General features: G+C 39.1%; 1 pseudogene; it reads right to left on the reverse strand.

Moving 5' to 3' along the window:
- Positions 1 to 24,103: 24,103 nt before the first annotated feature.
- Positions 24,104 to 25,049, reverse strand: LOC137770438 (eukaryotic translation initiation factor 2 subunit 1-like; annotated as a pseudogene).
- Positions 25,050 to 72,089: the final 47,040 nt, after the last annotated feature.

Here is a 72,089-nt window from a genome sequence, read left to right on the forward strand (position 1 = left end):
CAGGTCACCTAAAACCAAATAGTTTCTACTTTATACTATATCATATTTTCTTATTTTGCTCAAAGTTATTACAGCTCAACCCAGTATATAGTTTTAGCTTCAAACTTGATGAATATGTATGTATGTGTGTGTGTCTAGGTCTACTCCTACTTTGTTTCACTTAACATTGAATTCTGAATATTTTCAAGTCAGAATATATCTGCAAAATCTAATTTGCCACAGCATTCTGTCTTATGGATGGTCTACATAATTAACTAGTCTCATCTTATGATACATCTAGGCAGTCCATCAATTTTTAGTATTTAAACAATAATGTTATTAATATCCTTGATCCAGATTTTTGAAGGATTATATTTAAAGGAATTATGGGAATATATAACAGATTAAAAGATACAAAGATATCAAAAATTTAAATATATAAAAAACAGAAGATTCTGAAGATAATATAATTCAATATTTACATAATCTTGGAGGAAGACTTTTAAAACATGGTCTAAAACAGTAGCAGAAACTACAATAAAATGATTGTTAGCTTTGTCTGCATAACAAATAGAAACATACTATAAAAGGAAAAAGTCATAAAAAGGTTAAAAGAGGGAATTCCCTGGTGGCTCAGTGGTTAAGAATCCGCCTGCCAATGCAGGGGACACGGGTTGGATCCCTGGTCCGGGAAGATCCCACATGCTGTGCAGCAACTAAGCCCGTGCGCCACAACTACTGAGCCTGCGCTCTAGAGCCTGCGAGCCACAACTACTGAAGCCCGTGTGCCTAGAGCCCGTGCTCCGCAGCAAGAGAAGCCACCACAATGAGAAGCCTGCACATTGCAACGAAGAGTAGTCCCCGCTCGCCTCAACTAGGGAAAGCCCGCGGCAACAACTAAGACCCAACACAGCCAAAAATAAATAAATAAATAAATTTATATTAAAAAGTTAAAAGAAAACAAACTGAGAACAAACAGAGAAACAAAGAAAACTATTTGCAACCCACATAGCAGATTAAAAATAACAATGATAACTTACATGTTTATTAGGAAAAAAAATAAATGCAGCAATTGATAGGTGGGAATCAGTAGGGAATTTGCAATGGTCAAGAAAAATATGGAGAAGTTTTCAATTTCATTATGGAAGATAATCAAAATGCAAATTAAAATAACACAAATTTTTATTCTATTTTGTCAAACTGAGTACAATGAAGAATTATAAGACCCATTGTGAACATGGGTACAATGAAAAACTCATACCACTGGGGGGAGCGTAACTAGCATAATATTTAGCATATACTAGCCCCCCAAATACTTGTTAATTGAATAAAAATGCATAAAAGTAAGCTTCTAGGACTGATTATTAAAAAATAGTTTGTGAGCACATAGGCAACATTGTTTGTAAGAAAATAACTTGGGTTTTGTTGCATATTAATTCCATTCTCTTTGACAGGGAGCCAGGCTGGTGGGTGAAGTGAATGCAATAGACATTGCATCTTGCCTTCAGCAAGGTGTATGACATGACCTCTTCAGTGTGCTTATCACCAAGAGAGAAAAATACAGTTTTAGGTAAATCTACAAGTGAGTTCTGTGGATGTTAGGTTTAATTGCCAGTTGTTGGACCTCATTCTAATCCTATTGAATCAGAATCTCTAGAAATGAGTCCAGGAAATTTACAAGCTACCCAGGTGACTCTTAAATATACTAAGATCTGAGCACCTTTGGACTAAATGCCAGAAACATGATGGGAACTAATTAATGTATATGGAGATTTTCATATTTTCTGCAGTCTGTGTCCCCCAAGATACCCTGATAATCATTTTCCTCAGTGACTTAGATAATAATCTAGGATTGTTCTTTACAAATTTTCAGATTTCATGGAGTTGGCTGAGTTCATGGATACCTTGAATGATTACATCAAACACAAAGGATTGGGACAATTAGATTAAAGTGAAATTTGATGGAAATAAAGGTAAGGTCACATACTCTATTCCAGATAGTACTGCACAAGGGACAGGATGATAAAAGAGAGTTTTGGCTTAGCAGCACTGATTATGAACAGCTCATAGGGCTTCAGTCACTAGTCATTGACTCAATGTCAGTCAACATTGTGACTTAGCTGCCCTAAAGGGCTAATATGATTTTAAGATGCATTAATGTTAATGAAGTAACCATATTAACCAACAAAATAAACCGTTATTTTGTGCCAATCATTCCATATCAAATATATTCAGGTTAGGTGCCAAACTCTAGGGAGGCTATTCATAAATTAATCTATATTCAGAGAAAATCAACAAGGCTAAAAAAGTGACTTGAAATTATGCATAGGAGGATATATTGAAAGAAGAGGGATTTTCAGTTTGAAATAGAATAAACTAGTATTGGAGAAGGGGATGCATAATTTTAATTTATTTTTTATTTTGCTTTTTTGTTTGATTTAGTGTTATTTAAACGTAATATATTTGCATTATTTTAAAAATTAAAAATTGAACAATACCTCACTGAATATGCTTTTAAACATTGTAGCATTTCAACACACACAACATAATATCCAGGATAACTAATTCAACAACCTCAATGAACTTAAGTTTTATATTTTCCAGATTTTTTCCTTATGATTCTTTCATTTCCCAAATGAAATTTACAATTATTTCATCAAGTGTAAAAAAAGTCCTGTTAAGATTTTAATTGGAACTGCACAAAACTTATAGTTTAATTTTGGGAGTTTTCCTGTCCCAAATAAGACAGCCATTGTTTTATGTCTTTCCACAGAGTTCTTCAAGTTTTAAAATTGAGATTTAATTCAAATACCATTAAATTCACCCTTTTTAAAGTGTATAATTTAGTGGATTTTAATAAATTCAGAGAGTGTGCAAATGTCACCAATATCCACTTCCAGAACATTTTCATCTTCCTGAAAGAAACTCCCTAACCATTAGCAGTCACTCCCCATTCTGCCTCCTCCAAGGCCCTGGCAATCACTAACCTGCTTTCTGTCTCTATAGATTTGCCTATTCTGGACATTTCATATAAATGGAAGCCTATAATACATGGCTTTTTGTATCTGCCTTCTTTCACTTAGCATATTGTTTTCAAGGTTCATCCATGTTGAAGCATGTGTCAGTACTTCATTCTTTTTTATGGCTGAATAATATTCCATTGCATGGACAGACCACATTTTGTTTATCCATTCATCAGTTGATAGACTTTGGATGATTTCCACTTTTTGGCTATTATGACTAATTCTGCTATGAACATTGTGTACAAGTTTTTGGGTGAACATATATTTTCGATTTTCGTGGTATATACCTAGTAGTGGAATTGCTGGGTTGTATGGTTATGGTTACTCTGTGTTTAAATTTTTGAAGAACTGCCAAACTGTTTTCTAAAGTGGCTATACCATTTTACAGTTCCACCAGCAATATACAAGGGTCCTGATTTTACCCCATCCTCACCAAGACTTGTTATTGTCTATTTTTTAGAAAAAATTATAGCCATCCTATTGGGTGTGAGGTGGTAGCTCAATGTGGTTTTCACTGGCATTTCCCTATGGCTAGTGATGTTGAGCATATTTCAGTGTGCTTATTGGCACATTTGTATGTTTTCTTTGGAGAAATGTCTGTTCAGATCCTTTGCCCATATTTTAGTCAGGTTATTTGTTGAGTTGTAAGAGTGCTTTATATACTGTGGATGTAAGTCCCTTATCAGGTATATGATTTGCAAATATTTTCTCACATTCTGTGAGTTTTTTCACTTTCTTCCTAGTGTCTTTTGAAGCACATATGTTTAAAATTTTTATGAAGTCCAATTTATCTATTTTGTTGTTGTTCTTTGAGGTGTCATATCAAAGAAAACAGCCTAATCCAAGTCATGAAGACTTGTGCTATGCTTTTTCCTAAGAGTTTATAGTTTTAGCTCTTCTACTTAGGTCTTTGATCTGTTTTGAGTTGATTAGTGATGTGATATGAAGTAGATTCATTGATTCCAAATTCATTCTTTTGCACGTATATACAATTGTAGTAGCAATGTTTATTGAAAAGTCTATTTTTTCACATTGTATTGTCTTGGCACTCATCAAAACTCAATTGACCATAAATGTATGAGTTTATTTTTAGATTCTCAATTCTATTCTATTGATCTGTATGTCTATCCATATGCAAGTACCATATAATATTGATTACTATAGCTTTTTAGTAAGTTTTAAAATTGGGAAGTGTGGGTCCTCCAACTTTGTACTTCTTTTATAAAATTGTTTTGGCTCTTCTGGATTCTTAGAATTTTCATACAATCAGCTTGTTAATTTCTGCAAATATAAAAGTCAGCTGGGCTTTTGTTAGGGATTTCATTGAATCTATAGATCAATTTGTTGATAATTTATACTTAATAATATTGTCTTCCAATCCATGAACATGGAATGTCTTTCCATTTATTTAGAGCTTTAACTTATTTCAATGATTTGCAGTAGTTTTCAGTGGTCAAATCTTGAACTTCTTTTATAAAATGTATTCCTAAGTATTTTATGTATTTTTGGTAGAATTGAAAATGAGTTGCTTTTTTAACAAAATAGTTCCATTTATCCCCATCCTTTGTGCTCTTGTTGTCTTATATTCTGCTTTTGCATATGATATAAACCTCACAACACAATGCCATTATTTTTGCTTTAAATTGTTAATTGTGTTTTACAGAAATTAAGGAAGAACAAAAGTGCTAGCCTTTGTATTTATTCAGCTATTTACCACTTCCAGTGTTATTTATTTCTTTGTGTCAACAAAGCTCTTCCTCTGCTATGTCATTTCCTTCAGCCTAAAGAGCTTCCTCTAGCATTTCTTATAATGCAAGTCTGCTGGGTACAAATTCTCTTAACTTTCCTTTATCCGAAAATGTCTGTATTTCATTCTCATTTTTAGAAGATATATTCACTGGTTAAAGAATTTTAGGTAGACCTTTTTTGTTTGTTGTTTTAAAGAACACATTCCCTTGTGTCCTATTCTCCATTGTTTATGATAGAAAATCAGACATCATTTTTATCCTTGTTTTTCTGTATTTAAAGTCCTTTTTTGTTCTATAGCTCCTTTAAAATTTTTCTCTTTAGTAGTTTGACTGTAATATACCTAGGCTTGATTTTGCTTTTCTTTTAGTTTATGCTACTTGGGGTTTGCTGTGCTTCCTGGATCTGTAGGTTTTTGTTTATAACCAGTTTTAGGAATTTTCAGCCATTATGTCTTCAAATATTTTTGAGCCTTTTCTCTCCTTATTTGTAGGATGTGGCTTTTACTTAAGTTCATGGTCCTATTCCTAAGACATGATATTTATGGAGTTCTCTATGAGCCTCAACAGTGGCTGGAGTAGAAATCCACCATCTCTCAGCTCCATTGATCTCTCTTGTCTCCTGTCAGCTCTCAGTCCTGCATCATCTACTCTTTGCTGGCCTTGTGTTACCTTATCCTGTGTATATAGCCCAGCCTTGTCCAGTAACCCACTGGGCACCCCATGCAGATTTTGGAACCTCTCCTCTGTGCATTACTTCTTCTCTTGAACTATGAAGCACAAATTCCAGCTGCTTCAGTAGCTCTGAATTCTGACTCCTGCTTCGTTAGCTCAGTGAGACTTCGTGCTCTGCTTGGGCTTCACCTTCCTACTCAGTCATCTGGAAATTGTCCCCAGGCAGCAATCTATGGAGAATATTGTTCATCCCGTGTATTTTCCTTCTCTTGAGGATCATGATCCTGTATTGCTTGTGGTTCAATACCTGAAAGTAGTTGCCTTGTATATTTTGTCCAATTTTAGAGTTGTTTAGGGTGGTTTACTCTGTCATGGCCAGAAATAGAAGCTGCCTTTTCTTGTTAAATACTTTTTAAATACTTGGCAAAATATGGAGTTAGATACATCTAGTCTAAATAAGGTTAGCATATTTAGATGCCCACAGGAGTAATCCGGTAACATTAAAAACAAGTAAGGTGATCTAGATAATCAACTCCTTTAGCTACTGAGCTATATGTATTGTTTTGGAAAACATGTGGGCCAAATGAAACATTCAAAGTATGTTTTTGGCCTATTACGGTTCATGAGCCACTGGTGGCAACCTCTGTTAAACTTTGGATTTTAGCTTTGCCACATTCGTCTAAGTCTCTGTTTCTTCATTTGTAAATTTAGAATAATGACACTTAACTCACAAGGCTGTTGCCAGCTTTAAATGAAATAGATACAAGCAATACTTGGTGTATAATATTCATTCAATAAGTGGAAGCTCATATAGTAGCTGCTTTTGTCTGTAGGTTCTGGATCCACCGTCATCCCAGTCAAGTGAGTTAAGTCTGGCTACTAGGTCCATTGACTACCTTTCTCAGAGAGACTACTGAGATCAGATCCCCCATGCTTCATCTTCCTTTTTAATCAGTCAAAGCATGAGTGAAGTTCCCATCATGCTTGCTGCTTCCTTCCTCTTCAACTAGCCGCTCTACATTTCCTCACCTCCCAAACTCCTTTGCTCTTCTCTCTAGAACCGCTGCTCCATAGCCAGTGACACTTTTCCTCATATTTTCAAACTGTTGCCTGAATATTCTCTCAGCTTCCTTGCCTTTCATGAAATCTGGCTCTTTCCTGAGAAGACCTGAAGCTCTCGTAAGTGGCTGTGGCTGTTTACCTTCACAAACCCTATATACCTTAGGACAAGAAGGTAGGGCTGGTGTCTTGCTAGCTTACCACTGCCACCTCCATTTCACCACTGTCTTGTAAAAACCCTCTCCACTGAGACTTAATCCATTTTATTACCCTCTATCCTATTGCTTGCTGTCATACACCAACTTTCCCAGTCATTTCCCCTGCCATTCATCTAAAACATTGGCACCTGCCTAATTTTCTCCGTCTCAGTTCCTCCCATCTTTTCCTGTAATCTGTGGATGATAATGGCATAGATGACCCATTCTGTGCTATTAACTCTGATTTCTTCCTCCTCTGCACTTCTGCCATGTGCTCTCACATTACTAGTACTTCTAATTGATCCATTTACAAAATCACTACTTCATACATCATTATCTGTAACCAAAATCTCCTTCCCTGACAGTTGCTTATTCTCCTACTAGAATTTTCTTCCTCTTTTCAAAACATGTAATCCAACAACTCTTCTAGCTTCTTTTTTCTTCATTTCCCTCTTTATTTCTGGTTTAGAGTCTAAGGCTCATGATTTCAAAAACACCCTTTCCTGTAGCCAAAATTCTCTTTTACTTCTGTTTCGTTCATCACCTTGGTCTGGTAAATCCCTGATCCTAGATGAATCCAGTTACCTGTTCTTTCCATGTCTGCACCCAGTGCTGCAAGAGGAAGTTACGCAGTAGGTCACAATGGTTCAGATATCAAATTGTAATTTACTTACCTACTCTCCGCAATGGCTATGTCACACCTCCTGCTTTCCTTCTTCCCACTCTGAAGTTTTGAACAACTAGAATAATGCAATATGGGCCCTGCATTATATGAGGTATAGATAGAGGCTTCTGGTCTAAGGCTATGGGCAAATGCCTAGCTTCTGTTCATCAACTTGGGCACATGTGTGGAGATCCTTCAGTCCCAGTTCATACATGAGCCACATATTCCCAGTGTTGAGTTTTACAGGGTGAACCCAGTTCTGGCTCAGCACAGCATTTGAGTCTAATGGTTTCAGCTCCCCTCACCACAGGGCACCAAAACCCCAGCCCCAAGGCCTGCATTTCATCTGGGTCCTCTATTGGCTTCCTGACTTAGGTTCCTACCAAACACCATGGGTTCCTTCTCTGTTTTTCGTTCCTTAAGACCTCTCTCTCTCTCCTTCTCTGTGTAGTTTTAAATATTTTTATTTATAATTTTTATGTAGCATTTATCTTCATTTGGAATAGGAGGAAATGAGTTGTAGTTTGTGCATTTTCCCATCTTGACCTAGAAATCTCAACCTCTCTTTTGTGACAGATGTCCTTTTATTTGTAACAGATGTAATTTTATATTTGTTTGTGTGATTATTTGATTATTTGATTAATGTCTGTGTCCCCCATTAGACTCAAAGCTTTATTGGGGCAGACATAGTTTTGCTTACTATGTGTTCCCAGCCCAAGGCACAATTCTGATATTTTATGGGCATTCACTAGTTGATCAAATGAATATATCATTTTTATTATTAAATATGTAACAATGTCTTTTAGCATCCCAGACCATTGCTGTTCCTAGTCCATTCCTCTTACCTCATCAAGCCAAAAATTTCCCTCCCATAGACTCATGGGAGGTTTGTATAAAACCATTCTCATCTTCTGCTTGTCAGCTTCAGATTTCACTCCATGTTAGTCACTTACAATTACAAAAATATACTGTCATCTTCTGAAACCACCCCTGAATCACTTAGGATGCCCTTGGCTGCAATGAACAGAAAACCCAGTTTAATTTGCTTTAAAAGATAAAGGAATTTATAATTCACATAATAAAATTTAAGGCATAAGGCAGCTTTAGGCATATTCATCACGGTTGGTTTTATTATTCCACAATTCCCATGGTCTCTGTCCTCCTGTCTGTGCTGGCTTTGACCTTAAGCTGGTAGTAGGGGACCAAGACACTACAGCATCCAAAGGAGGAAGGGGGCTGAGTTTTTTCCATGTGCCTCTTTTCTATAGTGATGAAAAACATTCCCAGAAGCTCCCCAGCAGACTTTCCCTCATTCCACCAAGACTAGATTGCAGGCCTAGTCCTAAACCAATCCTTGATAGAGAGTCTGGGATTACCATGTTTAGTTTAGTCTGATCATTGGGATGGATTGGAAGTTGATGGTGTCAACCATTTTGACCTCCCTAACTCTACTTTTAAAATCTAATTTGGGGGCTTCCCTGGTGGTGCAGTGGTTAAGAATCCGCCTGCCAATGCAGGGGACACGGGTTCGAGCCCTGGTCTGGGAAGATCCCACGTGCCGTGGAGGAACTAAGCCCATGCGCCACAACTACTGAGCACGCGTGCCACAACTACTGAAGCCCGCGCGCCTAGAGCTTGTGCTCCGCAACAAGAGAAGCCACCGCAATGAGAAGCCCGTGCACCGCAACCAAGAGTAGCCCCCGCTCGCCGCAACTAGTAAGCCCGTGCACAGCAACAAAGACCCAAAGCAGCCTAAAATTAAAAAAAAAAAAACTAATTTGGAATTCCCATTCTGATTGCACTTCCTATTCTTTCATTTTTCTCACTTCTTGACCTTCCCTCAATCTCTTCTATGTCTTTATTGAATCCTGTAGTCTATCAATAAACTCAGTTTTTCTAAAACATCAGCCCTCAACTGGCAGCACTAACTCCGCTTCCTAATCTAACATTCTTTCCCACAGGACTCTTCAGCGCACTCAGTTACTTCATCATGACCATACTTTAGCCACAACAACCAAATCAATCCTCAGTCAATCCTAGATGACTTCAACAATTGGCTTTGCTGGAAAAAATGGCATTGTTCTACAGGCTTGTGTTACTGTGAATTCGTAGATGTTAAACTGAACATGGCCCTTACTGCTGTGCAGATAAGGTGGGTTTTATCCTGATTCTATGGAGAGTGGGTTGTATCCTGATTCTACAGTTCACTAGGTTGTGTGACCTTGGGCAAGTCATCCAACCTCTCCGTTTCGCAGTTACTTCATCTCTAAAATGAGAACAATGGTACCTACATCAAGAGATTGTCTTAAGGATTAAAAGAGCAATATACGTAAAGCAATTTGTCCACTGGCTGGCATATAGTACTCAATTAATGCTAGCCCTGGTTTTAGTGGCAAATCCTAAACTTTGCCCCTCTCCTTATATCGTCTCCCTTGAACTTGCTTTTCCTCTCCGTTGGCCTCTACTCTTAATGACTGTCTTGACTTTATGGAGAATAGAGGCCAACATTTGTGGATCCTCTGGTTTCCTTTCATCTCCAAATATATGAAGAACTGTATTCATTTTTTTGCACCCTAAATGGCTAGCACAGGCCTGGCAGTTGAAAATATCCGGTGCTTGTTTGTTCCACTGAATTTAAAATGTCCTCATTTTTTTATGTTCATTCCATGAAATTAGGGCAAGATAAGGGGGCAGGAATCACAATTGCAATCGTTTGGAAATTAGGCTAAATATTTGCTTGTGATGGTTGGTGAAAAATAAATCCTCTGGTATTTAAGATCGGCTTGAAGGAGACTTGGGAATCAGGAGATGTCTACATGAAAGGACTCATTTAGCTCTGATAATTAGCAACATAAACAAAAAACGGATGAATAAGCTGGCTTTATTTGTAAATAACCATTTATGGTCCAAATAATTTCCCCTCTGTGACAGAGACTTCCTTGCTCAATATTGCAACATTTCTCAAATATAAACAGTAAAACCAAATGGCTACAGACAATGATCAGTGTGTTTTATGATAGCAGTACAGAGGGAGAACAAACATTCCCCTACTAACTAAACACAGCCAACCAAGCAAAGTCATCTGAACCTCTCTTGTGTCAGGATGGGAATATAATAAATGTGTTTTTTCAATGTATACCGAAACTGAACTTCTGTGACCAATTCTGACAGTAACTTAAATTTCTTTTCCTGAAGTAAGCTTGGATCTAGGAGAGAACATTAGAATGATGTTATTTGCTTGAGGATATTTATTCTAGTATATAAGTGTTGTAAGCTAAGATCTTGGTCTAGAAATCTGAGATATGGAATTTTAGCCAAGGAAGGTTGTGGATTCAAACTCCTTTGAAAAGTCATTTTCTCAACAACTTTTTTTCCCTCAAGACTACCCATTTTATTTGTGTTCAGTGTTGAGTATATAGACTTTCATAAGCCACTAGTCTTCATGGGGTTTTGAGAAGGGAATATGCCACTGGTAATTTCTGAAATGTGAGGACATTGGTTAGGTGAAATTAAACTGGTTGTGAGTCAAACACCCACCGTTTAGGAGTTCAGATAATTTAGAGGTTTTCTACCTTCCACACAAATTTCATGTGCAGTTGCAATGATCCATTCCTAGAACTGCTTATACGGATTTAATGGGGTTTTCTGTTTCTGTGGTAGAAAACTGTAACCCACTTGGTCCCCAATTTCTTTTCTTTGGCTCTTCTTTATTCAGACAATGTGTGTAATGTTTCTTTTTCTTCTCATTAATTTCTCATGTTTTCCAAAAATAATCACTTGAAATTGAGAATGGAACATTGATACAAATTCGAATTGACATCACATATCAACGAATTGAGTTGTGTTAACTGTGTGTTCGTAATGATGGTCTATTAGGATTCTAAGTCACAGGAACCAAACTCTAATTAAACTTAAGCAAAATCGATGGATTTGTTTGATTCTAGGCACTCTCATGGGATTCAAAGGCGATACGATACCATGTTTCAGGAGTAGACTGAGAAGGAACTGCTCTGTAAGTCCTCTTTCTCCGTTTTCCCCCATACTCTCACTGCACATCAGCTTTATTTTTATTAAAAAAAATTTTTTTTTTATATTGGAGCATAGTTGATTAACAATGTTGTGTTAATTTCAGGTGTACAGCAAAGTGATTCAGTTATACATATACATGTACCTCTTCTTTTTCAAGTGCTTTTCCCATTTAGGTTATTACAGAATATTGAGCAGCGTTCCCTGTGCTATACAGTAGGTCTTGTTGATTATCTATTTTAAATATAGCAGTGTGTACATGTCAATCCCAAACTCCCAATCTATCCCTCTCTGCCACCCTTCCCCCTGGTAACCATAAGTTGGTTCTCTAAGGCTGTGAGTATGTTTTTGTAAATAAGTTCATTTGTATCATTTTGTTTTTACATTCCACATATAAGTGATATTATATGAGATCTGTCTTTCTCTATCTGATTTACTTCATTTAGTATGATAATCTCCAGGTCCATCCATGTTGCTACAAATGGTGAAAGAAGTATGTCAAAGGGTATGTGCCCAAGAAATTCACTAGTCTTGCACTTCTGGAAGCAGTGAATGACCTATTGAAAGGAGGCATTTATTTGATTTAGTTTTGGTTCATGATCAGTTTTCATCTTTTTTCCAGTGTCTCCATAGTCTTTTAAAAAAATTTTTATTGAAGTATAGTTGATTTACCATGTTGTGTCTAATTTCTGCTGTACAGCAAAGTGACTGTATTCTTTTTCATATTCTTTTCCATTATTTCACAGTCTTTTTCATAAGAAGTGGATAAGCTAAATGGGGAACTGCTAGCCAGATGTCATTGTAATCCAGAAGTGTTTTACAGAATTTCTTAAAAACTACGGCAAGTTTTAGTTATTTTGAACTCTATTAACTGTCCAAGATACAGCCATTACTCCTTGCAATTGGACGTTACTGACCAACAAATGACGTTGGCGCCCAGTGGCTTGTACTTGTTTCATTAAGAGATTCCAGGTTTAAATTAGAAGCTCAAGGCACTGAACTCCAATTGGATGAGACTCAAACTCTATTTGCAACATCGAACAATCAGCTATAAACAAAGAGAATGGGGAAAAAATTTACTTTTTGTGTAATTTCCCCAATTCTTGTGTGCCCTTGGATATAGTGGCCTGATTGGGTGTTAGGTATCTTGGTCCTCTCAAATCAAACTGTTCCATGGGATTTTGTATTTAAGGCAGTTTGGTGTACAAGTCATTAGGTTGACGGTTTTAAGGGCTTAGTCTTCCTGGGGCCTGGGTACTGAGTATCTCATGGAATAGGCCTGTTCTTCTGAGCTTTGAAATGTTATTCATTGGATGGGAGCTGTGTCTGCTGACCAGGGGAGCCTGATTTGCAGGGATTCAGCTGCAGTAGTTGCTACGGATCATCAGGGGCTGGGAGAAGACAATCCCCTTCTAGCAAAAACAAGTAAACAAAAATGATCTCACCCCTCTGGGCTATCTCATCTCTGTGTGCATTTTAGCAAACAAGTTGTGCTAAGGGGCATGGAGAGCATAATGTTGGTAGGTGGAGACCCACATTTTATCATCCCTTCCTACAAAGTTTTAATACTTGAAAATGCCTTGAAGTTTCAAAGAGTTTGATATAATCTGAGAGTGATCGACAAACCCTGCAGGGATGTTCCCTTTGGAAAGGAATCGTGGCTCAAAGGTACTAAGTTATAGAATGTACTCTTTCCTGGGACCCAGAGCTCCTGGGTCCAAATCCTGCCTCTAAATAGCTGCATGTCCTTACTCACTTCTCTTTTCTTTACCTCCGTTTCCTCATGTCTAAAACCAAATGGCTGATCTTTTTTTTTTTTTCATTTTTAAGAATTTATTTATTTATTTACGCATAGCACAGGGAGATCAGCTCAGTGCTTTGTCACCACCTAGAGGGGTGGGAGATGGAGGGTGGGAGGGAGACGCAAGAGGGAAGAGATATGGGGATATATGTATATGTATAGCTGATTCACTTTGTTATAAAGCAGAAACTAACACACCATTGTAAAGCAATTATACTCCAATAAAGATGTTAAAAAAAAAAAAAAAGAATTTATTTATTTATTTAGCCACATGTGAAGCATGCGGGATCCTATTTCCCCAACTAGTGATTGAACCCATGCCCCCTGCAGTAGAAGCGCGGAGTCTTAACCATGGGTAACTGCCAGGGAAGTACCCCAAATGGCTAATCTTGATTGACATAGAGATGCATGTAAAGGGCTAAAGCATAGACAGGGCTTCGGCTACCAGGTGCTCAAAAAATGTAGTTAGAACTCCCTCCTCAGTTCAACCTCAGGATAAACACCTGGGAGGAGGATGCTCTTAGCTAATTAGGGGAGCAATTAGGAAATTGCTTCCTATGGATTAGGCTTTACTATTTGTTTTATGGCAATGAGCGTGGCTGCTCTCTATATGTGTTTGTAATGATTTAGCAGTTAATTGTTGGGCAATCTGAAGAGGAAAGAAGTTTGTCTGTCACTTATGTAGGTAAGGTGACCTAAGGGGAGCTGGGAAGTGAGCAGCTCTTGCTCACTTAGTCATGTCAAAACAAGCGCAAAAGAAACTGTCTTGAATAAATGTGTAAGGTGACCGCTGTCAGGTCTGGTACCACTTCCAATACTGCTTAACAGATTTTCATTCAAGCAGTATTTATAGGACCCTTACTTTCTGCCAGGGACAGAGATAGAACAGAGCTCCTGCCAATAGGATGATTATAATGGGGAGTGAGACAAGCAAGTCAACAAACAGTTGCAAGTCAGTGGGACAGATGCTTAGATAAATAAGTGCACAAGAAGCTTTGGTTGTACACAGGAGGGACTGCTTCAGGGGAAGGAGCATCAGGGAAGCCTTCCTGGAGTCAGAGACTCCTGAATCTTGAAGGATGAGCAGAGATGTTAACCAAAGAGGTAGATGGAGGAAACTCATTGAGTGGCACTCTTGGAAATATGTGAGCAGATCCTAGCAAGTGTGTTGTGTGGAGCATCATGGAATGGGCTATTTAAATATCAAGGTGGGCTTTGCAAAGTATAGTGTTGAATAATTGCCTACTGAGTGAATGAATTAGAGACTTTGTCAGGTGCCCTGATAAAGTTCAGGTAAGTATTTTCTATTGCCTTTCCCTGATCAGCCTATCATAATCTATTAAAAGAGAAACGAAGTTAGTTTACCACAACCATTTTTCTATAACCATTATGGTTCTAGTGATCTTTGATTTTTCTTTTTTTAAAATTTTTATATAATTTTTAAAGGTTACGCTCCATTTATAGTTATTAGAAAATATTGACTATATTCCCTGTGTTGTATAGTACATCCTTGAGCCTACCATGTACCCAATAATTTGTATCTCCCACTCCTATATTGTCCCTCCCTCGACCCACCACTAGTAACCACTAGTTTGTTCTCTATATCTGTGAGTCTGCTTCTTTTATGTTACATTCACGAATTTGTTGTCTTTTTTAGATTCCACATATAAGTGATACCATACAATATTTATCTTTCTCTGTCTGACTTATTTCACTTAGCATAATGCCCTCCAAGTCCATCCATGTTGCTGCAAATGGCAAAATTTCATTCTTTTTCATGGCTGAGTAGTATTCCATTGTATACACATATACCATCTCTTCTTTATCCCTTCATCTGTTGATGGATACTTAGGTTGTTTCCATGTCTTGGCAATTTTAATTAATACTTCTGTGAACATTGGGGTGCATGGATCTTTTCAAATTAGTGTTTTCATTTTTTTCGGATATATACCCAGGAGTGGAATTACTGGGTCATATGGTGGTTCTATTTTTAATTTTTTGAGAAACCTCCATACTGTTTTCCACAGTGGCTGCACTCTGATTTGTTTTTCAGTGGTTACAGTTGCTTTTTTAATAAGGGTCGATACTAAAAAAATTCCTTAGTGAACAGTTTGCAGAATCTATCTTTTTCAATATTGGAATTATGTTTTTCTCACATTTACATTTTTCAAAATTCAAAGATGTAGTGACTTAGAGATTTCATAAGCAGGTTTGCTCTGTAAACTGGTATATAATTATCACCTCCCCTTAGTCAACTCTGTGTTGATCAGAATTAGATCCAGAAAGGAAATACTTTTGTAGAATAATGGAAAAGTATGAATTTGAGAATGAAATTAACCTAGTTTTGAAGAATAGTTCTCCCACTTACTAGCTTGTGTAACCTCTGAGTTTTATTAAGAGTGTTAAATGTGATAATATCTGTGAAAGAAATAATTAATTTTCCTTTTCTCTTCCCTCTGGGTAGTCAGATGGTTCAATGGATTTCCTCTTTTTTTTTCCACCAAAATTAAAAAATTAAGGAGAGTTATCCCCAGTGCCCCATTTTTATATATAGTTTGCTTCATTTTCCATATTCTATTTTAATTCTTCTCTCTATTCAGATCCCTTATTACATAATCCATTTTCACACTAGCATCTCATTGCTTGGATTACTTTATAAAGTGTTTCAGTGAGGAATATTGAAATCTGTTTGTCGGAAATTTTTTAAAAATTCAATAAATCTAGAAATCAGTTTAGAAGTGAATTTAAGACTTTATTGATAAAGTGATCATCACTCTATCTCTAAAGATTATGTAAGGGTCCGATAATAGTTTTGCATTCTACATGTATAGCAACACATTACTCTTCATAACCCACAAAGTAAATATTATTGTACTCCTTTTACAAATAGAGAAGTTGTGGCTTACGGGGGTCGGAAAGCTTGTCCTGGGTTGTATCTACAAAGTGACAGAGCTGGGATTCAAAGCCAGGTCTTTTCCTGTTGTATCACGATACCTTCTACCTTATGATATTAATTCTTTTCATGTTTTATACCTTTACAGTTCATGTGAATTTAGCATTGGCTTTATTCCTAAGGTTTCTGTGACTATTATTGTGGCAGTTAATGGCCTCTACACCCTACACCAGATTTAATAATATGTCATAGTTGCTTCAGATATTTCATTCTGTTAAAGAAATAAAATGTTACTGATACAGCAGAAGCCCATCTTTTCTCTTCCCTCCCTCCTGGGAGCTAGCTTGTGTCCTGACGTTCTCATGCATGTCTTAAATCTTTTACCATAAATGTGTATATCCATAAACATAGTATTCTAAATATGAATAATATGGTCATTTCCTCATATATATTTTCATATTTCAAAGAATCAGACATCATTTCAAGATGAACCAATTCAGGATGAACCATTAAGCAGATGTATCACTTAACAAAAATGTGGGAGGGAACTCAAAACCAAAAGCATTATATTTAAAACAGATGCTCTAGTATCTGAAACAGAAAAGAAAATCTAAAATCACAGAATGAAAAAGAAAAATGGTCACTTCAAAAAAAACATTTGTGTTACTTTATATTTCAGGAGGGAGATATGTTAAAATATTTACTTTGGCTACAATTAATCAAGTATGGAAAAATTGATACTAAAGGAGGAAATGGAATAAAAAGAAACCCAATGAGGCTTTTATATACTTTGCATCCTGAGGACTATAAGATTTCCTGGCATATTAAAGACTATAATTGGAGAGATCAATGATGAAACAAATTAGTACAGGGCATTTTTCCTTCATCTAATTAAACTCCCTGAATCATGGAATTTAAATTATACGTGGAGATGCTGTGTCAAAACGCTCTCCTGCTTCTCCAGTAATTGAAAGCAACTGGATGTTTGCCCCTGGTCCACAACATCTGGGAAACTTTCATCCTTTTTTTTTTTTTTTCCCCAAGTGTGTATACACATAAAAGCGAGTATCTCTAGTTTTCCAAATAGATTTCAACTTAGTCCTCATTCAGCGTTTTGTTGAATTTTAATTTGTCATTAAAATTATGTCATAGACATAGCAAAAGAAAATCAAGGTGAAGGGAGACCTACTTTAAGCTTGCGTACAATTCTTGTTATGTTTACCTGGGCCATATGTTTATCCTGCCCTCAGGTCTGTGCTAGTGGCATGACATTTCAGGGTTATTTCACTTGGGTTTAGGATTCTTTTGTGGAATGCAGCCTCTGAATTATAGCCCCTGGGAACTAAGACAGATAAGGATGGAACTCAGGTAAGTTCTGCCTCAGAAGTTGAGACATCCTGGGGCTATTAGCCTTCTGAAGCTGACAGTGCTTCCCAAGTCCCTGGGACTGTTTCTCCAAGAGAGATCCCAGCTCTGACTTCACTCTTCTCTTTACCTGGGCGATCCCTTCTTTTGAAGTGAGATGGAAGCTATTACTACAATTGCAAGATACAGGGGTTCTTAAAATATACAGGTCTGTAAATATTTTGATTCTTCATTCAAAACATCTGTAGGATTTGTACTAGAAATAACTCTTTACACTTAAGCCATAATGTGCTGATTTTCAAATATCTCATTGTGTTTGGAATAATTTAGAGCAATCCTATAAACATTTTAGAGTACTTAGGCAAAAAGGAAAGTCAATCAATAGTTAAATTCTTCATTAATCAGTAGTTAAATTGGGATATATCTAAAAGATATGTTTGAAATGACTATTGGTAAAATATGATTTTAGGAATTGTTTCTAAAAAGATTGATTTTTAAAAATGGCATTGAACAACAAAAGAATAGTTTTTTAAAAAACCTCTCCCTGCACAATTGGTAAGCTTTTTAGCAATATAAATAGGACTCAAGCTTTGAAATCAAACATGAAAACTGAAAATATATCAGAAAAGGAATTACTGATTTTCAAGCTCTAGATCAAGAGAGAGAAACAAAGAAAGGAAAGACATCATAAGACGAAGAAATTTTAGACCCAAATTTTACAAATAATTTTTGTTTTTATTCTGAATATTGGTCCCTAGAAGAATGTGTGCATGGTAGGGATAGGGGTCACCTGCAGACATGGAATTTTCATGTCTTTCTGCAAAAATCGTCTCCTTCACTGGTCCGCCACTGTCATAACCACCCTGCCCAACTCTGTTAAACTTCCTGCCTGAAATTGTCATCATTTCAAACCTCTGTGGTGAATTAGACAATTGATGAGAAAACGCTAGACAAAAAATACTTCATATTAGACTGAACTGTTTGTATTTCAAAACTTTTTCACTGTTATCTCTGATGAATTCCTACCCCTTCATTCTTAAAATCCCAACTTGAAGACCTTCTCCTTCAGGAAACCTTTAATAACATTCCTCACCTGTTTCCTGTGCATTCCTCTCCCTGACACATTGATGGCTTCTTCTTTTGTGCTGTTTCTACACCTTGTATGGACTTTAATTGTATCATTTATAACCATTGAATCACACTTGATTACTGACACACTTGTAAAACATACTGCGAGATCTTTGAGAATAATGACTTTTTTTTTAGCTTCAAAGCATTGCTAAGAACCTGTCTTACGGTCAGCTCAACATAACACGTGTTCATGAGTAAATTATGGGAAGGTGAAGAAAAGTCCTGGGGCAGTGTGACACACCAGCTTTAGCTGATCATGGCTCTGGAAGTTTGAGGGAAAAGATTACTTCAAACGAATTTTGAGAGGAATGGAGAGTTTAATTTAATGGGTAGTGTTTCATTTTGGCAAGATAAAAACGTTCTGGAGATTGGTTGTACAACAATATGTATATACTTAACACCACCAAACTGTCCACTTAAAAATGGCTAAGATGGTAAATTTTATGCTTTGCATGTTTTACTACAATTAAACATAGAAATTAAAAAAACAAAGTTGGGTGACAAGGAAGAGGACATATGAACACAAGAAATCATAAGTGACCTAACGATCCCTCAGGTGTGTCAAGTGGAGGTAGTAGCCATGACAACTGGCTACTCAAACTTGGTCATTTTCCTTTTTGGTGCATAGTGTTTCACAAATTATATCTTGTTTGATTTCCTTAGCAACCCTATGAATGGAACATATTTTTTATCCTCCATTTTAAAGACCAAGAAACTAAGATGAAAAGCAGTGATTTGTTTGTGTGAATTGAGCTGGGGATCTGTTGGGTCACTGCTGCGGTTGGCGGGTCAGCTGTCCAGTGTTAACCACGTGGGCTGGGCTCGCACTCCCATGATGACTGGTCCCACCTGCAGTGCTTTAGGCTCAGAGGAAGCCACTCTGCACCCACTTTCCCCTGGGGTTCTGGTAGCTGGTCCAACATACTGCTATTAAGAGGTCATCCTGGAGTGAACAAGAGAGAAAGATTTTTCTCTGAAGGATGGTAACCGTCCTCTGAGGCAGCTAGTCTCCTCTTTGGTGGGAGACACATTGAAATCGGTGGTGAGGGTCCCTTCTCCACCCACATTCCCTCGATGCTATTATTATTATCATTGTTACAATACATGAGCCCTGGTGGATCATGGGAGACTGAGTGGTTTTGACTGCATAGTATCAGTGTTTATATCTACTTGTTCTTGTCTGCTTGGCCAGCCTCAGGTCCAGGTGTTATATACTCTTGTGCACACTATAAATGCCACGTTCTGAGCCAGCCTTAGCTGAGCCAATTGAATCACACGATTGCAAACTATTAGCTTCTGTATTGCCCAAACGTTGTCCGCATGAGCCTCAGCCGACGCAGTGCTGGCCACTGTAACACGACTACCTGTATTTTTAATTTTTATAAATTTATTTATTTATTTTTGGCTGTGTTGGGTCTTCGTTGCTGCACGTGGGCTTTCTCTAGTTGCGTCGAGCGGGGGCTGCTCTTCGTTACGGTGCGCGGGCTTCTCATTGTGGTGGCCTCTCTTGTTGCGGAGCACAGGCTCTAGGCATGCGGGCTTCAGTAGTTGTGGCACGCGGGCTTCAGTAGTTGTGGCTCTTGGCCTCTAGAGCGCAGGCTCAGTAGTGTGGCGCACGGGCTTAGTTGCTCCGCGGCATGTGGGATCTTCCCGGACCAGGGCTTCAACCCGTGTCCCCTGCATTGGCAGATGGATTCTTAACCACTGCGCCACCAGGGAAGTCCCTGTAACAGGACTACCTTTAAACCAGCTCAGAGAATTCTATTTTTTAATGCCAACAAAGTCCAGATTTAGGAGTAAGGCAGAGAACTCTCACTCTTCACTTTCGGCTGCCCAGGTGGAGACTACGTTTCCCAGCCTCTCTGGCAGCTGGGCGTGCCCGTGAGACTGAGTGTTGACCAATAGGATGTGAGCAGGAATAGTAACTTCCAGGTTGGCTTTGATTAAGGAAGTCACTTTTACTGCTTCTCTGCCCTCTTCCATGAACCTGTCCAGTGCATAAGCCTCAACCACGCTGCCTTGGATCATACTCGAGGGTAGGGTTTCTCATATTTTTTGGTCTCATGGCTTCTTCAGACTCTGAAATATTATTGAGGACCCCAACTAGCTTTTGTTTCTATGGGCAAATTTACCATATTTATTTATTTATTTATTTATTTTTAAATTTGTATTTATTTATTTATTTATGGCTGTGTTGGGTCTTCGTTTCTGTGCGAGGGCTTTCTCTAGTTGTGGCAAGCGGGGGCCACTCTTCATCGCGGTGCGCGGGCCTCTCACTATCGCGGCCTCTCTTGTTGCGGAGTACAAGCTCCAGACGCGCAGACTCAGTAATTGTGGCTCACGGGCTCAGTTGCTTCGCGGCATGTGGGATCTTCCCAGACCAGGGCTCAAACCCATGTCCCCTGCATTGGCAGGCAGATTCTCAACCACTGCGCCACCAGGGAAGCCCAAATTTACCATATTTAGAAAATAGAAGTAAGAAAATTTTATTAATTATTTAAGTCATTTAAAAATAACTGTAATAAACCTATTACATATTAACATAGTATTATATATTAACATATATAGTACATTTTAATGAAAACTAGCCATATTTAAAATTTTTAATTATTTACTAATTCATTTAAAATAATAAAGCTGGTACGTGTTAAGATAAGTAACATATTTTAATTAAAATAACTATATTTTCCAAGACAAAAAAATTAGTGAGAAGAGAGGAATTTTTTTTACATTTTTGCAAATTTCCTAATGTCTGGCTTAATAGAAGGAGCTGGATTCTCACATATGCTTCTGCATGAACTCTGCTGTGATAGGCTCTTTTGCTTGAAGTATGTGAGGACGAACTAGCCTTACACAGATAAGTAGTTGGAAAAGGGAGGAGTGTTTTAGTAGTCATTTCAGAAAATTTTGTTCTTCTTTGATACTACAACAAATATAAGTGGTAGTTTCTTAAAGGTTAGTTACAATGTGAAATCTGAAACTATATCAAATAACTTTCATACTCAGGTACATGAAGAACATACTGGTCTGTTTTGCACTTTAAATGGATCTTTTACCCATTCATGACTTTACAATATTGCTTCACCAATTTGTATAGATCTTTCAAATGTTGACACATTTTATTATACAACATCAAAGCATCCCAACTATTCACATCAACACCAATCTCAGAAAAAACAATGTAAGTAACTTAAAGATAGTCAAGTCTTTAAGTACTGGGAAGCTGTCAAGTTCAAGGTACAGGCACAAATTTTCCAAAATTGTAATTGTTGCTTCAAAGCTCAAATTTTGTAATTGCCAACAAGTACTGTCAGTTGTTTTTCGTGATTTGCTTTTTTAATTTTCACAAAGATGTCAGTCAAACACCCAAATCTGAATAAGAACATTTGTCTTTCTGCTAATTTTTCAAGTGAAAATCATGTTCTGTGGAGGAAAAAAAAAAGTAGCTAGTTCTTGAAACACAAAATTGCACAAGTGCTTTTCTTGGAGACAGTTACCTTGGAATGCATCAAACTTAATGCATACTGCCAAATTCATCACCCAGAATATTAAAAAAGAATCAAGAGTTAATGAAATTAATACTTTTTACTGCTTTATCAAAGACATTTTAAAGTGAAACTGGCTTTTCCCCTTGTGAATATGTGGCAGTAAAGAAATACTAGTCTACTTGGACTTTTTGGTGTCCCTGCCTTGATTTACACCAGCAGTTTTACCTACTACCATTGCTTCTGTACCATCAGTTTAAATGTCAGTGCAGTGAAAAAGGCATGATACCTTAGTATCATTACGAAAATGGTTTTGACCTATGATCTTCCTGAATGGGTCTCTGGGATTCCAATGTGCATTACTGGGGAAGGTCAAGGCCTTCAAGTTCTTGGAAATTTCCCCAGTGTCCTTGTGGAGCTGCAACAAGATGTTAAATGCAATGCCACAGTGGGGGCCGCCCACAGAACCTAGACTTATGACCTACTGTTCTGAGTATTCTTTATTCCTAGCTGAGCTAAACTGTCCAGAATGGGAAAGTGAGCTCCTTATAAAACCTTTCTTTCAGGGCCTGGGAGGATGGGGCAGGAGCAGCAAGAGGCGTGGACTGGTGGTGTGCCGAAGTCCCTACAGCCACAAGCTTCCTCGGAAGCATAACGGAACACGTTCCAATGTTTCTGAAAACTGGGGTAACAAGGGTCGCCAGACATTACTTTGCCTTGAAACTCTCCCACCCAAGACTTTGTAGCTTCTGCAGCCCCATTTAGGGATTACCAATCCATCCCTCTATCTGTTCTGCCCAGAACTCCTCCATCCCACCCTTTCTCAAGATATCCGAGGGAGCTGTGGGTTTCCTGTATCCTTACAGTCAGCTCTATAGGTACTGCTCCAGAAAGCTAGCAGGGTCCTTTCCAGGCGTCTGGCCTCACTGGGAGAACAACACTCTTATGATCGTAAGTGAAGCTTGTTTCAAAGTAAAGGACATAATAGGGAATGGGGAGACTGGGTGGAATTCTGGTGGTGTCCTGGGAATTCTGTTTGTGGTGTAATTCTGATAACATCTTGGCATTCCCTCTTGCTGGTTTATGATTCACCTTTCTTGGGTCTGATAAGTTGGTTATTATTCATCTCTGCATTTTTAGATTCCAAAAATTTATTATTTCACTCTGAGTCAGCTCTGGGATGGTGACAATAGACCTCTCTTTTCCTGGCGTCACCATGCCCTATTGGTCATGGTCCATACCCTGACAAATGTGTCATATTTAATCTCTAAAAGAGGACCCAGGGCCACTTTACATAATTATAAAGTTTGCCTATTTGACAAAGGCACCTGACCCCAGGAGTGAATGGGGACTGGCACCCAGCCCTGTTCTGCTCACCAAACTGTATTCCCACAGGGCTAGATCTGCCCAGAGAGGGCATCTTTTTCTCTTGTCTCCATAGAAGGGGTACCTTTCTTTAGCTCATACCAAGCTCTTTCTATAGGGGCTTGTGGAGGCTCTATCAGGACTTACCTTGGCCCATCCTGGGTCCTTTGAAGGATGTTTTCCTTCATGGCTTGCCCATTTGTGTCCTACTTAAAAGAGCCTTTAAGACCTTCCAGATACAAGTCCCATTGTCTATTTCTTTCTTTTTTTTTTTTTTAATATATCCCAGAAATTTATTTAATGTTTGCTTGATACATTTTATATAGAAAGGTTAGGACTGTTTGCTTTGGGTGCCCCTGGTAAATCTCGTGGAGGCACTGAACTACAAGGGGTGCCAATCTGGAGACATCAGAAATGGAAATCACACGCCCCATTTTATGACTGTTCTTAAAGATTTGTCTCTAGTGAAATTAGGCCACTCCCTTAAAAAATGCTCAAGATGTTAGAGCTACTGTGTGAAAACAGCTGGCATTTAGGAGGGCATTTCACATTTTGGTCTGTCGGAACATTTAAATACTTCGAAATAAAAAATACTCAACTTTGAAGCTTTCAATACTGGAAGACTTTCAAGTCTAGGGTTAACAGCCAGGAAGGCTGCTTTGTGTTCTTTAAACTGGACTCTGTTGCCCACAAAGTTAATCTTCGGCTTTGGCTTCCGTTTCTTCCACATTATAATTTCCATCCACTTCTGCATTTTCTCTCTCAAGCCTCTCCAGCTGCCTTGCAAGTTCAGTCTCATCTGTATCTGTGACCACTTTGGGCTCCATTTGAACACTGAAGACGCCCCTCTTTTCCTCAATCTTTTCTTTTATGACAGCCATAGCTTGGTTGAGGACAGAGAGGCCTTCTGTTCTCTCCAGGGTGGTTGTAGTCATTACATACCGAGGAGGAGCTATTAGATTAATCTTGATGGCATGGTTTCTGTAGAACAGTTCAAACCTGCTCTCAGGGCTGCTTTTACGGCATTGATGCCTTCATAACCATAACAAGCCACTTCACTGTCTGCTCGAATTTTGACAGCTTGTGGGGTTAAACGCCTATTAATATTGTTAATGAGTACTTCCCGTTCATCTTCATTCAAATCTAAGCTATCCAAAATAGATGGCTCTGAGACTGCGTGCTTAAATGCATCATAGGCACCGTATCCGGGTCTCTTGTACTTGTCATCGAAGACCCAAGCAGTCCTCTGGAACAGGCTTTCCAGCTGTTCGTCCCTGGTGTATTCTAAGACCTCAGCAACATGACGAAGAATGCTGTAAACAGTTTTGGATTTGGTAAATTTATCTTCACATTTGATTGCTCCCTCGGAGAAACTCTTCTTTTTGAAAAATCAATACATCCTTTTTCTTTGTCCTCTCTAATGACAACCACACATTCATTCCTGCCAATTTGGATGAGTTTGTTTATAGAACGGATACGCCTTCTGGACAACTCACTCAGAAGAATCATGCTTTCGATGTTGTTGTATTCCAGCAAGCTGACATAAGCGCCCATTTCAGCAATGGACCTTACCTTCACCATCACCACTTCTTCCACCTCAGGAAATTTGTGCTGATAAAATCTACAAATTAGACCCGGCATTGTGAGGTATGTGTGTGAATTCCCCACTGGTGTCCCGCGCCACGCTCTTCAATCAGAGAGATCAGACTTGATCCGCCCACAGCAGCCGTCGACTCTCTTCAGCATCCCATTGTCTATTTCTTTCCTGCCCAAACTGGCCTTTGCGCAGGGCCCTGGGGGAGTGGGCCAAGAGCTGTACTTCATCCCTGCTGGACAGCTGGACTATCCAACTAAATTGCAAGGACTAAGTTCTACCAACTAATCTCCTTCCTGTGTCCACAGCTAATGCACACCCTCTTCCTCAGCAAAAAGAAAGCCTTTGTTACATATAAATATAGGAAGGAGTGTCTGATAAGCCAGAGGCCAGTATACAGCCAGCAAGCACCAAGCAGCCACTGGGGAGACCACGTGAGTGAGGACAAAAATGTGGTTTTCCTCTCATCATGACCAGATGACCCCAGCTATGACAAGATCATACATAGTCCTAAAAGTGGCTACTCTTGCTGTTGCTACAGTTCCCTTGGGCAATCCTTTGTCTAGAGCTGCTGCACGCAACAGAATCTGTTACAGATATTTCTTTCTTCTTCCCTGGCCCCTCACATCAAAGGGTGCTGTGAGCTTTCTGTACTTGCTGGTCCCAAAGTGTCTGCAAATCCCTGGTTCTTTTCATCATGGCCTATGTGACTAGTTCCTTTATTTAAAAGTCTTAAAAATGTCCACCTGGGAGTATGGTTGGTTTCCTGCTTCTGGCTGGTCCTTACATCCTCATGAAATTACAGAACCATGGGGACAAAGAGAACATCTTATAAGCTTGGAAGTAGAGGTGGGTGGTTGGGAGAAGATGTTGGCAGAGAATGATTGTGGATTTTTCAGTAGCAACTGAGAAAGTTAGAAATCAGTGGAGCAATTTCTTACAAATTCTGAAAGAATTATTTTTGACTTAGAATTTTATTCCCAGTCAGCACATCAATTAAATATGAAATAGACTGAAGATATTTTCAGAACTTCAGGGTCTCTAGGAATCGACATCCTTTCTTAGGAAGGTACTGGAGGAAGTGCTCCGTCACAACGAGAGTAAACAAATGAAAGGAAGATGGGGGCCTGGGAAACAGGAGATCCTGTGGGAGACAGGGGTGAAGGGAATCCTCCAGGTGAGGGCCAGGGGAGAGCCCAGGACGGCAGGTGTGTGGCAGGCACAGGAAGCAACTGAACCAGTGAAAACAAGTCAGGGCTCCAAAAGAAGCATTAATAGAATATTGAGAGGAGATTTAGACAATGCAGAAAAATTTGAAAATGTATTAGTGATAAATATATAGAAAACAAAGCAAAAAACGGCATACTTCTGGGCTCAACTGTGGATAATGTAAACACTGACTATTGCTCTAACTAAAATTAATATACAAGCATGTCAAAAGTACAAGGCAATGGGAAGTGTGTGATTGTGTGTGTATATGTGCGTGGGTGAGTGTGTGCGTGGTGTGTGTGTGGTAGTGGTGGTGGTGATGGTGGAAGTGGGGGAGAGATGAAGAGCCATCTAGGCCAAGGCACCAGCCAGCTGATAAATAACATCTGAAGCTGACAAAGCAAGAACAATTACTATAAGCATGGTACTGAATATATGGAAGTAGATGCTTAAAGAATCAGCTGAAAGATTTGAGAGTGGTTGTCTTTGACTAGCAGGAGATGGGAGGGAGCTATGAATTGCTATTTTTGTTTTTGTTTTGTGATCTATTTTCCTTTTTATAACAAACCTTATAAACTCTAAGTTATGTTCAGGTTTAATTTTAAATTACCTATTATAAAAAACCCAAACTAAAACCTAAATATGGGGAAAAAAGATGTGAGAATGTAGGGATTTATGTGATTTTTTTCTTTCCTCTAATTTGTCTTATTAATAAATAATCTTTCACAGTTCCAAAACAAAAACCCAAACCATTAACATGTGGATCTGAAACAAAACAGCTGGGCAGAAAACCTTGCTCCCCTGCTCCCCTGGGCTGGTTCAGGAGATCTTGCCAGATGGCATACTTAGTACCCAGATAGCTTTGATCTTTGAACTGCAAATGAACATCCCATTTCCTTCCTGAACATGGTCAGAGCTCTCTGTGTTCCAGTCACACCTCACTCCTCGACCTCCCTAACCCTTGAAAGTTGTAGTGGGTTGAATTATGTTCCTCAAAAAGATATGTCCAACTCTTAACCCCAGGTACTTGCAAATGTGACTTTATTGGAACTAGGGGCTTTGCAGATATTATTGATATTATGTTCAAGAGCTCAAAATGATGTCGTCCTGGTTTTAGAGTGGGTCCTGGGTCCAATGACTAGTGTCCTTATAAGAGAAAGAGAGGGAAATTTGACACACAAACACAGAACAGACACAGGGAAGAAGGCCACGTGAAGATGGACGCAGAGATGAGAGTGATGCAGCCACAAGCCCAGGAACACCAGGAGCCACGAGAAGCTGAAAGAGGCAAGGAAGTATCCTCCCATAGAATTTGTAGAGGGAGCATGGCTCTGCCAGCACCTTGGTTTCAGACTTCTGGACCTCAGATCCGTGAGAGAACCAATTTGTGGTCATTTGTTATGGCAGCCCCCGAGGAAACAATACAACACACGGATGCAGATGGAGGAGAAGCAAGCCTTCGAGCCTGTGGTGTGAGTTTTTCAGGTTCTCTTCTCATCAAACAAACATTTGCTGAGCTCCTGCCATTTGCCAGGCTGTGGGCTGGGCCTCGTGGCTGGGGATGAGAATTTGGAGGCTGAGGCATCTTGACCGAAGTGCTGTGGGCCATGTCATAGTGTTTGGGCTTCATCTCCTGAACCAGAATAGGCCACTGAAGGATTGTTAAGATGAGTTTGGTGCTTTGGAAAAAGAAGTTGGAGCAGAGGGTAGTACGGAGAAGGGATTTTAGTGGGGACTTGGGAAATGTCAGTTAGGACCGGGATTTTCAAACAGGGAGCGCGGGGCCCTTCACTGCGGAGACTTGGGCAGGAGAAGCCTGTGCTGTCTGAAACAGAACATTCAACAGGCCTATTGTTTTCATATTATAGATGATAAGAAATCTCAGCATGAGAAAATCTTGGAATTTCTGCATAAAGAAATTCTGCATAAGAGAGCATGACAAAACGTTGTAGGGTGATGGATTCCAAAAGATTAATCATAGTACACCCCATATTTTCTGAGTATTTTGCTATGCACTATGCTTTTTACTTATTTCACTTAATTCTCTAACAGTGCTATGAGGAGAGTACTGTTACTAATTACCTCTATTTTAATCATGAATAGCTGAGGCTTAGATTTGGGTCAGGTCACACAATTAGGTGGAGCTGGAACTCTAACTCCAGTGGCCGTGCTCCTTAACCATTCCCCAGCATTTCACTCCCTTAAAAAAATTAATTAAAATTTTATTTTTAAAAATTTTATTGAAGTATAATTGATTTACAATGTGCTAATTTCTACTGTACAGCAAAGTGGCTCAGTTATACATATATATATTCTTTTTCATATACTTTTACATTATGGTTTATCACAGGCTATTGAATATAGTTCCCTGTGCTATACGATAGGACCTTGTTGTTTATCCATCCTATATATATTAGTTTGCCTCTGCTAATCCCAAACTTCCAATCCTTTCCTCCCCCACCCCCTCCCCCTTAGCAGCCACAAGTCTGTTCTCTATGTCTGTGAGTCTGTTTCTGTTTCGTAGATATGTTCATTTGTATTGTATTTTATTTTTATTTTATTATTTTTTAACATCTTTATGGGTATAATTGCTTTACAATGTTGTGTTAGTTTCTGCTGTATAACAAAGTGAATCAGCTATATGTATACATATATCCCCATATGCCCCTCCCTCTTGTGTCTCCCTCCCTATCCCACCCTCTAGATGGTCACAAAGCACCAAGCTGATCTCACCGTGCAATGCAGCTGCTTCCCATATATGTGATACCATATGGTGTTTGTCTTTCTCTTTCTGACTTACTTCGCTTAGTATGATAATCTCTAGGTCCATCCGTGTTGCTGCAAATGGCATTATTTCATTCTTTTTTATGGCTGAGTAATATTCTGTTTTTTATATATACATATAGATATAGATATATATCTATCTCACATCTTCTTTATCCATTCATCTATCGACAAACATTTTGGTTGTTTCCATGACTTGGCTATTGGAAATAGTGCTGCTATGAACATAGGAGTACATGTATCTTTTTGAATTGTAGTTTTGTCTGGGTATATGCCCAGGAGTGGGATTGCTGGATCATATGAAAACTTTTTTTTTTAGCTTTTTGAGGAACCTCCATACCATTTTCCATAGTGGCTGCACCAGTTTACATCCCCATCAACAGCATTTTATTCCCTTTGAAAGGTTTAGTTCAGTGGCTAATAGGATGTGCCAGAAATTATAAGGATTTGAATGAAGGCAGTGACAGTCAGTCTGGGTGGGAAGACAGATGTGAGGGCTATTTCAAAAGACTTGGTGACAAATCAAACAGGGAAAGGTGAGGGGAAAATATAACTTGGTACACAAGCAGAGATACTATCCACACTTTTTTCTTTCTGCTTTGGAAATATTGTATGATATTTAGAGTTTTGTGTTTCAAATATTAAGAGTTTTGCAGAATCAACTCAATCCAATCTGTCTAAAGCAGTACACTGTATCTTTCTTTCTTTCTTTCTTTCGTTCTTTCTTTCTTTCTTTCTTTCCTTCTTTCTTTCTTTCTTTCTTTTTTTCCTTCTTTCTTTCTTTTTTCACACTCACACTGTAATTTATTTTTACAAGAGATAAATAGACTGACACCAAGCATTGTAAATGGATGACCACAACAAAAGCAACAATGATTGCAATTACCAAACACGAAACACACTCATACTATGTCATAATATAGACATTCAGTCCAGTAATCCTCCACTGTAACAGCTCCTTTACTTTGCAGTGAAAATTGATTTGTATATTCTTTGCCTCTGAGTCCTTGTGGGATTTTTTTTTTTAATTCAAACAGAAAGTCACAAAAATTATAATCATCCTCATCAGTTCACTCAGTCCCATGTAATTAATTTTTTTTTTCATCTTGATCTTTTGTTAGCACTTTTATGAGTTCATCAGTTTTTCATTAGAGTTCTGAAAATGCTTATTCATTCAGTTCAGCAGTACAATCAGTTACCAGAAACCTGTACTTGTCAGAGTCTTTTCCATGAATTCCTTGAAGATGAAACCCTTTTATAGGAACATATTTGCAAAAGCATCAGAGTACACCCAGAACTGTCAGTACACTGTATCTTGTGGTACATCTGAGCCATAGCATGGATGTAATTTCATGCAACCCTATTCATCAGTAAATTCTGTAGCAAAGATGATATAAAATTCAAGTAACCACACACTAGCTTCTCTCCTGGATGGTTAGACTTCTATAGAATGTGTAAATAGATGAACAGATTTTACAAAATACAGTTATGTGTCATCAATACCCTCAATTGCAAAACAAGCCTGATTTTTTTTTTTCCCATTTAACTTCATTTTGGGAAATCCCGGCACATATTTTATGCCATGTTTAATAAGTGTCTGTATTGGTTTGCTAGGGCTGCATAATAAAGTGCCACAGACTAGGTGGCTTAAACAACAGAAATATATCTTCTCACAGTTCTGCAGGCTGGAAGTCCAAGATCAAGGTAGCAGCAGGTTTGGTTTTCTACTGAGGCCTCTCTCCCTGGCTTGCAGATGGCTGCCTTCCTGCTGTGCCCTTACTTGGCCTTCTCTGTGCATCTGTGTCCAAATCTCCTCTTCTTCTAAGGACACCAGTCATATTGGATTATGACCCACCCAAAAGACCTCATTAACTTAATCACCCTTTAAAGACCGTATCTCCAAATTTAATTATATTCTGAGGTTCTGGGGGTTAGGACTTCAACATATGAATTTAGGGTAGGGGACAATTCTGCCCACAGTATGATCCAAGGTCATAAAGGTCAGAGCCATATTCACACTGTAGGGAGCCGTTTCTTGAGATGATGGGATCCAATTGCTCAGGCCATTTGGACAATCAGAACGGAGCCAAAAGTGACTTCACTGTGGGACACTTAACGAAGTTACCTCCCTCTTTCTTATTACATGGCCTGTTTCCCAGGGCTAGAGACAGATTTCAGTCATTCTTTGGCATTATTACTGGCCATGGGGACCTCTACATCTGATATTTGAAAGGGATGAGAACATGGGTGGGTGGAGGTTGAAAGTATTTGTTTAGATACGAGTACGTGGAGAGGCTGAATGAAATGGTGCTGGAACTGGCAGAAACGTTGGAGGTCAGTGCTCTGGGGCTTCTAGAACTATGTCCCCTTCTCCCTAGTGCAACTCCCCCTATGAAAGGTCACCGCACATTCATCCATTTGGCATCATGGAAGAAAAGCTTCCTTTAATCTTGTTTTTCCTTATATATGATTCAAAGTCCATTTATTAAGGGAAAAGACTGTGGAGGTACACGTATATTTCCTAATAAAACAAGGTGAGGGGGAATTTTTTTTTTTTTTGCTACATATTGTTTGATTAAAACACATATTTCCAACTAATTAGCTCTATAATAAAACAAAACAGGATAACAGCCTTCTACTATTTAAAAATCCTTTCCCGTCTCCCCAGCTGAAGTATTCTTCTGCTCCCCTGTCCAGTGAATGGCCTTCTTTTTTTTTTTTTTTTTTTTTGCCTCACCTTTGGCCTCACACTAGAGTCTCAAATCTGTATCTACCACCTAGAATTTTCCCCTGAGCTTCAGGAGTTGATTGCCAGTTCTCTCTAGGTCTTGCCACTTCACTGCTCTATAGGGCACTTATACTCAATATGTACAAAAGTGAACTTCTTTTTAAAAATTTATTTTATTGAAGTATAGTTGGTTTATACTGTTGTATTAAATTTCTGCTGTACAGCAAAGTGATTCAGTTATATATACATTCTTTTTCATATTATTTTCCATTATGATTTATTACAGGATATTGAAGATAGTTCCCTGTGCTATACAGTAGGACCTTGTTGTTTGTCCATTCTATATACAATAGTTTGCATCTGCTAATCCCAAACTCCCAAAAAAGTGAGCTTACTGGTGTCCCTCAGAAATGCTGCTCATCTTCTACATGCCCCGTCCTGGTTCATGAAACTTACTTAAAGAACTTAGAGTTACACTTGCTTTCTTCTCACCCCTTATCTCCCACATTTAGACCCCCAATCCTACTAACTCTACATCTTAAATACATTTCCTGGTTATGCTTTCCTCCTCCTCCTCTTAAATTTAGATCCCAACCATCTTTCCCCAAGCCTATTGCATTTGCTTCCCCAGGTGTCTCCCTGTCTCCTGTCTCACCTCTTTCTCCTTTCCTTGGCATCCTAAACCTATAGACTCATTTCAACTTCCTTAGCCCAGCATTCCAGGCTCCCATCCTGGGCCTGGCTACTTATCCAACATTCTATCCTGAAACACATCTTTTCCTACAACTGTTTACAGATAACTTGTGTTGCTTTAATGTAGCCTGATGTTCCCCAACTTGAGGTCATGAGCTCATGAGCATAAGCAAACTCCTACTTCTCTTGCAAGCATTACGCCAGTGGAATGCCTTCTTTGGTCCCCAGAACTTGGACTTGGTGCTCTTTTCTGTGGCTCATGGCATATTGTGCCCATCCTTCATTTCACTGGTCTACTGAACTGGACCAGTTTCCTTATCTGTCTTATACATTAGACGTCCAGTTCCTTATAACAAGGGAGAGTTTTATTCACCTCTGTGCCTCTGGCATCTAGTCAGTGTGTGCTGCATAGTAGTCCCTTTAAGTATATTGAATAAACAAATGTGAAAGTGCTTTGAAAAGTTTCAAATCTGATGGAGGTATAGGGACTCTTTTTTATAAACATTATCCCTTAAACATCTATAATGAGCTATTGTTTTATTGTAAGAAGATCAGTGGGGTCGGCGTAAAAGCTTCAAGTGCCAGTCTGTGTCTATCTATAGTAGTTAATTTCCTTGACTGTAAAATGGGGCTATCTAAGCCAATTGTTGTGAGAATCAGCTGTGATAATGTGGGCAAAATTTATTTCTAAACCTTAAATACTGTTCTATGAAAACATGAGTTAACACCAACTATGCTCAAGTCTTTCTAAAACTATATCCACCTACCTGTCTATCTATACATATTTGTATTTACACACATATGTGTATTTTTTTGTACTTTGTCCTGCTTGACTATTTAAAATAGATCTTCACCATCTGTGTAATGTTCCCTTGAGTGGTGATTCAGTGATTTCCTCATTTTCGAAAGAGAACAAATTTTTTTTGGTAAGATTAGGTCTCAGGGACCTGTTCATCACATATTAATGCAAATAAAAACAGAATTATCTACTCAAATTCAACCTTTTCTCATAAATACAGGGAAGAACCTGGATCCTATTTGGGTAGAGAGAATTGTTCCAAGCCAGAAAAATCAGTGGTTGGATGACCTGAGCACACATTTTTATTTTACCTGAAAGAACCAATAGGTTTTACCAAAATTTTCAGATATTTTGAGAGCAGGTGAGCGTTAGCACTGATTTTGGGTTTAGGAATGAAAACAGATCCTCCACCCACCCCCCATAGACATTTTCTGTTTTTACACAAGGTATATAGAAAGTGCTCAATAATTAGGGTGATCTTACCTCCCATTTTGTTCAGAACAGTCCTGGGATGTCCCTTTGTCTAGGTGGAATAATAAATCAACCCTTCGTTCTCTAAACTACAACCCCAGTACCTGTTGAATAAATGAACAAATGAATGAATTTTTATCTTCATCCAACGAAAGGAAGCAAAGATAAACGCTTCAACTGCAACATTCTGCATTACATTATCTAGCAGCATTTTACCTGGAAGCATAATTCAGCCATAGAAATAAAGATTCAGGTTTTCTAATACAGAAGTAGAAAGATGTCCCTTCTCTCCCCGATTCTCTTCTCTCTCTTAACTTTTGCCACTTTCTTCTTTAAAAAATTACGTAGTGATCATGCTGGACAGACCAGTGGAGCCATCAAGGTTCAGGAGAGGGAACAGCTGTTGTGGCAGAATCAGAGACCCTACAGGTCACCAGATGTCAGTGTCATTTTCACATGATGTGTGATTTTAACTAACCTGGTGGTGATGAGATTTATAACATTTATTTTATTGACGTATAGTTGATTTGCAATGTTGTGTTAATTTCTGCTGTACAGCAAAGTGATTCAGTTATATATATATATATATATATATATATATATATATATATTCTTTTTCATATTCTTTTCCATTATGGTTTATCACAGAGTATTGAATATAGTTCCCTATGCTATACAGTAGGGCCATCTTATTTATCCATCCTATATATAATAGTTTGCATCTGCTAATCCCAAACTCCCAATCCATCCCTCCCCCACTCCCCTCCCCCTTGGCAACCACAAGTCTGTTCTCTATATCTGTGAGTCTGTTTTGTTTCTAGATTTATAACATTTATCTGTAGAATTAACATTGGCTCCATTGGCTCCGTAGTTTGAGTTGCTTTAATCTGTTTCAAATGGAATTAATGTTATTATAGTTATGGGTTTATTCTGTTTGTCCTTTGACCTCTCCATCTCAGAACACCTGGAGATACGGGAAAGCAAGTCCTTTAATGTGTATAAAATAAACACCTGCTGCCCCTTTGGGAGACTTGCCAGGAATAAATGCACATGACAGAAGCTCTTCGCAGGAGACTCTAGGACTCCTTTGGCAGGAGGTCTGGCAGGCTGAGCAGCACTGTTGAAATCTCTTCTCCGGACTGAAAGTGTGATCCATGCGCTCCGGTTAGCATTAGCAGAAGCTGTCAGGCCAGGGGGCCTGCTGTGGGCTGCAGAAAGTCCTCTAAAGCTGCTGGCAGTGGCTGCCAGGTATTTACTTAACACCCTTCAGCCAGGACAAAGGAAAGTTTATGGTGTAGAATCCTGCTAAGGGAATAAACGCCTAAGGGAATGGAGGAAGCTAATTAAGAGGAAAATCGGAAACCTGCTGAGATTTCATTTCCTTAAGTGCTCCAGACAATCGTGGGCTGGGTTACCTCGCCCTGCTGCTGTCATCTTGTGGTCCTACTCTGAATGTAAATCCCCACCAAATGTCAGCCCCTGGCATCTGAGAACACCCGCTGAGACAGCAAGTGTAATGGGGCCTCCAACCTGAAACCTGGGTCCGCCAGACAATACAGATGGAGCCCTTGGACTAAGAAGGAAGGGAGGGACCAGGTGAGCTCACTCTTAGGTGGAGTCTAAAAAAGTCTACTCCCAGAAGCAGAAGCAGAGACTAGAAGGGTGGTTGCCAGGGCCTCGGGGTGGGGGAAATGAGGAGAGGCTGGTCAAAGGGTATGAACTTCCAGTTATAAGGGGAATAAGTTCTGGGGATCTAATGTACCTCATGGTGACTGTAGTTAAAAATACTGTCTCGTTGGGACTTCCCTGGTGGCACAGTGGTTAAGAATCCTCCTGCCAATGCAGGGGACACGGGTTCGGGCCCTGGGCTGGGAAGATCCCACATGCTGCGGAGCAACTAAGCCCGTGCGCCACAACTACTGAGCCTGCGGTCTAGAGCCCGCAAGCCACACTACTGAGCCTGCATGCAGGAACTACTGAAGCCTGCACACCTAGAGCCCGTGCTCCGCAATGAAGAAAAGCCACGGCAATGAGAAGCCCGCGCACTGCAACGAAGAGTAGGCCCCGCTCGCCGCAACTAGAGAAAGCCCGAGCACAGGAATGAAGACCCAGCGCAGCCAAAAATAAATAAATAAATACATTTATAAAGAAAAATACTGTCTTGTATAGTTACACTTCTCTAAGAGAGTAGATCTTAAGTGTTCTTACCACACACACATACACACATACACGAGCACGCACGCACACAATGGTAACTACGTGAGGTGGTGCATATGTTGCTGAACTTGACAGTGGTGACCATTTTACAATGCAAACATGTATCAGATCACATTGTAGCCGCGTACCCTTCATAGAGGACACACTGCGGCAAAGTCTGTGGAGCCGAGTCCACAGCCAGGCATGCGGGGTGGCAGGGCTCAGGTGTGAGTTCAGCTGGCAGAGCAGGGGCTCAGACTCTCCGTGGAGGCCTCCAGTGGGTAAGTGACTGGCTTTTGGATCTGCCTGACATCCCGATTCGTCGTTAAGAATGTCACTTCACAAACAAAGAGGTAAATTAGGCTCATGTGAATAGCCAATATCTTTCCAACTTCTTGTATGGAATCTGGTTTTTAAGAGAGAGAGCTTACATTCTGTCATTTGGGATCATTTCAAGTGGTTGAGGTCTTATGTAGCATGGCTGAACAACATCTTACAAACAACTTGCCTTTGCTTATTTTGGTAGTGTGACAAAGTGAACGTTTATTGGGACAGTAGTTCCTGAGGGAGGGGAATGTACAGAGTGGTTACAACCTGTGCTAGGGATACAGACAGACCCAGCTCTTAGTGGTTGCTTTGTCACTTTCTAGACCTTTTCCCATCAGTAAAGTGGAACTAATAACCGTGAGAGATTAGATGAGATTTAAACCTGTGTCTTTACCTAGTAAACCTGCACTGAATGAGACCAAATGGTTTATGAATGGATTTGTTAGGGAAAAAAGAATCACAACTGCTCCTTACCAGTGGAGACTGTGGGCTGGATTTCCCTGTTCTGCTCAATCTGACCTTCTCTAGGGGGTTAGCATTTGGTCAGTCACTGACAGATTGTGACTTTGCCTGAAGAACATGTCCATCTGCAAGCTCTTGTATAATAGACATAAATCTCGTTAAGGCCCCCAGGACTGGTTATGACCCTGAGGTGGGAAGGTATAGATAGGTCTTCTGAAGTATAGGTTATACAAATTCCATCATCACAGGAAAAATAATATCTAACATTTTTTGAATATTACTATATGCCAGGGACTGTGCTAATGTTTTATTTTAAAATTTTTTTGGCTACACTGCACAGCGTGCAGGACCTTAGTTCTCTTCACTAGGATTCAAACCTGCACCCCCTGCAGTGGTAGCTCGGAGTCTTAACCACTGGACCTCCAGGGAAGTCCTGGTCCTAATGTTTTAAATGCATTTTCTCATTTAATCCACTAATGACTCTATCAACAGTCAATACGTCCTCCTTTATTAAGAAAGTCAGAAATGCAGAAATTATCAGGGGATTCATTTAATTGCAAGCCCCTTTTCCCTGCTATAGTGTTTCTCCTCTAGCTTTATTAAGTTATAATTGATGAATAAAAATTATATATATTTAAGGTGTACAAGGTGATACATTGTGAGATGATTGCAACAATCAAGCTAAGTAACACATCAACTCATGTAGTTATCTTTGTGTGTGTGTGTGTGCGTGTGTGTGTGTGTGTGCGTGGTGAGAACACTTAAGATTTGCTTTCAGCAACTTTTGAATACATACTATTATTTACTACAGTCACCATGCTGTACATTAGATCCCCAGAACTTACTCATCTTATGACTGGAAGTTTATACCCTTTGACCAGCGTCTCTCCATATCTCCCACCCTCCAGCCCCTGGTTAGAATCTCCATTCTAACCTCTGCTTCTATGAGTTGACTTTTTTAGATTCCATGTAAAAGTGAGATCATAGATATATACAGTATTCATCTTTCTGTGTCTGGCTTATATCACTTCGCCTGACATTCTCCAGGTTTATCCGTATTGTCTCAGATGGTAGGATTTCCCATTTTTATGGCTGAATAATATTCCGTTGTGGTGTGTGTATGCATATATATACCACATTTTCTTTCTTTCTTTATCAATGGACACAGGTTGTTTCCATATTTTAGTCATTGTGAATAATGCTGCAATGAACACGGGAATGCAGATATTTCTTCAAGGTACTGATTTCGTTTCCTTTGGATATATATATTCGGCAGTGGGATGGCAGTGAGATCATGTGATAGTTCTATTTCTAATTGTTTGAGGAACCTCCTTCCTATTTTCCATAGGAAAATTTACCAATTTACATTGCCACTAACTGTGTGTGAGGGTTCCCTTTTCCCCACATCCTCACCAATACTTGTTTCTTGTCTTTTTGATAATAGCCATCCTAACAGGTATGAGGTGGTAGCTCATTACGGTTTTGATTTGCATTTCCCTGATTATTAGTGATGTTGGGTAGTGATTCAAAATATCAGTTGATTTAACAAAAATTCCATGTATGGTTGTTCACACACTTCTGTAGGGCAAGGTACATTGATGGATTTGGGGTTTTGAATAGTGTTCTTTCAGTTTCCAGAGTAAATTCTATTTCTTCTAATTCTTAATCTGGTGGGTCAGGAAGGGAAAGGGAAAACTTTGGGAACCCTCGGAAGCAGCAATTAAGAGCCTAACCGGTCTCCCTGTCTTGGGGCTTCCATGATGGCGCTCACTCAGGTTAGGCAAGCTGCTGCTCCTCTGGCAACTTGGAGTTGATTGGACCGGAAGTAGCCTGGTACAGCAGAGCTTGATCTTTACTGCTCGTTCCTGAGAATTAAGGAGCTCCATATTTTGCTTTGCCTACATCACTTCTTTCTGCTCCCTCCCCCTGTACTCTGGGCCCTTACATGCCCTTCTTTCTCCCCCTATCCCCATCAAAGTCTACACTCAGATTCCTCTGTCACAAGCTAGCAGTGATTTCCAAAATGTGATACTAGGACCATACACACCAGAATTTCCAATGGGGCTTATAAAAAATGTAGATTCTGGGCCCCATCCAGACTTACCAAAGGAAGCTCTCTGAAGGTGAGACACTGGGAATCTGCATTTTGATAAGATTTTTAAAAATTGAAGTATAGTTGCTGTACAATATTATATAAGTTACAGGTGTGCAATATAGTGATTCACAATTTTTAAGTTATACTTCATTTATAGTTATTGTAAAATATTGGCTATATTTCCTGTGTTGTACAATATATCCTTGTAGCTTATTTTATACCTAGTAGTTTGTACCTTTTAATCACCTACCCCTATCTTGCTCTTCCCCACTTCCCTCCTCCTACTGGTAAACACTAGTTTGTTCTCTATATCTGTGAATCTGCTTCTTTTTTGTTATAGGTAATCTGCATTTTAATAAGCAACTCAATTGTTGCCTTTGCACATTAACATTTGACAACCAATGAAAAAAAATAGAACAAAGTGTTATTGCTCCCAGGGACCCTAAATTTTTAACAGAAATAAACAGCCTTATACCAAAGGCTGTTAAATTAATAGAAGAAAACTATCTTTCTATAGCAGTGGCTCTCAGCCTTCAGTTTATATTTAAATTCCTTAGGGAGATTTAAAAAATAAAAATAAAAAACATGCCTGGCCCACACTCTAACGGAATCTCTGGAGGGAGGACTAGGCATCAGTACTTTTTAAAGGCTCTCCAGATGATTCTAATGTATAGCCAGGACAAGAACTATTGCTCTGCGGAATAGAAGGAGGATACAGAGAACTAGAGCATCCTTTCTCAAACTGAATATGCATACGAATTAGCTGGGGATTTTATTAAAGTGAAGATTCTGATTCTGTAGATCTGGATGGTGCCTAAGATTTGCCTTTCTAACGAGCTCCCAGGCCCTCAGCCCACACTTTCACTAACAAAGCAGTAGAGACCCTGTTCTCAAACTTTGCTGCCTGTTAGAATTAGCAGGGAGCTTTACAATAAGTGGATGCCTCGGCAGCACTCTAGACCAATTAAATCGGAATTTCTGGGAGTGGGACCCAGGCATGAGTAGTTTTTTAAGCTCCCCAGTAACTCCAGTGTACATCAAGGGCTGGGGGCCGGTGCTGGAGAGGTTTGTTAAATTAATCTAAATCCCAAAGAAAACAGGAGGTTTTAGCCATGCTGAAACCCCAAAGAGCAGAAGAGATTAACCCCATTCATTGATGATGTCAAAATCTAGCATCACTGAATTTTTACATCTTAATTTGTTTCACTTGGTAGAAGGGGACATTGTTCTGCCTTGATATTCCCACAATCCCCTTCACACACCTCCCTTGTTCCACGCTCATGGTGAGGATTCATGTAGTTCTGCAGTTTCCTGGTCCGAGCATGACTGGGGTGAACTACATGCCCAGTTATCCTGTCATATCATGTTACTTTGCTCAGACAGGGGCTGTGCTGACTTTTTTTTTTAATTTAATTTTTATTTCTTTGTCTGCGTCGGGTCTTCGCTGTGGCATGAAGGATCTTTTGTGTGGGCTCTTTGTTGCGGTGCACGGGCTCTCTAGTTGAGGCGCGTGGGATCAGTAGTTGTGGCACGCAGGTTTAGTTGCCCCGTGGCATGTGGGATCTTAGTTCCCCTACCAGGGATTGAACCTGCATCCCCTGCATTGGAAGGCAGATTCTTCACCACCAGACCACCAGGGAAGTCCCTGTGCTGACTTTCTAAATAAGACATGAAGTCCCCAAATTTAAAAACATGTGAGGTCATAGGAAATCTTTTTAAAACAAATAATTTGGTACTCATGGAAACAAGAAGCTTAATTACATTGTCTAAGAAAGCTGTCTGGAAGGACTTCCCACAGCTCTCAAATGGCTCTTGGTTATCAGGCGCTGGGAGCTTCCCAACTGGCGGGAAGCACATCAGTTTGATGCCACGTAAGAGCGGATAGATGGAGAATTTTAGAATTTTGCTCCATGTTTAACTCCATCGGGACAGATATTTCACTTTTTCCTTGGCAATCTAATAGAGAATTTTGATTTGCGAACAAGTCCTAAAAATAAATTCATATACCAGCACTGTTTGGTTTGAACTTCATTTTTTTCCCCAGTGTGTGCTAAGTTGGGTCTCGTCTAAGTTTTTTACGTGAACTCTATTGCTTTTCTCCTGAGATTATTCAAGATCATGACATAACCAGGCAAGCCTTACCTAGTGATTTTTGTGTTTCCTGTAAGATGTGACACGTAAGCTTTCTGTCTTTCTTGCCTGTCTGAGTCCACTGGGTTCTGTCTTAGGATAAAGGTCTCAGCACTATGTTCATATTTACGTTTCATAGTTGTTTCTGCAGAGGGGAGGAGACTTCGTCTGTCACAACCAAAGAATTCTTCCATTTATCTTTGAGAGAATTTAAAAAACCAGAAAAGATCTTTTATATTTACTGCCACGTTTGCCATTTTATTACTATACTTACCATGTTGACTTTTACTGCCCTCTGTATTTTATTGTCTTTTATATTTACTGCAAAATTTGTCATATTAAATGCTTAAGGAATTGTTAGGGTCTTAGCTAGAACCACGAGCTAATGTACTACTGAGTTTCTCATTTTTGGAAAATGTGAGATAATACAATATATTTTTGCTATTTACATTGCTAAATTTTGGGTTAATTTGTTACACAGCAACAGATAAGTAATACAATAATTTAACATGGTTATAATCACTGTTTTAAAGTCCTTGTCTGCTTATCCCATCATCTCTTTTATTCCTGGGTTTATTTCTATTGTCTGATTTTTCTCCTTGTTTTATAATAAAAGTGCCAAACAAGAAAACACACACACGCACAAGAATTTTCCTACTTCTTAATAATAATTTTTAAAAATTGTGGTAAAATATACATGACATGAAATTTACAATTTAACCATTAAAAAATTTACAATTCAGTAGCATTAAGTATTTTCACAGTGTTGTGCAACCATCACCTCTATCTAGTTCCAGAACATGTTTTTCACCCCAGAAGGGAACCTGTACCCATTAAGCAGTCATTCCTGATTCCTTCTTTCCACCACCCTCTAGTCACCACTAATCTGCTTTCTGTCTCTATGGATTTACCTATTCTGAATATTTCATATAAATGAAATCGTGCAATATATGATCTTTTGTATCTGTCTTCTTATACTTAGTACAGTGTTTTCAAGTTGTCGTGTTGTAATTCATGTCAGTAATTCATTCCTTTTTTGGCTGAATAATATTCCATTGGATGGACATACCACAGTTTGTTTATCCATTTATGAGTTGATGGACATTTGGGTTGTTCCCACCTTTTGGCTATTTTGAGTAGTGTTGCTATGAACGTTCATGTCAAGTTTTTGTTTGAACACGTTTTCAATCCTTTTGTGTATATATCTAGGAATGGGATTGCAGGGTCATATAGTAATTCTAGGTTTAATTTATTGAAAAGCAATGTGAGAATTTCTTTACATCTTTACCAATACTTGTTTTTTTCCATATTTTTTTTATTATGGCCATTCTAGTGGGTGTGGAGTGGTACCTCATTGCAGTTTGGATTTTCATTTATCTAGTGAATAATGGTATTGAGTATGTATAATCATGTTTATTGGAGTCTAGACAATGTGATGACTACATTGTTGAGTGTCTGGGTTTTGTTGCCTTCCTTTAATCAGCATTGGATTTTATTCTGGAAAGCAATTACTTTAGTTCTAGATCTTGATCCTTTTAAGGCATTTTGACACTTCAGGTAGCCTTCACTCTACCTTTCCTAAGGTGTAGCCTTCTGTGGATTCTGATGAATGCCCTGAGTGTTCAGTGAGGTTTCTCCACTTTGATTGCTCAGACCGAAAGGTTTCTTAACACTATGAAAGTTCTGGTGGTTGTTCAACTTACAGCTCCACATAAGTTTTCTTCCTATAGTGGTTGCTCTTGTATGTTCTCATCCTATAAATACACAGCTTATTATTTGACTGAATATTCAAGGTGATTCCCATGAAGATTTATGGAGCAATTTATCTAGGCACCTCATTCCTTTCTGGTGCTCCATACAGGCTCTAGCCACTTTGGCACTCCTGAACGCTGACCTTTGTAACCTCAGCTTATTGAGACTGCTGTGCTCTGCTTGGATTCCTCCTCCTTGAGTCAATGTCTGGTAAATATCTCCAGGTAGAAAGCTGGGGTAATCATTGGATTCAACTCACTTGTTTTCCTTCTTTCAGGAGTCACAATCCTGTGCTGCCAATTGTATGGTGTCTAGAAATAGTTGTTTTACAAATTTTGTCCAGTTTTCTAGTTGTTTACTGTAGGAAGGTTAGTCTGGTATCAGTTATTCTATCATGCCCAGAAGTGGAAATGTAAAGGTTTTTTAAGGCACTATCTCTCTGTTTTTTTTTTTTTTTTACTGTATAATTAGTTGTTTTAATTTCCATTTCTTATCTTCAACTTATTCTTTAAGTTAACCTTAGTTCTTATATTTTTTTAAATACATCTTTATTGGAGTATAATTGCTTCACAATGCTGTGTTAGTTTCTGTTGCACAACAAAGCAAATCAGCCATATGCATACATATATCCCCATATCCCCTCCCTCTTGAGCCTCCCTCCTACCCTCCCTATCCCACCCCTCTAGGTGGTCACAAAGCACCGAGCTGATCTCCCTGTGCTATGCAGCTGCTTCCCACTAGCTATCTATTTTACATTTGGTAGTGTATATATGTTGATGCTACTCTCTCACATCGCCCCAGCTTCCCCCTCCCCCGCCATGTCCTCAAGTCCATTTTCTATGTCTACGTCTTTATTCCTGCCCTGCCACTAGGTTCATCAGTACCATTTTTTTTTAGATTACATGCATATGCGTTAGCATACGGTATTTGATTTTCTCTTTCTGACTTACTTCACTCTGTATGACAGACTCTAGGTCCATCCACCTCACTGCAAACAACTCAGTTTCGTTTCTTTTTATGTCTGAGTGATATTCCATTGTATATGTGTGCCACATCTTCTTTATCCATTCATCTGTCAATGGACATTTAGGTTGCTTCCATGTCCTGGCTATTGTAAATAGTGCTGCAATGAATATTGTGGTACGCGTGTCTTTTTAAATTATGGTTTTCTCAGGGTATATGCCCAGTAGTGGGATTGCTGGGTCATATGGTAGTTCTATTTTTAGTTTTTTAAGGAAACCTCATACTGTTCTCCATAGTGGTTGTATCAGTTTACATTCCCACCAACAGTGCAGGAGGGTTCACCACACCCTCTCAGCATTTATTGTTTGTAGATTTTTTGATAATGGCCATTCTGACCGGTGTGAGGTGATACCTCATTGTAGTTTTGATTTGCATTTCTCTGATGATTAGTGATGTTGAACATCTTTTCATGTGCCTCTTGGCCATCTGTATGTCTTCTTTGGTGAAATGTCTATTTAGGTCTTCCACCCATTTTTCAATTGGGTTGTTTATTGAGCTCCATGAGCTGTTTGTATATTTTGGAGATAAATCCTTTGTCCGTTGTTTCATTTGCAAATATTTTCTCCCATTCTGAGGGTTGTCTTTTCGTCTTGTTTATGGTTTCCTTTGCTGTGCAAAAGCTTTTAAGTTTCATTAAGTCCCATTTGTTTATTTTTGTTTTTATTTTCATTACTCTAGGAGGTGGGTAAAAAAGATCTTGCTGTGGCATATGTCAAAGAGTGTTTTTCCTATGTTTTCCTCTAAGAGTTTTATAGTGTCTGGTCTTACATTTAGGTCTTTAATCCGTTTGGAGTTTATTTTTATGTATGGTGTTAGATAGTGTTCTACTTTCATTCTTTTACATGTAGCTGTCCAGTTTTCCCAGCACCACTTATTGAAGAGGCTGTTTTTTCTCCACTGTATGTTCTTGCCTCCTTTGTCGTAAATTAGGTGACTACATGTGCATGGGTTTATCTCTGGGCTTTCTATCCTGTACCATTGATCTCTATTTCTGTGTTTGTGCCAGTACCATACTGTCTTGATTACTGTAGCTTTTTAGTATAGTTTGAAGCTGGGGAGCCTGATTCCTCCAGTTACGTTTTCCTTTCTCAAGATTGCTTTGGCTATTCGGGGTCTTTTGTGTTTCCATACGAATTGTAAAATTTTTTGTTCTAATTCTGTGAAGAATGCCATTGGTAGATTATCAGGGATTGCATTGAATCTGTAGATTGCTTTGGGTAGTATAGTCATTTTCACAATATTGATTCTTCCAATCCAAGGACATGGGTATATTTCTCCATCTGTTTATGTCATCTTTGATGTAAACACTTTCTTTCATCAGTGTTTTACAGTTTTCTGAGTACAAGTCTTTCTCCTCCTTAGGTAGGTTTATTTCTAGGTATTTTATTCTTTTTGTTGTGATGGTAAATAGGATTGTTTCCTTAATTTCTCTTTCTGATTTTTCGTTGTTAGTGTACGGGAATGCCAGAGATTTCTGTGCATTAATTTTGTATCCTGCAACCTTACCAAATTCATTGATTAGTTCTAGTAGTTTTCTGGTGGCATCTTTAGGGTGTATCTAGTATCATGTCATCTGCAAACAGTGACAGTTTTACTTCTTCTTTTCCAATTTGTATGCCTTTTATTTCTTTTTCTTCTCTGATTGCCATGGCTAGGAATTCCAAAACTATGTTGAATAAGAGTGGCCAGAGTGGACATCCTTGTCTTGTTCCTGACCTTAGTGGAAATGCTTTCAGTTTTTCACCATTGAGTATGATGTTTGCTGTGGGTTTGTCACGTATGGCCTTTATTATGTTGAGGTAGTTTCCTTCTATGCCCATTTTCTGGAGAGCTTTTATCATAAATGGGTGTTGAATTTTGTCAACAGCTTTTTCTGAATCTGTTGAAATGATCATATGGTTTTTATTCCTTAATTTGTTAATATGGTGTATCACATTGATTGATTTGCATATATTGAAGAATCCTTGCATCCCTGGGATAAATCCCACTTGATCATGGTGTATGATCCTTTTACTATCTTGTTGGATTCTGTTTGCTAGTATTTTGTTCAGGATTTTTTCATCTATGTTCATCAGTGATATTGGTCTATAATTTTCTTTTTTTGTGATATCTTTGTCTGGTTTTGGTATCAGGGTGATGGTGGCTTTGTAGAATGAATTTGGGAGTCTTCCTCCCTCTGCAATATTTTGGAAGAGTTTGAGAAGGATCGGTGTTAGTTCTTCTTTAAATGTTTGATAGAATTTGCCTTTGAAGCCATCCGATCCTGGACTTTTGTTTGTTGGAAGATTTTAAATTACAGTTTCAGTTTCATTACTTGTGATAGGTCTGTTTATATTTTCTAATTCTTCCTGGTTCAGTCTTGGAAAATTGTAGCTTTCCAAGAATTTGTCCATTTCTTCGTGGTTGTCCATTTTATTGGCATATAGTTGTTTGTAGTAGTCTCTTATAATCCTTTGTATTTCTGTGGTGTCAGTTGTGATTTCTCCTTTTTCATTTCTAATTTAATTGATTTGCATCCTCTCCCTTTTTTTCTTGATGAGTCTGGCTAAGGGGTTATCAGTTTTGTTTATCTTCTCAAAGAACCAGCTTTTAGTTTTATTGATCTTTGCTATTGTTTTCTTCATTTCTATTTCATTTATTTCTGCTCTGATCTTTATGATTTCTTTCCTTCTACTGACTTTGGGTTTTCTTTGTTCTTCTTTCTCTAGTTGCTTTAGGTGTAGGGTTAGGTTGTTTATTTGAGATTTTTCTTGTTTCTTGACGTGAGATTGAATTGCTATAAACTTTCCTCTTAGAACTGCTTTTGCTGTGTTGCATAGGTTTTGGGTCGTCATGTTTTCATTGTCATTTGTTTCTATGTATTTTTTTATTTCTTCTTTGATTTCTTCAGTGATCTCTTGGTTATTTAGTAGTGCACTGTTTAGCCTCCATGTATTTGTGTTTTTTGCAGTTTTTTTCCTGTAACTGATTTCCAATCTCATAGTGTTGTGGTCAGCAAAGATGCTTGATATGATTTCAGTTTTCTTAAATTTTCTGAGACTTGATTTGTGACCAAAGATGTGATCTATACTGGAGAATGTTCCGTGTGTACTTGAGAAGAAAGTGTATTCTGCCACTTTCAGGTAGAATGTTCTATAAATATCAGTTAAATCTATCTGGTCTATTGTGTCATTTAAAGCTTCTGTTTCCTTATATATTTTCTGTGTAGATGATCTGTCCACTGGTGTAAGTAAGGTGTTAAAGTCCCCTACTATTATTGTGTTACTGTCGATTTCCCCTTTCATGGCTGTTAGTATTTGCCTTATGTATTGAGCTGCTTGTATGTTGAGTGCATAAATATTTACAATTGTTATATCTTCTTCTTGGATTGGTCCCTTGATCATTATATAGTGTCCTTCTTTGTCTCTTGTAACAGTCTTTATTTTAAAGTCTATTTTGTCTGATATGAGAATTGCTATTCCAGCTTTCTTTTGATTTCCATTTGCATGGAATATCTTTTTCCATCCCTTCACTTTCAGTCTATATGTGTTACTAGGTCTGAAGTAGGTCCCTTGTACACAGCATATATACGTGTCTTGTTTTTCTATCCATTTAGCCAGTCTGTGTCTTTTGGTTGGGGCATTTAATCCATTTACATTCAAGGTTATTATCGATATATATGTTCCTATTACCATTTTCTTAATTGTTTTGGGTTTGTTTTTGTGGGTCTTTTTCTTCTCTTGTGTTTCCCACCTAGAGAAGTTTCTTTAGCATTTGTTGTAAAGCTTGTTTGGTGGTGCTGAGTTCTCTTAGCTTTTGCTTGTCTGAAAAGCTTTTGATTTCTCCATCAAATCTGAATGAGATCCTTGCTGGGCAGAGTAATCTTGGTTGTAGGTTTTTCTCTTTCATCACTTTAAGTATATCCTGCCACTGCCTTCTGGCTGCAGAGTTTCTGATGAAAAATCAGCTGATAACCTTATGGGGATTCCTTTGTATGTTTTTTTTTTCCATTGCTGCTTTTAGTAATTTTTCTTTGAATTTAATTTTTGTCAGTTTGATTAATATGTGTCTTGGTGTGTTTCCCCTAGGGTTTATCCTGTATGGGACTCTCTGCACTTCCTGGACTTGGGTGACTATTTCCTTTCCCATGTTAGGGAAGTTTTCCACTATAATCTCTTCAAATATTTTCTCAGACCCTTTCTTTTTCTCTTCTTCTTCTGGGACCGCTATAATTCGAATGTTGGTGCATTTAGTGTTGTCCCAGAGGTCTCTGAGATTGTCTTCAATTCTTTTCATTCCTTTTTCTTTATTCTGCTCCTTGGCAGTTACCTCTACCATTTTGTTTTCCAGCTCACTTATTCATTCTTCTGCCTCAGTTATTCTGTTATTGATTCCTTCTAGTTATTTTTCATATCAGTTATTGTGTTTTTCATCTCTGTTTGTGTGTTCTTTAGTTCTTCTAGATCTTTGTTAAACATTTCTTGTATTTTCTCAATCCGTGCCTCCATTCTATTTCCATGATTCTGGATCATCTTTACTATCATTACTCTGAATTCTTTTTCAGGTAGATTGCCTATTTCCTCTTCATTTATTTGGCCTTGTAGGTTTTTACCTTGCTTCTTCACCTGTGACATATTTTTTTGCCATCTCTTTTTTTTTTTTTTTTTAATGGGTGGGATTGTGTTCCTGTTTTACTGGTTGTTTGGCCTGAGGAGTCCAACACTGGAGTTTGTAAGCTGTTGGGTAGAGCTGCATCTTGGTGCTGAGATGAGGACCTCATGAGACCTCACTCTGATGAGTATTCCCTGGGGTCTGAGGTTCTCTATTAGTCCAGTGGTTCGGACTTGGAGCTCCCACTGCAGGAGTTTCGGCCCGACCCCTGGCTCGTGAACCAAGATCCCACAAGCTGCACAGGGTAGCAGAAAAAAAAAAAGGAGAACAATAACAAAGAGTAAAAAATAAAATTAGACTAGGAAAGTAACAGATATATTAGAAAGAATATAAAAATAAAAGTAGAGCTGAAACAACAACTGGAAGGTAAAACAGAACCACAATAGTAAAAAGGAGAAGGGAAAAAAAGAAAAGGGAAAAAAAACAAAAAAAAGGTGGAGAAGGCCTTGGCTGTGGAGGGCGGGGCCTAGGCAGGGGTGGGGTCTGGGTGGCGGGTGAGGCCTATGCTTAGGACCCACAGGGCTGGAAAAGCCCCTGGGGAGTGTGGGACGTGGGGCTTAGGGTCAACGGAACAGAAGATGTCCATGCCTCTGGTCTCAGAGGGTGGGGGACCCTGCTTGGGAGCCCAGCAGGTTTCCCTGCCCAAGTGGGCGGGGCAGACGCCCTCCACTCTTCTCCTCCTCCTGCATTCTGGAGGGCCCCTCCTGCCTGCCTCTCCTGTTCTCTCCCCACTCTCCCTCCTACGCTCCCAGGACCATCATGGCCCAGATGGGGCCTCTGAGAGTGTAGGACCTGGCAGACTTCCCCTGCTGATTTGGCAGGTGAAACGCTCAGTGCATTCCCCCCAGTTTGAGCCCCCGAGGGTCCCTCCAGGCGTGGGAACCCCTCCCCCCTCTCAGCCACCCCTCAGGGGCACTGGTCCTGTCCGTCCTCCACTTCTTCTCCCCTTGTCAGTCCCCCCATGTCCTACCAGTTCACTTGGGGCTTCCTCCTGTCTCCTTGGGCATTGAGGGTCCCCCACCAGCATCCAGCAGGTGTCCTAGTTACGGGGAGACACGAACTCCATGTCTTCCCATGCTGCCATCTTGACTCCACCCTTAAGTTACTATCTCTTAAGAACTAGAAAACTTCTTACCCAATGCTCCAGTTCATCTGCAAACCTCCAGTGCCTTTCATTGGTCAGAGGGGGGTATTAAATTTGCTTATTTCTGAACCAATCTCTTTGGTTATCAGATTATGCTACTTATAAATCAATCCCTGTGACAAGGTGGATTGTAGTCCCTGATTTGCTTAGTTCAATCAAGACTAATCTTTCAAACTGAAGGTGCAGTCAGGTGACCTACAATTTTTGAACTCCATGGGTGAGAGGTGGTTTCCTGAATGAAAAGTATGGATAATGCTAGGATGACAGAAGGGGGGATTAAATTCTGGTAACGAACCAGAATTAGGTAGCATACATTCACTACATCCATTTTATAAATGAGAAGTGGAAGGACAGAGAGGTTAGGCAACCTGAGCAACATCCCAGATATAGTGAGTGACTGAATTAGGACTGACCCATCTAACTCCAAAGGCAATGATGATGACAGAGCAATGTATTCAAATAGACTTTTACAATTATAGAACACTTTCATACATCTTCATTCGTTTTAATTCTTCCATCAATTTAATGGGTTAAGCAAGGTAGATATTGGCCCCATTTTACAGATGAGGAAACTGTATCTCAGAGATAAAAAAGTGACTGATTCAAGAATATATGATTTGTGCAGAACTGGGATTAGAACCCAAACCCTCACGCTCTTTCCATGGAATATAATCTTTCCAAAATTCCTTTAGTTATTTAGCCCAGTTCCTCCCTTCTCCCCCTTCTCTTACCTGTTAAAGAGAATAGATTCCAGAACTTCATTGTGAACCATTTGGCTTTTGTTTCTTAATTTTACAGCTGAGTTCCTTTCACTGGGAGTCGAAAACCACATAACGAAAGAGAAAATAATGTGTTTGCTTTATTCCTTTTCTTGGTGAAAGGTCTTGGCTCATGGGATAAATTCACTTTGTTTGGCAACTTGAGATAATCAGAAATTGATTACTTGAATCATTTAAATCTCTTTATCATTAAAATCTTTTCATACAGAATTAAAGATGGTCATAGGTCAGAGACTACAGGACAAGATTTCAATGCATGCTTTTTCGAAAAGTAAAGAAAATAATTAGAAGACAGTATCTTGGAAAGAACAAGGGCTTTGGAGACTGGGAGACCTGAATTAAATCCCATTCCAGCTACTTAGTAACTTAAGGATTTTTAAGCCTCAGTTTTCTCTTATAAAGTGAGGATAATAATAACTACTTGGAAGGGTCATTTTAAGAACTAAATGAAATACGGAAGGTTCCTACTGTAGCACCATCACATAGTTAATACTCAATGGCAGCTATTATTTTCATTACCTTAATGCTATGGAAAATTCTGGAGCTCTGAGAGCAGTGTACTAACATTTTTATCTTTGTCAGATCCTTTCTCCTAGGCTCATTAAAATGTATCAGTAGGATAATCAGGGTCCAAAGTCTTATAAAAACTGGTTAGGCTAAGATAGTTACTTTCTCTTAGCCTTAAAACCATAGTAGCCTTGAATCCTTGAGTTTAGAGCAGTGGTTAAGGGGACAGGCCCTGGAGCCAGAATGTCTGAGTTACTCCCTGCCCATGGGACCCTGAATATCATTGTAAGCTTCAGTTTCAACATCTATAAAATGAGGATGATGATAATAAATGTGTCTACTTACAGGCTTAGTTTAAAATGAAATGAGACCATCTCCCTAAAATACTAAGAACTCAAACAGTGCTGCTCAAATTGGAGAAGGACCTGGAATGAAGAGGGGAGTGAAGACATTTCCTGGTTCTCCATGAACTCTTCATTTAACTCCCAGAATGTAGGTTTCCCAACCACACGGAACTGTTTATTAGCTTCCCCTGAATGCCTATATCATCATTCTTTCCCATTATTTTTTAAATCTCTCGAGAGCTGGACTATCTCTCTCTAGAGGCTGAACTACAGAGAAGGCCGCTGGAGTTGTCATAGCAGGCAGACTGATTGTGGACGGGGCTGTGGACCCCCAAAAAGAGGATGAGAAAAGTTACTGAGTTAGAAAATGCTGCCAGCACAGGAGGGTGAAGGGCATGGAATGGGGGCCAGAAGGAACTTGGGGGAAATAGTATTCAGTGCAATGGTGAGGAGCAAAGGTTTGAAGAAGCTGAGAAGGTAACTCTGGGTTTTAGGGGAGGAATTACACCATATTTCTAGGTCTGAGAATGGAGAAGTACATAAAGAGACTTGAGGAGGTCGGATAATATATTCAGCTAGTGGCTGCCCAACGTGATGCCAAGTAGGAAACAGAAGAGTCCCAGAAGGGTCCACCACCCAGACATCCCAGAGGGGAACTCCACTCATTAGGCAGTTGTTATAGGCCAGTCAGTGTCACACATATGTCACCTCAGTTAATCCTCAAAGCAACTCTGTGGGGCAGACACTATTATCGAATCCATTTTGAATTAGATATCAGTAGCTTTCCCAAGGTCATGTGACTAGTCAATGTTAGAACTACCCATCTTCTGTCATTCAGTTTAACATAGTTACTTTGCCTTCTGAAAAACCTGGGGAATAAATCCACTGGAGATGGCAACAAATTTGTGTAAGCAAAAGTTAGGTAGATTAGATGCTAAACACCAGTTCACTAAGAGACTAAATGCAGCTGACAAAGAGAAATGGAGAAAGTAAATCTGGTACAATGAGAACAGCTATTGGTAAACTAGGAATTATATGCACTGTAAATGCCAACTTGGAAACAATTTAAAATTATTTGATTGTTCAAATGAGAACTACATGCATTAAAATACTTTTGAATATAAAACCTACCCTTCCCTCCACCCTCCCCTCCCCACAATAAGAGAGTACTTCCTACTATATCTGGATCCTTAGGAATCTAGGCTTAAGGAGTTTCCTAGAACCCTTAGGGAAACCATACGGTTCGAGGAGCACTTCTTGGAATTTTCCACCAAACCCCAAGAAATTCCTGCTGATCACATATGGTGGCTTCTATGAGCTCAATCTCTTTCCTCCATTTTAATCAAGAGCACACCAATGCTATTTTAAAATCCATCCAGATATCTGGATTGCCTAGGAATCAACTCCTACCTCAACAAATCCAGCCCAACGAGAGAGATCTGGGCCAGGGCCTTCAGATCCCCTGCCTCCATGTGCTCTAGGAAGTTGGGGGGGAATCCCCTACCCCTACCTCTAAGACTTTCCTTTTAATTGACTCCTTCTCTAAATGACTGCTGGCCTGACAAAGTGACCTCAGAATTGGCTTGAGGGCAGCAGAATGTCCTCCCAAGAGCAGGATTCAGTCCTCAAAGTCATCACCCTCTGTCATCACTCTCTAAACAAGAAGCTGCATAGGTCTTTCTGAGGATTTCTGGAGACCATTGGGATGGGCATTTTTCATCTGATCTCACAAAATTCTTATCAATGAGGTCAATTTTGCCTCTTTACTTTCCTAGAAGCCATGGGCCATGTACTATCAGCTCTCTTTTGAAAGTTACCCTACCCCTTGGGAATTCCCCGGCAGTCCAGTGGTTAGGACTCTGCACTTACACTGCCGAGGGTGTGGGTTCAATCCCTGGTCAGGGAACTAAGATCCCACAAGCTGTGCGGTGTGGCAAAAAAAAAAAAAAAAAAAGAAAAAAAAGTTACCATATTGCGTACCGCTCAACTAAGTTCGTATTTTCCATTTCTATAGCTTCTGCCCTTTGCCTGGATCAGTTCCTAGAACCGTCCTCTAATGAAATTATATGTTTCTTTAGCTTTTCCATGTCTCTGCATAAATGTTTAAACCAACAGGTAACTTACCTGCTCTCTTAGAGCAGAAAGTTCCCGCCGAGTTGGGTTCCAGAGCCACACCATTCTTTTCAGGATGTGCAGTACTCCTTTTTCAGTCACCCCTTTCTACCAGGCATTCCCAAGTAGGGTTTTCCTGTCATTGATAGCTCTGGGCATTCTCTGTAGTTCTTCTCACTTCTTCCTTGGACAAGGGTGTTAATTATCATAATATTTCACCCTCTGCGAGGGTGTTAGTGCAAGGGGAAGAATGGGGTAGAAAGAGTCCTGTAGTTCCTGAGTAGTGGGATATTATTGGTCACATTCTTGAATAACTTTTTCCCTGATATCTAACTCATCTGAAGCTGGAAAATATCCAGACAGCTAGCTACCCCGCAAGTCTCCTACCAGTAGGATCTTGATCGTCCTGATTTGCCTTTGTGGAGCAGTATTTCACCAGTTTTTCTATTCTGAGAGAATAGAATTGGGAATGAGAAAGTTGGGACCTTATTCCCTGCAGCAAAAGAGTTTTGTGGAAGCACGTTGAAGATATATTTAGGTCTGGGTTCATTCTCACGTGCGATTTAGCATTTCTTTTTTCCAGGAAATAGGATGCCCTTATACTAAGAAGAGTGGCTTGTATAACGCACTCTAAAAATTTGAGACTCTGGTACTGAGGTTATGAGTGTGCAGAGTGCTGAGATGGTTTCTTTTGCTCACTGACCAGTCTCTGTGGGCAGGGTTTGGACTGCGATCCCTGGTAGGCAAGAAGAGGAAGTGAGTAAGAGAAAAAGCTGATGAGGAGAGAGAAATAGTGCCAGGTTCCAGATTTCCTTTGTTTTTCTTTCCTTTCTTCAGCTCAAGGTGGGAGGGAAATAATAATTTTAAAAGTCTACAAATGTTATTCCCTTAGGGTAATAGAGATGGAATCTTTAAAAGTAAGTAAAAATAACCTAAAATAGACATCTTTGGGGGAATTTCATTTGTCAAAAGTACAGAGATAGTTGCAGGACTTCTTTTCTATCCTACCTGGAGTATTCCTTTCCTGCCTTCTCCCCCACCTGCCAATTCTTTTAACCCACCTTCTAATAACCACTTATTAGAAGGTGGGTTTTGTATTGGAACAATTTTACTTCAAAGTAAAATTGTTCAAATACAAAACCAAAAATAGCATCATCAGCAGCATCACTAACGTCAAATTTGAGAAAGATACCTTTTTTCACACATTCTATGAGTTTGGGGAAAAAAGAGGAATATAAAATTGTGGAGAAATAGATGTCTTGGTATGAGAATAACTTTAACAGGGGAAAAAAGGTCACAACCTCCGGGATTTGCTACCCGAGGAGAAGGAAGTCTTCTGCTGTCTTCATGTCAGGGTCTGGCTCCCCTTCCCAGGCCAGGCTTGGCTAAAGTTATTTCCCTCTGAAAGGCTGCTGAGGGAAGGGGATCCCACAGTTGGGGAGCTTGATTCCTAGCTCAAATGTCAGTTCAAAGCTCCCAGCAGTTCTTTGCTCTGTGTGTGCATGTGGGGGACATTCCTTTGTTAGGGAAAGACCACCACAAATACCTCATTTGGGATTGGAGAGCTGGGAGACCGTGTGGTTTCCAGGAACAAAAATCCTCTGCTATTCCTATAAAAGGTTGACTTCATTGTGGGCAGAATTGGATCTTTGCAGATTTTATTTCCTTTTGGAAAGTGCTGCTTTTCTAAGTATGACTTAGACCCTGCACTGATATTAAAAATTATTTGTTTTTCTTATGAAGTGTGTGTGTGTGTGTATGTGTATGTTTTCACAGTTCTCCACAGGCTATATATACATAGTATAATATAATATATATTAGATATTTTATACATTGATTTGTATATAGTATATGTTATACATCACTATATATGGTGATTATATATTGTATATATAAAATATACAATACACTATATGTTATACAACATTTTAATATATAACATGTTATATATGACATTATAAATATATATATTATAATATATAATGTATTATATATAACAATATAAACATATATAACATTATATATAACATATATATAACATTATAATGATATATAATATAATATAATTATCTATGACATTATGATATATATAACATATAGTATATTGTATATTTTCACTTGAATACAATTTGGTAATGAAAATCAATTGTCAGTTATGTCATTGAGGGGTCAGGAAATTAGTACAGTTATTTTAACTTATTCTGAAAAGACCTTTAATGAAGGTTGAAATTTCAAGAGCTCTTAGCCTACAAAAAAGTGTCAGAACTTGGCAAATGGTATTGGAGGGGAGGGCATAACCTGATAGGCATCAAAGATGGGAATGTGGGAACACTGGAATAAGAGGGTAGCAAGAAATTTTGCTTGAAAGAAATGAAGATGTTAAAAGGGAGAGTAGTCTGGTGAGAACTAAAAGTGGGGAATTCAGTAGATAATGCCTTGATATGTGTGCAGTGAGCTATGTGATTTGCATAAATGAATAGGTCTGAAGCTTGGAATTTACAATAGAATTTGTATTTTAAAGCTAGAAGGAAATTTGGAAGGAAAAAGAACCTTTCTCAAGCAGTATCTATGCACTGAGCATAATGCTTTCATGCATGTATTCTTAGGGGAGGCAATAGCTCTGAAGCTAGCAAAGATTCAAATCTCTGCTCTGCTACTTTTTTGCTTTGTGACCCTGGGCAAATTGACCTCTCTGAGCTCCAGTTTCTTCATGTATAACATGGGGAGAGAAAACCTTTCTTTGCAACGGTTTTGTGTGAAATATAAAAATTAAAAAAAGTGCATGGAATATTGTATCTACTCTGTGAATGTTAATTTTTGTATCCCTTTAATAATTTAGAACATTGAGTCTAGAGATTAGGTGTGCTGTCTTTGAAAATGAGATTTGGCCAAATTTCGGTTTCCTTTTTCCTAGTCTGATTCCCCCCGATCCCCATTACACTTTGTCACCACTCGAGTTTGAATGACCTCTACAAGGCAACCTGGACATATCTGGTTATGCCAGGCCACTAGGCAGTTTCTAGGAAGGCAACTGTTCCTTTCTGTTTCCTGGAAAAGCCCCCAGAGTAGCACTATTGTAGAGACAGCAAGGCAAAAAGACAATAAACTGTCCCCGAAGGTACAGAATTTAGTTCAGTGGTTGAGTTTAAGAGAGAAGTGTGAGATATTGTACAGTTGTAAATGGCAGGCACTCAGCAGATCTGAGTGGAACAGTGAAGGCATTTATTGAGGAAAAAGTATTTCTTGGTGAGCCCCTGGGATGGGGAAGCTAAGCCTTTGGGTTATTATGGATATGAGATGAAAGCTATGTTTCAACTTAGAGATAATATTTCCTCCATCATTTCCTGGCATAATTATCTGGACATTAACAAGACACGTGACTGAACTTTGAACTCACCTATTGGAATTCACAGGGAGCAGAAGCTCCAAAAAGCCTGTGAGGTCGTTGTCTGCTCTTACCTAAGCACACTGAGGCTCCAGTGTTCTCTTAGTCGCTCTGGATAGATTTAAAAGGGCAATGGCCCAAGCTCCTTCTCTTTCCCCATTTGTTTTTTATGGCAAAATGTACAAGGATGATCATGTCTGTATATTGTACAAGTTCAAGAGCCATGTGACTTGTGGTTTTCTGAGCTTCACCGGTAGCTCTTTCCAATGTGTAATATCCACCCTGCTCCTCGGAATAAACCCTTGGAGCAGATATGTAGATGTGTTGATGTGTAGACATGAGACATAGTACCCTCTACCGGGGCTGCGGTCCTGGTGGACAGACGGGAAGCAGACACGCTGAGTGGTTTGTTCTCAGACAGTAACTGGAAAGATTGATGTCATTTTATAGTCCATATTTCACAATAAGGCACTAAGCCTGGCTTTCTGTCCTCTCAGAACTGAACCATGTGCCCAAGCCTTAAAAAGGAAAACTAAAAGCAGAACATGAAGAATATGTTCCATTATAAGCTCAGGAGGGAGGTGAAAAGTTTAAACAAATGAAAAACAGAATAATTGTCAATGGTTGGCTATCGTGATTCAACATATTGATGTGTGCAACCATGAACCAACTGCCAAATGTCTTTTGGGGGCAGAAGAATATACTACATGTTAGAAGGTAGATGTTTAGTTGTTTTTCCTTAGCGTGATAAAATGCAGGCTTTCGACCTTCTACCAACTCCTGTGTGCTATGGGGAAAGAGCCTTAATAAAGAGCGAAAGAACAGACCCCCGCCACAGGGGCATGAGCTGGTATAATCAGAGGAGGGAAAAGACCATATTATTTAGGATAAACAAGAAGGGGAGAGCAATTTAATTGGTTCCTGATGTCCCACATAACACAGGCCAGAGCTCTTAAAACCTAGTGGCTTATTTTTATTTGTGAATAGATTTTTTTTTTTTTTAAATGGGTTTTCCATCTGTGTTGGTGGAATTCCGGTCAAGAAACTTCCATCCTGGCTGCTTTGATCTTGTGCTCACCTTTGAAAGGCATAAAAAGGTCTTCTTTATCCCTTATGTAAAAGTACTTCCAGCCAATATTTAATATGAAAGTATGAAAGAGATGTTTATCAGACTTGGGACAGGCATATTGAAGCTATTCAGGGGTTGGGGCTTTCTTTCCCTGTTTCATCTTTTTCTCATACACACAGGTTTTTTTTTTATCTATCAGCCTAGGTCCCTGGCCTATACTTCCTCTTGTGAGTTTGCACAGCAGAGGGAGGTGGCAATTAATAAAGTTGTTATAAAAGTAAGTGAGAAGAATGGGAATTCAAGGGGGGGGGCGTCGCCCTGTAAGGGAGAAATGTGCATTAATTCAATTGCAAAACCTCTGACTGACAGCGGGTGTGATTATTTCAGAGAGCTGACAATTTCAGTACTGTCTGTTTGCCAGATCTTGATGTGAAGTCCAGACTTAGAGGCGGTATTTGGAAGATAATTCTCCGTGGGTGCTGCTGTTACTTTTTCCCCCTTCCTATCTCTAGGAAAGCTATCTGTCTATAAATTATTTAAATTCGGCAAATCAAATAGGTCTCTTTGTGAACTTTTGCAAATAAAACAGAATGTGTTATTTTAAAAACCAACTGATAATGATAAAATAGATCTTTTTTCAGGTGAAAGAAGTTATATAGTTCTTGGACATAAAGCCTGGTCATCTGAGATGATTCTAGAGCCAACTAACATTTTTCAGTCCACTTTCCACATAATGTTTTTTATAAACGGTGATACTCACCGGTTAACTTACATATAATTACCCTTGTTTCTTATGCAAAATAAACATGGTTATAGCATTTGTGTTTCTCCTAACATTTAAAGCAAAACACTCCGTGAGACAGAAATGTCTCTACTTTAAGGAAAATGGGGGTTTGCAAAATAAGTCACAGCAGAATAATTATTTGCACAATGAAAAAATTAATTATTTGAACCCCAGATTACTACAAAATTCCTTTAAATATAGTTTAAATATATTTTTATTAACCATAATTTAATTAAATGCACCTTTTCAATAACATTGATTGCAATAAAGAACAGTAAATTTCTAAACAGTTTTCTTTTAGCTTTTTGTTTTTAATAAAACAACCACCACAGACTTTGCCTGTATTACCCACTTTTGCAGCCAACAGGCTTTGAAGAGATTGCTTCATTTTCTGCTCACACAGACCTCTAAAACCACGTGGAAGAATTAAGCCTTTTTACACAAGGGCTATAGGATGGAAACTTTCTCAAAAATAAGCAGTGAAATTGTGGTGAAGGATAAAGGAGACAGGACAATGTCAGCTTTTAAATAGCCATTTATCACACATTCCAGATGACGGAGCAGAAATGCTGGAGCAACAGGTCAGCTGTTTTCATGCTTCTCCCTGAATCAGAGGGAGGGTACTTTATGGATCCCAGCTGTGCTTATTTTGGGGTTTTCCTGGTTCTTTACCATTTTCTAGGTTGTAGTCTACGTGTCCAAAGCTCAAGGGAGATTTTGGTCCAGCAGCTCTTCCCAAAGTTAGTTTTCTTTTCTCTTCCTTTCTTTTCTTTTTTCTTTTCTTCTCTCTTTCCTTTCCTTTCCTTCTTTTCTTTTCTTTTTAAAAATTTTATAAAGAGTATCAGATACTTGTAATGTTCCAGATACTGCCATGGTGTCCTTAAATGCCAGGTCAAGTCAGGACCGGGCAGGAGAGTCAGAGGAAAACAGAGAGAGAGAGAGAGAGAGAATGAATGAATGAATGAGAAAAAAGGGAGGAAGAAAGACTAGAGACCAGAAAGTGAGGCCAGGGTGTTCCATTAATTTCCCAAGAAGGAAGAAAGGAAGAGAGAAAGGAAGGAACCAAAGAATCAGGAATTCAGAGGACTGAAGGCCTTATCTATTTTTTACTTCTTAAGTTTTAGTGCATATCATAATCATCTGGGAAGCTCGTAAAATGAAGAATCCCAAGACTCGCTGACAGTTTCTGATTTATCTGGGGCTCAGGAATCTGAATTTTAACAAGAAACAACTTAATAGCCTTAATAATGTTGAAGGGCAGTAGCTCCCAGGTACTGGAGCCTGCGGAAGTTGCCTGAAGTGGCTCTGTAGGCACGTAATGAAGTCACAAGAGCAGAAAGAAGAATGAACATTTGAGAGGGAACTAGGGAAACACGGTCAGAGGAGTGTGTTAGGAGCAAAACAAAAGTGACCTCATGAGATGTGGGAGAAAGAGGGTTAAAAGAGGAAGGGAGGGGCTTCCCTGGTGGCGCAGTGGTTGAGAGTCTGCCTGCCAATGCAGGGGACGCAGGCTCGCGCCCTGGCCTGGGAGGATCCCATATGCCGCGGAGCAACTAGGCCCGTGAGCCACAACTACTGAGCCGGCGCGTCTGGAGCCTGTGCTCCGCAACAAGAGAGGCCGCGACAGTGAGAGGCCCGCGCACCACGATGAAGAGTGGCCCCCGCTCGCCGCAACTAGAGAAAGCCCTCGCACAGAAACGAAGACCCAACAGAGCCAAAATAAATAAATAAATAAATAAAATGCTGGCTTAACTCCTAGAGAGTTTAATTATAAAAAAAAAAAAAAAGAGGAAGTGAGTACCTATAGAGATTCTTTTTACCTTCTAACATCCAGATTTGCCCGATGAGATGAAATAGAAGACAGGAAAAGGAGAAGACATAGAAGATGGTCAAGTTGCTGTGAAGGCATTAATTAAATTAGCCAAAACTTGGGGCTGAATTCCTTGATCACTTGATAAGTCCTCTGTCCCAGTATTTCTCTTTGAGATATTTATTACACAATAGGGAAATCATAAGAAAGTATTATCAGAAATAAATGACTGATTGGATTCATTGCCCTTATTCCCAGAAGTTCTACTGAGGTGCCTGCCTTTTATTAGAGAGAAAGATGGAATTTCAAAATAGCTGAAGAAAATCGGATCTGGAAGAGATAGGATTAAAAGTTGCCAATGGAAAGATGGAAGGCTGTTATTCCCCACCTCAGAAAAGAAAACTTCAAAACGTCAAAGTTCAAGTGTCCATTTTAAGAGTTGAGAGTTCAAAAATGGTATCTGGTTAGCCACTGATGATTACAAAATTTCTTTGTATGAGGGACTTGCAGGCAGGAATAGGTTTGGAAGGGAGCCAGAGTTGGGTTTGTATAGTGCTTTACATAAGTTTGAGAAAGTCAACTGTTCACCTCAAAGAATGAGGGGTGATGGAGATTATTGGGGGTAGGGTAGGGGGGTGGCTAAAGCCATTCCAGTCTCTTTTTTTGGTGTACCGATAACGAGACTGCTACTCCCTGAAGCAGACTCACATAAAGTCTCACTAAAATAACTATGAAACCACAGAGAAAATGAAAACATGGGTCTTCAATAGACTGATAAGCAATTGCCTGCATTCTGGAGGGGACTTGGCTGACTACAAAGACCTTGAAATAACCTGTGTACACCTTACCACCTGGAAGGAAGCAAGGTGGGCATTTCCCCCCCACTGCAGCCGACACTCACCGGCCTCCCAGTCTACCCAGTGCCCTTGGGTCACCCACGTGAAGGTGCATGGGAATGTCTGGTTCCCCTGCATGGCACATACAGGTGTGGGAAGCCATCTCTCCAGCTGCCTTCCTCTGCTGATGCTGCATTATAGCCCTCACACATCATACATTGTTGGACCTCGCACTGAGCAAGACTAGATAGGGCTTCCCTAGACCCAGGGGAGCCGTCCACTAGCTCCACGGTCCTCAGTTTCCCTGATACATTTTCTGGATGTTTTTTATTGACCCCTATGCTAAGAGGAGGAAAGTGAGATCCCCAGGATCTGACTTCATCCTTCTTTTTCTCCAAACTCCACTAGAAAAAGAAGGGATGGACTTTTATTCCTTCCTGCGTAGCATGGCCTTTGTTTTCTGAGTTCTCCCTGCTTAATACTTGTAGCGGAACTCTACGATCAAGTTAATGATTATGAAAGTGAGATTCAAAGAATTGAGAAAATCCTTTTCTCTCTGGGCAACGCCATTTGACAGAAACTGAACACTGACCTTTCTATCTCCTGCATTCCTGCTCTTAAGAGTCCTAATTACCCCTGACCATCATCCAAGTCAGATGGCTGCTCAAAAAGGACAAACCACATTAAAATATTTCAAAAATATTGTTCATCTAACACAAATATTTCTCCAGTTTATCATTTAAAAAGTGTTGCTTGTTTTTATTTAGAGGTATTATAAATTGCTATAAAATTCCCTTATTGAGTAAAATGAAGTGAACTGCCCTCTCAGGACTGTTGCATTTACCTTCCCTTTTACCTGGGAGGCTTACCTCCACCCCTTCCTCACCCCCTTATCTGCTTTCCTCAGGTCTCTGTTTACGTGCCATCTTGACAAAAGGTCTTTCCTGACCATTGGATCTGAAATAAGTGCTCCCCTAATCACTCTGCATTCACTTTTCTCTAATCCTCTTCATAGCACTTATTGCTGCCCGACACATTATCTGCCTTTTGGTTGATTTTCTGTCTCCTCCCATTGGAATGTAAGCTCCTTGAGGGATAGCTATATTTTGTTCACTGTTGTGTCTCCATGGTGTAAAACGGGACTTTTCTGCATTTATTAAGATGTATTTTGTTTTCTCCTTTGACCTCATTTTGCGATGACTTATGAATGAAATTACAAGTCACTTTTAAATTCCTAGAAATAATTTTATGTGGTTATTTTGAACTTTTATAATACTGCCATCTATTTGAAAATGTTGCTTCTGGAATACTTTTATCTATAGTTGTTAGTCAAATTGATTTGTACTTCCTTTTACTATCTCAAAGTCTTCTTGTGCTTCCAGTAATTTTTGCTCTACATAGTTGACGCGATATTGTTTGACACGCCAAGTTTCGTTACTACAACTTTTTGAAAAATTATACCATCAGTTCATCTGAACTGTCCATTTTTATCTCATTTCATTTTTTTCCTTGACTGTTACTTATTCTGATCTTAATAATGCCATTCTTGAGCTTTTAAACTAGCACTTGCCTAGTATTTTCCTATTCTGCTTATTTTCAAAGATATTTTCTTTTTGTTTTAGGTCTGCTTCTTTTATTTATTTATTTATTTTAAATTTATTTATCTTATTTATTCTTTTTTTGTTTTGGCTGCATTGGGTCTTTGTTGCCTCACATGGGCTTTCTCTAGTTGAGGCGAGCAGGGGCTACTCTTCATTGTGGTGTGAGCTTCTCATTGCGGTGGCTTCTCTTGTTGCAGTTGCAGAGCATGGGCTCTAGGCCCGTGGGCTTCAGTAGTTGTGGCACGCAGGCTCAGTAGTTGTGGCTCACGGGCTCTAGAGCGCAGGCTCAGTAGTTGTGGCGCACGGGCTTAGTTGCTCCGCAGCATGTGGGATCTTCCCAGACCAGGGCTCAAACCCGTCTCCCCTGCATTGGCAGGCGGATTCTTAACCACTGAGCCACCAGGGAAGCCCTAGGTCTGCTTCTTTTAAACAGCAGATAATTGTTATTTTATTCAAACACTGAACCTTTAAAAAAACCTTTTAAAACTTTTTTCATCAATACCTGTACCCACATGTGTTCTTTGGTTATTTAGAAACAATTCTCAGATATCATATTTTATATTTAACACTTCAATATATATCTCTAAAAGAAAATAACTTTAAAAACATAACCACAATACTATTATCACACCTAAACATTAATAATAGTTTCTTAATATCATCAAATACCCAGTCACAATCCAAATTTCCCAATTGTCTCATTTTTTTAAAACAAAATGTATTTGTTTGGATCAGGATCCAACAAGTGTCCATACATAGCTATTGGTCAATATGTCTCTTAAGCTCTGTTTAATCTAAAGTTCCACCTGTACCTCTGTATTTTTTCCTTACTCCTCTACCCTTTGTCAAATCTCTCACCTAAAACTGTCCCAAGTTGAGCTGTCAGGAGAGAGCCCTTGGATGGGACTACTGTATATAAAATAGGTAAGCAGCAAGGATATACTGTATCACACAGGGAATTATACTTACTATCTTATACTAACCTATAATGGAGTATAATCTGCAAAATACTGAATCACTATGCTGTGCACCTGAAACTAACATAATATTGTAACTCAACTATACTTCAATTAAAAAAAAAAAAAAAAGAAAGAAAGAGAGAGCCCCTGGACTTGACAATGAACAGTATTCTTCACTGCTACCCTCCCACTTATTTTACATTTCTCAGGATTCATCAATATGCTGGACCGAGTCTGGTGCAGGTCATCTTTCCCTGCTGCTTCTGCTATGTCTATAGCTTCACAGTGGTTTCACTAGACAATATGTACAATCAGTGAGAATCATATACAGTCATTTATGTGAACTCTCTGAAAATCCTCACCTTCCTCCTTTCTCCTGGTATAGAGTGGGGCTGGGGAAAACGGTGCTGTTAGTGGCTAGGGACTGCTGTGTCATTACACCATGTAAGTCTGTTCCTACTTGTTAGTGTTTCTCTTTAGAAAGCACACACTTGGAATCTCCTTATTTTCAGCTACCAGCCTTAGTAACCCATTTTTGTAAAACTGGAAAAGTTTTCTTCAACACCCTGTTAGATACATATAACATTTGATTTTCCATATCTCTCTTCTACATTCTTTGTCTTCTCTATTAAAAATTCCACTTCTTTGCTTTTTACTGGGTATTGATAATGATAGCTAACACTTGTTAAGTATTTTATGTATCAGACGTTTAGATTTTGCATAAATTAATCATTTAATCCTTATGGCACTCCAGTGAAGGAGGCACTATTTAGCTCAATGTTATAGATGAGGACTTGAAACCTAGAATCAATACTTAGAAAAGATAACTAAAGTAGCACAAGATGAAATACGTGAAAAGAAGTGGGGCTACAATTTGAGCACAGGTCATCTAACTACAAAGTCTAGGATCCCATCACAACACTATACTGTGGTTACACTCTGTTCTAGGGGAAGTCTAGCAGTGGATCTAACCCATTAATTTGATTTCCATAAGTGTCCATTCTGCCACTTGTCAGTTTTGCTTTTAGTTGTTTATTTATTTATTTATTTGCAATCATATTTTTAAATCTATAAGAATTCATTCTTGCTTTCGATGACTACTTCCTAATACCATCTAATGGAAATCCATTTTAATTTTATCTATGCATTATCCTTTAAATCTCATGGGGAGTATCAGTTATAATTCTTTTGAAGTTCTATTTAGTTTTCCCCCATGACTACTGTTAATAGAGGTCATTTTCTCTGACTCTTCAGAAGAGAACCTGTCTTCTTTCTGGTGGCAGATTCTCTTCTTTCATCTAGTTATTTTTCGCTGTCCACTCACTTATGAGTGAAGGGTTAGAACAATCAGCACCAGTGGCCAACGTGGATTTCCTTAGCAATCTTGTTGGATTGTGTTGAGCATCCCTTGGTAGTCCTCTTCCCTTCCGGCCTTTTGGAGGGCAGGTAGGTGTAAGGATCTTGGATAAACTGAATCAGCTGGTCTGGGTCAGAAAACTTTCTTCTTTTCCAGAGGTGTCAGCTAGAAGCAGACCTGAGGAACAATCTCAGAACCACCCCTTTAGGGAGTTCTTGGGGGCCAAAGCCCTACTCAACTTCACTTGTCTCAAATGGAGTTCAGGATGAATGGTATGCCAGCGGTCTGTACTTGGGCCACTCAGGGTGGCTTTCAGCATCCTGTGGTTTGCTCTCTGGTAGCTGACTCTTCCTCAACCTGCCGTTCACGCAGCCTTTGCTCATGGGATCCCAGGGACACTGATGGCTGGTTCGAAATGTCGTTGCCAGTGGGAAGCAGGAGGGGTTACAATGACTAAGCATGAGTGGGGTTTTATTGATATACTGAGCTGTCCCCCCCACCTCCCATGTGGTTTTGTGGTGGAAACTTCCACTGAGCAGAATTTTTGACTTCACTCTACTTCAGAAGCCTGCTACAAAGAATTGTCCATTTTATTTATTTGTGCCATCCTCACCAAATGAATTCTTGAGATAAACACCAGAATTGGCCACTGTCTATGACTTTATATTCATTTATATTCATTATTGTGGTGTAATGGTTCATCACAGTATCGATTAACCATTATACCACAGTGTTATACCAGTTTACTCAGGGAGGCAAGAGGGCATCTAACCCAAAGGTAGCCAGTCCTACAAGAAAGCCTGGTACAAAATGGTTTTGTCCAAACAGGGATAAGCTGGGCCAGTCAGATTCTCACTCTCAAGAATTCAAACGAGGAAATATGGTGAGATTCGGGCAGTGGCAGGAAGAACAGAAGATAAAAGGGTATAGAGAGAGATCTTGAGGTATTTTAGGGACCAGGATCAAGTTAAAGTTATGAAGAAGCAGAAAACATTTCATTTAAATCAAAGACGTACAGTCAAGGGTGATGAATTCAGTTGATAGTATGAGAAGCAAGAAGACACAGAGAGAATACAGATTGAGATAGCAATGGAGTCACACTAAATGCATGCTTTACAGTGAGTATCTATCAACCTGCTTCTCTCAGAGATCCAGTTCCAGTCTCCATGAGATCACAAAGAGCAGCAGAGTGCCCCTGGACAATGTATGACAATTACATCCTTTGACTTTTGGGGGAAGATGATTTGGTTCTTAATCATCAGACCATGCACATTTCAGAAATTGAGAAAATAGAAAAGTGTCAGATATTTTATGGGAAAAAATTTCTCAACTTTCATTTTTTTCCCTCTACTTTATACAGTTAAAATTCCAATGAGAGAGAGAGCATTTTGTTCTGGAACATTCAGTGAGAGTCACTAGCAGAGTAGGTGAAGTCTTCCTGATGATTAAGAGTGACACAGACATACCCTTTACAAAATCCAAGCAGGCAAGTCTTTCAGAAATGGATCAAAATGAAGTTCTGTATAATAGTTGAGGGGCTTCTCTCTTAACATTTGAGCAGAGATGTTTTCTCAATATTGTTTGATAAAAGTTTCAGCATGGGGCTTCCCTGGTGGCGCAGTGGTTGAGAATCCGCCTGCCAATGCAGGGGACACGGGTTCGAGCCCTGGTCTGGGAAGATCCCACATGCCGCGGGGCACCTGGGCCCGTGAGCCACAATTACTGAGCCTGCGCGTCTGGAGCCTGTGCTCCGCAACAAGAGAGGCCGCGATAGTGAGAGGCCCGCGCACCGCGATGAAGAGTGGCCCCCGCTTGCCACAACTAGAGAGAGCCCTCACACAGAAACGAAGACCCAACACAGCCATAAATTAATTAATTAATTAATTAAAAAAAAAAAAGTTTCAGCATGGTTGTCGGAGGAGAAAGCAATAAGGTGATGGCTGCAATAGCCTATAGAACCTAAAGAGAGACAAAAAGACCCTGACCAGATGGAGTGTAACTAAGGAGACATTGTGGAATGGAAACTATCTGTTATGAAAAAGTAGAGAAGGCTATGGTGAAAGATTCAGAAAATAGGAATATTAGAATAGATGCTAAGGTGCTAGAGGAAAAAAGAGCCCTAAAATACAGGGGCTTGACTAACACAGTAATGTATTTCTCGGTCAAGAAACAGTCTAGTGGTCCAGATTGGTGGGAGAGCTTTCCTGTCTTCAGTTAATCATTCAGGAACATTGTTTCTTCCATCTTGCTGCTTCTGCAGTCCCTAGGGTGTTGTCCTCATTAATCATTTGAAATTAGATCAAGCTAGAAGGAGAAAGTACAGAGATGGAGGGCAGGCAATTTCCTTTTAAGCAAATGGTATAGAAGTCGCATACATTTTTTCCACTCACACTCTTCCACTTTCATTGGTGAGAACAAATCACCTATCACTGACCATAACTAGGTGCAAAGTAGGCTGGGTAGTGGAGGCTCTAGCTGAAGGTCCATGTGCCAGGTAAAATTCCACTATTAAGGAAGAAGAAAAGAAAGGATTTCTGGTAACCACTAGCAGCGTGCCACACCAAGATAATCCCTACTAGGGCTTAAATCTCTTGAAAAGTTTGGGAACCCAGGTCAATAATGTCTTTCTCTGAGAGCCCAAATCCATCTTTGTGGGTTATGAGTCAAAAGGCAAGTCTGTGAAGTCTGGCACAACAGTGCAAATGGAGCCTTTTAGTTACCACCATAAAACTTCAACTATTGTTGAAATCGTTTTCTGTTTGCTTCATCCCCAAAGATTCTGTGTGAAAGTCCAGAATATTTTCTTTGCTTTTCTAAAAGGCACAACATAGACCCTCTCTTTTAATGCCCTGAAAGATTAGCTCTGCTCGGGGATATCCTCAAATCTCAGCCTTTTGTTTTTCTCCAGAGCCTTCTTCAAGTGCTCCATTGTTTTTCCTCACAAAGGAACACAAGGCACACTCTCTCCAAAGGGGCCAAGGACTCTTAGTTCTCTCCTTCTGTCAGGACTTCTTAGGTAGCTCCAAAAGCTTAAATAAGTATTGGAATTTATTGGCTTATGTAACTTAAAAGCTCAAGGGACAGACTATAGGTACACCTTGATCCAGGGGTTCAAATTATGTCATCAGGATATTATCTCATTCCCTCTATGTCTCTCAATGCTACTTTTCTGAGTGTTGGTTTACTCCTTTGGCAAGTTCTCATTCATGTTGGCCTCAAACATTTCAGGCTTTAAGTTTCATAGCTCTGATTGTAGCAGGAAAAGAGAATATACTCCTTTCTCCTCAGCTGAAGCAAAAGTACCCAAGATTGTACATCAGTGGCTCTGATAGGATCACTGGTTCATGTTTGAATTAATCAATGTGACTGTGGAATTGAATGCTTTAAATGGTCAGCACCACATCATAGGAGAAGGTTAAGTCAACACAAATCAGTAGAAAGGAATATCAGGGTTCTGTTAGCAGAAGGGAGCATGGATCCTGGGCAACAAAACAACAACAGATGTCCATTGCTCATTTATTTGCCTATGAAGTTGACAAATCCAAACTGGTCTTAGGATGACTCTTAAATACTTGCCTTTGAATAAAGATACTTTAAAGCCCTTTAAACTGCTTAGTTTCCCTGAGTTTTCTTCTTGCAGTCATACTCCAAGTGTTTGTCATTATCGTGTCCTCATATCCTTTAACCCTGAGGGCAGGCATATGCCTTCCTGCAAGGACCTACTGATCATGAGTTACATCACAGTAATTGCCATTTTGCAATTATAATTTCTTAAGGTTTTCATTTTACAGCCCACTTCCATTTTCTGTAACTTCATGCTGTACTTTATTTCTTTTTTTAAAAAATTTATTTATTATTTATTTTTGGCTGTGTTGGGTCTTCGTTGCTGTGTGTGGGCTTTCTCTAGTTGCGGCGAGCGGGGGCTACTCTTCGTTGCGGTGTGCGGCCTTCTCATTGCGGTGGCTTCTCTTTGTTGCGGAGCACGGGCTCTAGGTGTGTGGGCTTCAGTAGTTGTGGCACACGGCTCAGTAGTTGTGGCTCACAGGCTCTAGAGTGCAGGCTCAGTGGTTGTGGCGCATGGGCTTAGTTGCTCCGCGGCATGTGGGATCTTCCCGGACCAGGGCTCAAACCCGTGTACCCTGCACTGACAGGCGGATTCTTAACCACTGTGCCACCAGGGAAGTCCCTGTACTTTATTTCTAATGAAATGGATTACTTAAAAAAACTTCACGTCCCATTTAATATAATGAGGGACACCAAAACTAAAGCATCCATAGCAAGAGTAACTTGTAAAGGATTTCAGGAAAGAAAACCTCCTTTATTTCTTAAACAGAATAATAGATCTCTCCAAGATACAATGGAGGCTGGTCCTATTGATAGTTGGTTATATACCCTGCCATAGTCTCTAAGGCTTGGAATAGATAAGACGTTTGCCACAGTAATATCAAGATCTTGTTCATATTAATGAGGACTAAGCAGGGAGCAGGGACTCCAGTTTTACCATTGTTCTCTTGGAAAAAGCTAGATTCGCTGGGACTTAAACAATGTAGTGTAGGGTGAGGTAGTTAAGACCATAGCCTCTGAGACTTTTTCCCCAGGATTAAAATTCTGCATCTACTACTCACTGCCTGTTTGACCTTAGGTAAGTTACTTGACTTCACTATTCCTTAGTTTCTTCAACTGCAAAGTAGAAGTAATAATAGTATTGACCTCACAGAGTTGATGTGATGCTTCTATGAGTTAATATGTATAAAATGTTTAGAATAGTGTGAGAACTATGAAAATAAAGTAAGAGCCATATAAATGCATAGTAAGAACTTTGTTAGCTATTATTATTTAATTTTTCATGAATATTCATATATAAATATTTAAATAAACAAAGTGAGGGAAGTATTCAGTAGCAAGTTCCTTGAAGAAACAACTGAAGCACAAAACCCACATCTTCTTTTTATGAATCCCACTTAAATTATCCACATCTGAGTAAGAAAGTGGGAATGACATACTAATGGAAAAACAGGCTAACCTAGTTTCACATTTGAGAGGTGGAATAATTTATGGGAAGGCTCTCAAGACTGCTAAATGCTGCAATCAAATCACTATATGGAGAAAGCTACAAAATCAAATTCCAAACAATGAAAACATTAGTTTCTTAATGGAACAGTTCCAACCATCTGGCGTTCATATGTTTGCAGGGAGGTTATTGTGCAGACATAATGACCCAATCCCACCTCTAGGCAAGAAGCTTTCATGAAGGAAGTTTACCCTGGCCATTTGTGGCTGGTTAATATCACGAGAAGAGGTTTTATGGGTTTTTTTGTTTGTTTGTTTTTTTGTTTAACTGTTCCACTGTTAATGTTTCAAATTCGAACTTTTTTTTCAAGAGAACACAGAAAGAAGGAACTTCAAATATATTTGTGGAGTGCAAAAGAGTGGGTAGGAGATTTCAGCATCTCAGAAATAAGCTTTTTCTTGAAGGCAAGTTTTAAAAAGAGGTGCCCTGTTGGCATAGGCTGGAATCAGTCTTGATGATAATCTATTATCTCTTCTAAACAGATTTAAATTAAATGTTAGATAATCGTCTCATCATACTTTAACAACCGATTTTGAATGAAACTTGGAACACGGAAAATAATGACATTTCATTTTTCTTTGAATGAACTGCCAATTTTGTTAGCATATTATCTTTTCTCTCTACTATGGAACTTGACCTACTGTTGAAGGTTCATTCATTCACTTAGGATTAATAATCCAACAAGTACTTACTAAGCCTCTACTAAGTGCTAGGTACTGCATGAGGCATACCTATTTAATAGAGTGTAAAAAGATGAGTTTTTAAGAAAGGAAAACAGGTGTGTTACGAAAAGGGCAGTTTGATATAAAATGTTAATGGCATGAGAGATTTTTAAAAAGATAAAAGGAAGAACTGGAAAACAATTTAAAATTCAATGTAAATAAAATCCACATTGGAGTGATTAGAAAGAAAAATACGCTATGGATAATAGAATCAATCATGTGGGTTTCGCACTTTATAAGGTCTCCTAGGGTGCAGGGCAAAAGATTAAAAAAAAGGCAAAGAGATAAAAATGACAACAGAGGAACTGAATGGAGAACAGAGAACAAAGAGCCAGTATATTGATGAGGCTGACCCTGAAGGAGACAACAAATGAAGCAAAGACCACAATTACCTATATAGTAGAAGAAAACTTTCCTGAGCTTATTGTATAAATTTATAAAACGAATTATAAATTTATTATATAAAGACCTATTTCTGTAGATTTGTAGTTTCTAGGTTACAACATAATTTACTTTTTATTTTTTTGAAGAGAATAGAAAACATTCAAAGATACACAAAGACTAAACATATACTACCCATAAAGCCTTGTTGAGAAATGTAAACATTAGTCCAAGTGCCTGAGGTGTATACCAAGTTGAGAACATTTAAAAATTATTATTACATTTTTTTATTAAAAAGAAAGAATAAAATAAATTCATTAAGCATTCAGCACCAGAACCTAAGGAGATTTACAAAATAAACCCAAGGAAGTCAGTAGGAAGGATTTAACTATGAACAAAACAACTAATGAGATACACAGCAGAAAATGAATAGCATTGATAAATCCATCCTAGATCTGTTTCTTTTTTTCGTAAAGAGTCAAAAAAAATCCTTAGCAAAGCAAATCATTAAAACAAAGCAAAACAAAACAAAAAACACGTAACCTACAGTACTAGGTTAAACAAAGGGGTGAAGACCGTAACAATTCCAGTTCAAGCAATTTGAAAATCTCAACAAAAAGACTATTATATGATGATCATTGAAAGATAAATAGAAAGATAAATAGGATAGAAACTGTGGAAAATACTTGTGCAGGTTGGGTTCTATGTAGATGCGGAGGCTGAGGTAGGAGAACAAAGAAAGGGTTTATTGGGGAGTAACATCTATGAAAAGAAAAGGTGGAGAAGAAGGATAGGACAGGGGGAGCTACCAGATCATGATACAGGCCCAATAAAGTCTTCACTAGCCCAATACAGACCTTGGGAGCAAAGATGGTTCATTAGAGAAGTCCCTCGTTAGACAGAAATG

Source organism: Eschrichtius robustus, chromosome 10 (genome assembly GCF_028021215.1).
Source record: "Eschrichtius robustus isolate mEscRob2 chromosome 10, mEscRob2.pri, whole genome shotgun sequence".
In the NCBI taxonomy this organism is placed as follows: Eukaryota; Metazoa; Chordata; class Mammalia; order Artiodactyla; family Eschrichtiidae; genus Eschrichtius; species Eschrichtius robustus.